The following is a 72,089-nucleotide window of genomic DNA, read 5'->3' on the forward strand; positions in this document are numbered from 1 at the left end:
TAAACTTACTGAAGTAAAATATATGACGAGAGACTGTATGAGATAAAGCCCATTTATTAAAAAAAAAAACTGTCAAAGTACGTCAAAAGTTGTGGAAAATCTAACCATACGAATTTTATTTATTCAAAAACTAAAAATCAACGAATTTCCTTATTCAGTCTACTTAACATTTATTACATTGTAGCTAGCTTAGTGTTGAATGTCGCGTAGCGCTGACTACATCCCGGCGGTTTTTATTCAGCCGCATTCAATCCGCCTAATAGTTGAACCGCCGCATTTCAAAACGTCGTTGTTTTTGATAACAGCTACCAGTAATATAATTATTTGTTTATGCCTTCCGAGTCACTTTTTCTTTAGCATATAACTTCAACATACATAAACATAAATAAGACCATCACATAATCGGAACGAAAGACTACATAAGCATTAACCAAAATCACTTATTGACAATCAAAATTATAACCAAATCGCGCATTAAAATCAAAAAGCGCCATCTAGGCAAAGTCAGTGTAATCATTGTACATTAACAATTAACAATTCAATGATTACTGATGATTCAATGATACAATTTGTTACGACTTAAACAATATCATTCTTATTTATAAATAGAGCAGTAAAATCGAAAATTGATAAAAAAACACAAGTATTTCCATTTCATAAAAAAAAAATTCGAACATAACTTTTTAACATCTGAAATGTAGTGATCTGTTCCGACTTCATTGCTATGATTCTGTTTTTGCTAAAACTTCCATCTACCTAATAATTCCAAAAGTCTGGGAACAAAATTATTATAAAATCGGAGCATGGCAGTTTCCAGTTAAAGAGTAAATTTAATTTCTTACATAACTGGCAATCCATTCGACATAGGGACCAACTGGACAAGTTACTCCTGCGTAAGGAATCAAAGTCTCTTTGTTACAGTACTTATTATAACCTAAGGATAAATCCGCAACTATTCCTGATGAGTGTATTACAGGGCCCCCAGAGTCACCTGGACACGATTTTACAGTGCTTCCACATCGATGACCTAAACACACGAATGGCCCTGGTCTGCGTTTTTTTTTGCATTTATTTATTATCGCCTTAAAAATTTGTAACGGCTTTTTTAATTTTAGTATAGTTCCAGTTTTGGTTTTGTTCTCAGAATTTATTTTTGTAGTGATTCCAAAACCACAGCATACCACTACATGGCCATACAAAGTGTGAAAATCTACAGGACTTAGTTTAATAAACCTATTTAATGGCATAGGATTTGTTTTTATAAGGCCAATGTCATTTTTCATAACCGAATATTGCTTCGTCTTTCGACGCACATACATAGGATGCGGAATCACTAAAACAACTTGAATAAATGTATTCTTATCATTTGGTAAACTATGTACTGAACCATACCTTATCACTAGTCTACCAGATTGCAATCTTTTATAATCTTTGCCTATATCTGTTATGCAATGAGCCGCTGTGACCGCCCACGTTGATGACAAAGCAGACGCAGTGCACAGATGACGTTGTGTGTCAAATATACTGCCATTGGCCATCTTTATCGTATATCGCAGTTCAAGGCGAACAACATACGGATAAGCTCCTTCGTCTGCATCTTCTCCTCCATACACTCTCAATGGCTGATGTTTTCCAGAACATTGACTCGACAGTATAACGATGAATAATATGTACATCATGTAACAAAGGGTTCCAAAAATATATGAAATTATTTTTAAACGACTATTTTATAGTTTCTTTTTATTTGAAAACATAAAATTTTATCATAGTAATTCTATTCTATGCGTATTGAGTTTTACATATTTCATCATATATTTGACTCCTTGAAATTATTTAAGTAAAGATAACCAGAATTTTTGCTAGTACCATTCCTCGTCTTACACACCTTTATTTGAAATGTTCCTATATTTTTTATAACAGGTGTTCTGTAATATATTTATAGAAAAGTGAGCAGTGACAATATAAACTTAGAGATTTTATCCTTTTAGAATAGCTTCATTACTAGATTTCTCTTCAGGTATTTTTTTTTTTTCAAATTGATCTCAAAACGGTCCAAAATAGATTTTTGACGAAACATAATGTTAAAATCTATAAGTGACGCGCTAGGTTTTTTGTAACTGCTAGCCGTCGCCCACAACTTCGTCAGCGTAGAATTTAAAAAAATAATCCTATTTACTCCCACCTTCCAGTCAAGGTCTCATCACAACAAGACGAGCCATTTAGGTGATAACTCCGAAGAAACATGAATTTGCACACAGGCATATAGATGAACAGCATAAATACCAAAAAGCAAAGGCAATACAAATTATCACGTACACGAAACATAATCTTAATCTTACTAATATCATAAATGCGAATGTTTGGATGGATGGATGGATTTTTGTTTCAAGGTATCTCTGGAACGACTTAACGGATCTTGATGAAATTTGACACAAATTTAGAGCATATACTGGAAGAGCACATAGGCTATTAATAAAGTTATTTTTTTTAATTCCGAGTGGACGAAGTCGCGGGCGACAGCTGGTATTTTTTTTAATATTACAAACACACTATAATGTCATTATTTGTATTAATTGAAGTGTATAGGTATAGGATATTTTCATTCTTATCGGTAAATAGAGCGGATGAAATAAAAATGAAAAAAGAAGATCAAAATTTTTTCATTTAAAAATACATTAATTTTTTAAATAAAATTTTACTATCTGACATATAATGAAACTTCCTTTGTGTCATGCAGTTCAGCTCCATACTAACATGCATTTACGTAATTATTAAAAAAGTCACAAAACACAATTATTATAAAACCGAAGTATCATATACATTCAATTTCTTACATAGCTAGTAATCCATTCGACATAGGGACCAACTGGGCAAGGGAATCCTGCGGTATCAATGAAAGTATCAACACTTTCATCTCCGCAGTATATGCTATCATAACCTGAGGATAATACTGCAACTATGCCTGTTGAATGGATAACAGGCCCCCCAGAGTCACCACCACAAACAGTAGCCATGGTTCCACATCGATGACCTAAACATAGTATAGGCCCTGTCCCTGGTTCATACATGCATTTATTTATTAACACTTTAAATATTTGTAATGATTTTTTTAATTCTAAAGTATCCCCAGTAATGATTTCGTTATGAGATATTTTTTTCGTTGTGACCCCAAAACCACAAAATACCGCTTCATGGCCATACAAAGTATGAAAATCTACAGGACTTAGTTTTATAAATCGCTTTAATGGCATAGGATTTGTTTTAATAAGGCCAATGTCATTTTTGACAACATAACCCTGAGTTGTCTTTCTAGACACATACATAGGATGCGGGATCACTAAAACAACTTTACTAAATCTATTCTTGTCTTTAACAGAGCTGTTAACAGAACCATACCTTATCACTAGCTTACTGTGAGATGATGATGCTTCAATATATGGATGTAAATCTCTTAAGCAATGAGCCGCTGTGACCGCCCATGTTGACGACAGAGCGGACGCCGTGCACAGATGCGTATGTTTACCATACATACTACCGTTAGCCATCTTTTTTACATGCCTGATTTCGAGGCGAACAACATACGGATAAGCTCCTTGGTCCGCATCTTCTCCTCCATAAACTCTCAATGGTTGACGTTTGCCGGAACATTGACTCGACAGTATAATGATGAATAGTATTGGATTCATCTTATGAAAGTATTCCAAACATATGACTTTGTACAAAACCATTCTTTCCGGCGACTGTTTATAGTTTCATTTTATTTAAAGACATAAATTGTTATCATGGTAATTCTATACTATGCTTTATACTTTTGAGTTAACATATTTTTATGTATACTAGTGGTCGCCTGCTACTTTGTCATTGCGAAATTATAAAAGAAATATGAAGTAGCTTATAATGTTCTTGGCTAAACTGTTAAACTTTCTTAATGTCGGGACGGCGCGGGATCGGAAAAAGTGGAGACTTTTGTTGTCGGAGGCCAAGGCCCACTTTGGGTCTCTGCGTCACCCTAGTTAGTTTTTTTTTTAATATAATGTTCCCGCGTTGAAACCACCTTCTGTCACTTTCAGTGAAAGTCCTATCATTATGTAGAAGACTAGCTGTCATCAGTAACATTGTGAGCGCTCTACTCTCTCTCGCTCTTACGTTCTCGCTCTAGGGTTACCATATTTACAAAATGAAACAATGTTTAAAATTGAAATCAATTTTATTAATGAGAAAATCAGGTAAAAAATCAGGTTTAGATTAAAAATAAGCAAGTCGGCGGCTGCAACTTTTATGACGAAAAGAGTTGTATCTAAGGACTTACTAGCCAAAGTTAAAAGTTGCGGAAATCCGTAGATTTTTAGTTATTGAATAAATAAAATTCGTGTTTAGGCCAAACACAGTTGCTTGGGTGTAATGGTTTATTTACGAATTAACAAAGTTGCAAAAAACAAATTGTACGGTGCGCGTATGCATCGGACGGGTCGCGAATTTGAATGACGTTTTTTCGCCCGCACGCCGCTCCGCCCGCTTACAGGGTTGCCCGCATCTCGGGCGCGAACAAGTCGTATTTTAGGATAATTTTCGACTTCTTTCGACGTAACTTTGACAGTTTTTTTTAATAAGTGGCCTACATATTTTAAATAACCATATGAAATGGGCAGAATTTGGTTCCCTAACAAAAGAAATTTGCAACGGTTCCCGCGCTATGGGATGAGCAGTCCCTCCGCCCTAGCGTACTAAGGCATGGGCGCCTATACTTGCCTCAGCCGCTACGGCTCGCACAGGCACCCACCCCTTTTTACGGCAGGCGAGGGCTGCTCACCTTCCGCACCTCTGGCTTTTCATAAACGCTCTAGGGGTAGGGCAGAAAGTGGACGACCATGTGGAGTCGGGGTTGACTGATTCGGTTATGTGACCTGCATTTTGCGTTTTTTTTTTTATATCATAAGGAGGCAAACGAGCAAACGGCCACCTGGATTCGCCGCAATAGCGAGGCGACCGTTGCCCATAGACATCCGCAAATGCAGATGCGTTGCCTACCTATAACCAACGGAGAAGGAAACGCACAGAAAGAGGATATTTCTCCTTCCTACGCGTCCCCTCTTCCGCCAAATCCACTTCCCCTTCCCATCCTTTCCTAATAAGAAAAGGGTGGGAAGGGTAAGAGGACTAAAATTAGGCCTCCGGTACCACACTCATAAGACGAAACGAGGAATTACTTCCACTTCACGCCTGTCTTCTTTGTGGTCGTGGTATTGCTCCGGTCGACCCGGCCAATTCGTGCATCCAACAAATATTGTTGTTGTGTAATCTACCACTGTAAAAAGCATTCCGTTTCTTCATGATTATTAAAAAATTAAACAACATAAATGTCACGTTTTTATTATTTTTTAGTCAATTTAAGATAAAATTTCGTAATTAAAACTAAAATAAATAGTATATTTTGTTGAAAAAACTTTAATCGAATTTAATAGAGTATTTTTAAACTTACTGAAGTAAAATATATGACGTGAGACTGTATAAGATAAAGCCCATTTATTAAAAAAAAAAACTGTCAAAGTACGTCAAAAGTTGTGGAAAATCTAACCATACGAATTTTATTTATTCAAAAACTAAAAATCAACGAATTTCCTTATTCAGTCTACTTAACATTTATTACATTGTAGCTAGCTTAGTGTTGAATGTCGCGTAGCGCTGACTACATCCCGGCGGTTTTTATTCAGCCGCATTCAATCCGCCTAATAGTTGAACCGCCGCATTTCAAAACGTCGTTGTTTTTGATAACAGCTACCAGTAATATAATTATTTGTTTATGCCTTCCGAGTCACTTTTTCTTTAGCATAACACTTCAACATACATAAACATAAATAAGACCATCACATAATCGGAACGAAAGACTACATAAGCATTAACCAAAATCACTTATTGACAATCAAAATTATAACCAAATCGCGCATTAAAATCAAAAAGCGCCATCTAGGCAAAGTCAGTGTAATCATTGTACATTAACAATTAACAATTCAATGATTACTGATGATTCAATGATACAATTTGTTACGACTTAAACAATATCATTCTTATTTATAAATAGAGCAGTAAAATCGAAAATTGATAAAAAAACACAAGTATTTCCATTTCATAAAAATAAAAAAATTTCGAACATAACTTTTTAACATCTGAAATGTAGTGATCTGATCCGACTTCATTGCTATGATTCTGTTTTTGCTAATACTTCCATCTACCTAATAATTCCAAAAGTTTTGGAAAAAAATTATTATAAAACCGGAGCATGGCAATTTCCAGTTAAAGAGTAAATTTAATTTCTTACATAACTAGCAATCCATTCGACATAGGGACCAACTGGTAAAGTTATTCCAGCGTAAGGAATAGAAGTCTCTTCAGTGCAGTACCTATTATAACTTAAGGATAAAACCGCAACTATTCCTGATGAGTGTATAACAGGGCCCCCAGAGTCACCTTTGCACGTTGTAACAGTGCTTCCACATCGATGACCTAAACACAGGAATGGCCCTGATCTATGATCTTTGATGCATTTATTTATTACAGCCTTAAAAATTTGTAACGGCTTTTTTAAATTTAGTGTACTGTCAGTTTTGGTTTTGTTCTCAGAATTTATTTTTGTAGTGATTCCAAAACCACAGCATATCACTTCATGGCCATACAAAGTATGAAAATCTACAGGACTTAGTTTAATAAACCTATTTAATGGCATAGGATTTGTTTTTATAAGGCCAATATCATTTTTCACAACCGAATATTGCTTTGTCTCTTGAATCACATACATAGGGTGCGGAATCACTAAAACAACTTGACTAAATGTATTCTTATCGTTTGGTAAACTATGTACAGAACCATACCTTATCACTAGTCTACCAGATAGAAATCCTTTAAGTTTTTTTTCTAAATCCTTTATGCAGTGAGCCGCTGTGATCGCCCACGTCGATGACAGAGCAGACGCAGTACACAGATGATGTTGTTTGTCAAATATACTGCCATTGGCCATCTTTATCGTATATCGGAGTTCAAGGCGAACAACATACGGATAAGCTCCTTCGTCTGCATCTTCTCCTCCATACACTCTCAATGGCTGAAGTTTGCCAGAACATTGACTCGACAGTATAACGATGAATAGTATATCATGTACAAAATACATCATGTAACAAAGTGTTCCAAAAATATATGAAATTATTTTTAAGCGACTATTTCATAGTTTCTTTTTATATGAAAACATAAACTGTTATCGTGGTAATTCCGTTCTATGCGTTTTAAGTTTTACATATTTTATATTTTACTCCTTGAAATGTTTTAGGTACATAACCAAAATTATTTTTAGTAACTTTACTCATTTTACTCATGTCCCTAAATAAGATATATTTAGTTTAATAGATTGCTAGTTTTAAAAATTCAATATTAATTCTAATAATAAGGTTTCTCCTTATACATATTTCCATTTGATTTGTTCAAAAATAGGGCATATTCTTATAACAGGTTAATAGAATATTTAAAAAAATGTAATAAGGTAAGTTGAAATTTAGGCTTGCGGAGACATCAGTTCCCTCTGCATATTGTACCGTCTACACCACGGAGAGAGTTCTAAAGAACTGTTTGGAATGATTCCCGCCGCCGATTACCGTAATCAGACGACAAAACTATCAGGTACCATGCGAACCACGACGGCTGGCATTCCACAACAATGCGATTCTTGCGTAATTTCCTGCCTCGCACAGTCGCGTTTTGGAACTGGTGTTCCTTCAAGATGTGAGCAAACCATTTGCTGAAAAGCCGGCAACGCATCTGCAGTTCCTCTGGTGTTGCTGATGTCCATGGGTGTCATTGATCAGCTCAATATTCCCACTGCTCGTTTGCCTAGTTCTGTTATAAAAAAAATGAATGAAAAACGTTGATTGCTGAACGAAAATAACATTAACTGACGTCTTGTCCAGAACAGATTAACTAAAATGAGGATATACATGTGAAATGGTGAGGATTTTAGAAGAAAATGGAGTTGTGCGGTAACCGAATGGTATCCGGGACATGGGAAAAAAGTTGAGGACGGCAGCCTATATGATGAGATTTAATTAGGGAATTAAATATTTGCAACGGTTATTTTTTGAAATTGTGCTACCTATGATAGATTCTAGTTAAAATATTTTTTGCAGTAAAGTCAACGCTGCCAAAGCACGTTAAATGTAAATGTTTCGGTATATTTAATATTAGTATTCATTTCATTTCGTATATATCATCTGACATTTAATTAATCTTCTTTGGTATTTTTCTGATTTTGCTCTATTTAAAAATTAAAAAAAAAAGATGTTTTGTTCTGATAGATAATTATAATTTTAATTTATAACCGAATAATATATTAACATCTTGGTCTGCATCTTCTCCATAAATTTTCAGTGTTTTTTTTTTTGCGCCTTAACTTTGTAACAAAAATGTGAAGATAATAAACAATAATGTTTCCTTTTCCTTGAACTGAAAATAATATTTGATTTATTCGTCGAATTCGAAAATGATGATGAAGTCAAATCGGTGGAGGTACTATTGAAGAGCCACTTTATGAGTCTTTAGCTCTTTCCCGTTAAGGTCTTTGAGGAGAAGCGGTTCTTTATTCGGCTGGAAGACAGTGACCGAGGAGTCATATTGATGAAAAAGATATCATTATCATCAACCTGCCCTTATCCCTATGGAGGGTCGGCACAGTATGTACTACTCCTCCATACATCTCTATCAGCCGTCATATCTGAATTTACCCCCTTCTTACGCATATCCTCTTTCACACAATCCATCCATACTTTCTTTGGTCTTCCTCTACCTTTATAGCCATCCACATTCAATCTCATTACTTTTTTGTTTATATGATTATCATCCCTCCGCATAACATGTCCAAACCACGCTAACCTTCTGCTCCTCAATTTCTCGATAACTGGCGCTACTTTCAAACTTCCTCTGATATGCACATTCTTAACTTTATCTTTTTTTGTCACACCACACATCCATCTTAGCATACGCATCTCAGCTACATGCAATCTTCTTTCATCCGAAACCTTGGTGGCCCAACATTCAGATCCGTACAATAAGACAGGTCTTACGATTGACTTGTAGATCTGTCCCTTAAGCTTGGGTGGCATTCTTGGATCACAAGTCATACCGGTGACCTGTCGCCATTTCATCCAACCTGCATTTATTCGGCTTTTCACATCCCGGTCAACACCACCATCGTATTGGACGAGTGAACCGAGGTACTTAAAATCGGAGCAGGTTGGTAGGTCAACACCATTTAAAGCGATTGGAGAAAAGCTGGTCGGACCACCAAAATCGCAGAACAAATGTTCAGTTTTGGTTCTGCTGATTTTAAGACCAGCTCTCTCCAATTTATCTCGCCATTTTTCCAACCTGCTCTGCACCTCGCATTCATCCTCCCCGACAAGCACGATGTCATCAGCATAAAGCATACACCAGGGTGCTTCCTCCTGTATGTCTGACGTTAGCGCATCCATTACCAGGAGGAAGAGATACGGACTTAAAGCCGAACCCTGGTGTAGGCCTACCGAGACACCAAACGTGTCACTATCGCCAACAGCGGACTGGATGTGTGTATTGGCTCGACAATACATAGCACGAATAAGCTGCAGGTATTTCTCAGGCACTCCTTTCACTTTCAAAGCCCACCACAAAACCTTCCTCGGAACCCTATCGTATGCTTTTTCGAGGTCTACAAACACCATGTGCAGGTTTTTATGCACACGCCTATATTTCTCGCAAAGTTGGCGAATAGCAAAAATGGCATCCGTAGTCCCCCATCCTGGTGTAAACCCAAATTGGTTCCGAGTTACCTCACTCTCCTCTCTTATTCTTCCGTCCACCACTCTCTCCCAAGCTTTCATACTGAAAAAGATATGGTAATAGAAATATAAATTATTCACATTTAAAAGTCATGCTGATGAGAACTAGTTTCCTGGGTTATTCTTTTGAAACTGCAAATAGTATTCTTGTCGGATATTTTCTGGGTACTGAGTTACTTAAGGTACTGGGTTACGTACTTAGATAATTATCTTACAAGAATTTTCATAGTTAGGCGAGACATAATTTACTTACATTATCTGAATGAAATGGAATGCATAGATAATAAAATATTTTACGAATTTGCTATATTTATTGTACATACACTGTCCAACTCTAAATTTCTTCGACTCATTTCATAAATATACAAAATTTGCAATAAAAATTTATGGCTTGATGTAATGCAATAAGTTTTATTTTAATTTAAATCGAATTGGAGGGTGAAGAATAAAATTTTTTGATCCTTTGACCAGTTGTAGTGGAAATGCTGCTTATTTTCATGTTATTCACGATTGAATGTTCCGGTAAGAAACTACCATTGAGGGTTATTGGCGGAGAGAGCAGTGAAGATTATCCATATGTTGTTCGCTTAGAAGTACAACATATTGCAAATTTTACTAACAATAATACTATTGTGGCAAAACATGATCATGTTTGTAGCTCGGTTGCACTGTCTCCGACGTGGGCACTAACGGCCGCTCATTGTTTGAACGACTTGAATTTCTTCTTTCTTGGTGCTCCTTATACCGTTGAGAAGTTGATAATAAGACACGGCCACGTTGACGACTCGCCCTGGATAGAAGGCTCTTTCAGTGACGTAATTTCAATTATTACACATCCTCTATTTTCATACACATTCGACGACTATAACAGTAACCCGATCATAAAGAACGATGTAGGTCTGATGAAAACAACGCCCATGGATTTAGAGAATTACATCAAATTAAGCGCTGTAGATTTCTTCTCCCTCTATGGACATGAAGCTATATTTGCTGGTTATGGATTGACTATGCAAAAGAATCCTACTGGTATAACCGAAACCCATGATACATTAATGCTTAAAAAGCCGTTGCAAATACTCAAAGTATTAATTTCGAGATGTTTGAATGGGGGTTTACTGGAGCCTGCGTTATGCTTGGCATCTAAATGTGGACAAGTAGCTACAACGTGCCCCGGTGACACTGGTGGACCTCTCATACATCCCTCCGGTATTGTCGGAATATTGGGAGTCAGTGACTTATCAATGTACTGCTATGATAAAAATGTAAAAAGACCTGGAGATATTACCGGTATTGTTGCACCGATCGGCCCTTATATTGAATGGATTTATGATCATATGTCAAGTTGAATCATACTCCTCTCTACTAACACCAATATTTGATTGAAGAAGGGTACACATAGTAAGTGATAATATTCTCTTTCTGTGCATCTTCTTCTCCGTTGATATGTATATGTATGGCAATGCATCTGCAATTGGCGAATTCTGGTGGTTGCTTCCTCGTTTGTGGCCTAATAGTAAAATATATATATACCTATATATCGCCTTAACACAGCCTGCTAAAATAAATCCAATTTGTGATGTGTTACAATGATATTCATAGTTAGGACAGTGATGTGTTAATTAGAAAAAAGGAAATTAAATTCCTATAATTTAAAATCAAGGACATTTCATGAATATGTAAGACGAATTTTCTTTTAATAGGAGCCTATTAACATTTAGTTATGTTATTTTTTCAAAACACGTTTCATTTATTAAATTTTATTTAATTTATTGATAGATTATTTTTAATATTATGTTCATATGATAAAATAATCAACATGGAAACTTTTTTACGTCTTTTTTTATTTATTTATAAAATACATAACACAAACATAATTTTAATATTTAATGATTGTGATAATTTCAGTTATTGTTAAGTGCAACAAACTTTTTCAATGATGTGATAAAATGTGATTATTTTAATAAAAATAATAATTATACAATTATGTCATCATTCTAATAATTTTACGATAATTTTCTTCTTTGTTTCAACTTAACTAATATTAATACATATATCAATTTTATTGAAACGCAAACATTTTGGACATAACTTCTATGCTTGTTAATGTTTTTAACTCATTCAGTTTTAACTAAACGATTAAAAATTGAATTCAACAAATATAAAATTCTATAATGTATCGAACTAATTGACTAAACTTAGGGTAGTATAAAACAATATTTATTATTTTTTTACTTAATATATGTTGTGATAAAAATATTACAACAAAAAGAGATCATCATAATTTACATTATGTATTATATAAAAATAAACTAACAATGTACATACTTCTATATACATTGCCATCAAAAATTTCATGGCAAACTGATGCGAGTTTGGGGCAAAGCACTACGCTTTCCTTCAACCACTAGCGCTATACGCTAACTTGATATCGTATTTTCAAACATCTTGACGGCTCGAATCAACGCGCGACTTGATGCTCAGAATAGAATTTTAGGTGTAGTTGCGCAGAACCGCTAAGATATTTAAAAACACTTATACTTATTATCGAAGATATTATACCACGAGTTATTGAATATAGTCACTTCTCAATCGAAAATCGTTATATTATATTGCATAGCAACAGTTCATTAACACATTAATAAATGAGAAAAGATTGTAATACATGTTTAACAATTGAAAACACACTTTCAATTTACATACTATATCTGAAACTGGTAAAATAAATACGGGATTATGTTTTGTAATTTTCAACTAGATGGCGTTATTCTCAACATATATTTTTTTCTTTATTCAAGATGGATATTAAGGCAAATTTATTTACTTATAAGATGAAATATGTTTAAGATCATTTTTTTAATATACAATTAACATAACTTGTACAATAAATATAAATTAACTGAAACTTGTGTAATCTGATTCAACCTTAAAAGCCTTAAACTCATTTTTATTTAATATGATCATACTTATATTTTCGCACCTCTTTATCTCAGATTATTTAAAATACTTTTTAGATTAATTACATTCGATTGAAAAATTCTTTACTGTATTTTATGAAAAAAAAAAAAACATTTTTACATGAACATAACATAGACCGACAAATTTATTTAACCCGGGGTGTAGAAACCAAACTAAATTAAGGCAGCTCACTAGCGACCTTGTCAAATTAAAGAAATTCACAAAGTCCACTTCGTACTGTAGCTGTCAGTTCATATTTTTGGACAGAAAAAAAATCTAATATAATGTTCGTAAGAAACGGGATTCTTACCACGATTGGGCTGTTTGAGCTCCCGATATTTCGGCACAGTTGCATGCGCCATGTTCACGGGTTGACTGGTGTTGTGCGGTAGTGTAAAAAATGTTAAAGATAGCCGTATCGGTCTACCTTCTTCCTGATTCGGCGACCACTACCACTGTCCGCGTTCTCACTGCACATTAAGTCCGCACTCGATGTTATTTTTGTTTGTCGACAAACTACACTCACTGTGTCCACATTTGTGCGCGTACTCGAAGTCGGTTGCTGTCCAGTCTTGTTGTAATACTGGATCACTGGATTCCAGGCACTCGACAATTTAAACCCATCTTCGCGATTGAAGTTTTTGCATTTAGCAATTTCAATCGCTTCTCTTACCAATCTTGGTATGTAGTGGCGTTCTGTCGATAGTACCTGGGGACTATGAAGTTCAATCCAGTGATTGGTGGAGGGGTCCAAAAGGTGTTCAGCTATAGCCGACTTCTGAGGATCGTTGTTTTTAACAGCTCGTATATGTTCCTTTATGCGACTGGTGATGGTGCGCTTGGTTTGTCCTATATACGAGCTGCCGCAGCTGCAGTTGATTTTGTAGACACCGGGTGTTTCAAACGGAATACGGTCTTTGGGCGATCGCAGTTTTTGTGCTATCTTACTGTCAGGGGTAAAAATAGAAAAAAATCTTACGAAAAGTTGTCACGACACTTTTTGCGCGCTACTTCACCATGGCAACGACGTGACAATATATAACGAAAATTCATAGAAATAAAATGTACTTCTTGTGAAGACTTAAGTTTTTTATTCATAGAATAAACATTGGTTCCTTCACTAATTAATTGAAAGGAACTTCGTTCCATCCGGGTGTCCCTTGATACCTCTCAAGTTTTTTTCTTTTATGCCTATAATCTTCTGTGCCTATGTATTTTTTATATTATTTTCTGACAGACCTTATCGTGACAGCAGCGACATTCTCATCGGGCCAGATATCCTTGTTTGACTATAACTGTCTCCGTGTATTTTTCTACTAAGTAATTTTCTATCCGCATATATATTTTACGTATTTTCTGCACAACCAACTGTCTTGTCGGGTCAAATAAGTTTGTCGCACTATAGTTGATACACACAATATTAGACAATGTAATTTTTATACATATCGTACACACAATATATTTACTATTATTATTCACATTTTCATGACAACCATACTTTTTTCTAATATTTAATCTTTATTTAACTTAATTTTAAATGGTGATTTTGTTTCGTACGTGATTATTATGTGCTCATTTCTTATATGACATTGTGACTTATATTATTAAAACTTAGAAGTTATTTAATAAATTAATTAAAAATTATCTATTTTAAAAATCAAGTGACAGACGTAAGTAAAGTTTAACTGTAGAACTGCAGCGATACCTGTTTCAATCATTGACCTCTATAGTATATCTGAACAAGGCGCTGCTTGAAAATGTCAGCTTTTGCTTCGTCAGGACTTAAAAGCGCCAGTTGAAGTAACTGTCGGCTTGTTAGTTCGAGTTTCCAATATCACTACCAGCTGTTACCGTCAACATGACGAAAATCAAATAGGCACAGAATATCACGGCTTATAGCCTGTCCGGTAGAATATAGAATCAATGGTATCAGAGGTGTAACCAGAGACAACAATGTCTTTCAATACAAGTATCTTATTAGATAATAAAATTTAATTTGCTAAATTCATTTTTATATACTAAATTCGTTATAATATATTAACCGATATTCTAACCTCCAATAGCAGATATCATTGCGTTCATTTCACTTTCTTCATCATAGTATTGGAACGCATCACTCGGCGCAGTTTCTAACAATTCTTCATAATCTTGACAAAGAACCATAGGTAAAAATAATAAAAACAACATCAGGAACCAATTTAGAAAGCAGGAAGATGCGCCGCTGTTATGTGTTACTGAAATAGAGAAGATTGATAACATTACAATATTATACTTCGAAATAACACGTCAATAAATAGTACATGTTGACACCGTTATCAAACGAGTAACGTCATCCATCCTACCCTTTTTCTCGACGAAGTGTCGTCACATAATGTCACTCTTTCATACATCTCTGATAGTCATCCTATTTGAATTTTCTCCCTACAAAGAGACGTGAACAATTTGATATAATGAATCATTGAAAATTGTGTGATAGTTGGCACTAGTCCGACATAATTCACACTTCACATTCAATTCTACTGATAAATATATCCATTAATTGACAATTTTATCGCATCGGATAACGTCACATTATAATCGCTTGTCCAAACTTTCACTTATCCAAAACAAAAAATAAGACTGTTTAAAAATTCATAAACAAAATTTTTTGAAAATTTCCACTGAGCCTTACTTCTCTCCGGCCTAGGGCCGTTATTAGGCGCAAAGAAGTCCACGTTTCGCTTTCTCGCGTAGACGTCATAGATGGAGGCGCGACATGACAGCCTCAGTAAACCGGCGGAGAAGTGCGCCGGAGTCAGCTTGACCTTGACAACAGCTCGCGCTCTGTCGTATGAAGAAAGCCACGTGGTGCTTAAAGGGCGAAGCTGGAAACCGAAAATAAAGATGCTAACAACAGTAATTATATAGTACTAATTGTTGATTGTGAAAACAATATCAATAGATTGCATGAAAGATAACTTGATTAGAAAAGAAGTGGTTCTTTAAATGTAGGAATTAATAATACGTGTTGAGCCAAGTACCCATAATGAGGGAATGTAGCAGAGTTTTGACAGTTGGCAGGACATCCACGAGAATGAAATATGAAGGAATTAAATGAATTGCGAGTGCTTTTCAATAGAATTAATGTAATGAATAGATTCGTCTCGCTTTACGAAAACACAAAGCTAGTAAACCTGCAAAGATATTGTTACCACATAACAATATCTTTGCAGGTTTTCTTTCAATAATTCTTTATTTAATATCGTTTTCTGGCAGATGATATTCATATCAATAATTCTTGATTTTAATATTAATACCAACCGGTTCATCGTTGACAGATATTGTAAGATTTGGTATAGGTTTCGCGGGGCCTGAGGTGCAATTCGCTATCAGTTCATCTCCGGGCTTGTATCGGTCCTCGTTAGTCTTCAGTATTGGATCGTAGGGAGGTAAAGCTGTAAATTTACAAATAATTATTTAATTAAAAACTTTATAACATAATAATAAAAAAAGAAACAGGCATTTGTAGAACGAAGCAAGGCAATAAATCTGAAGACACTTAAATTAAATATGTAAAATTTTTTTATGCTTTGAAGCATCAAATCTTATAAAGACAGTAGAAAATACGGCGAATATTTGAGAAGCAGTATTTGCTCTAGACAATCCTATTGCTACGTTCGCAGAATACGATGCAGAATATAAATTGATATTGTTTGTTGTCCGTGGTCTATTTTACATTTTACCATGTACAATTGTAAAATTGTTCGATTTCATATTATTCTTAACATACCAAATCGACGCCCCCACCGAATAACCCCGTAATAGGAAAAATCAAATTTTTCAGGAGAAGCAAAAAACCGTATTTCTTTAATAATTTCGTCAATAATTATTGTACAAGAATCTTTTAGATACCAAAACAAAGCTAATTTTTATAGCTTCATTCTATTTAATTTTCATTCATGTATTCCGGGCGTATTCTGTGCTATGAAGGAAAAATTATAATACCGGAAGTAAAAAAAATCTGTTTCGATAATGACTTTTTATCTCCGCAATTAACATTAAGAAAAATATAAAAAAAAATCACAACGTGTAATAGGACCTTTAGATGCCCAATTCGACGGAAAAGCAAGAACCCGGTAGGAATGCATTACAGGATTATTCCATGGGGACGTCGAAATATTATCGTGAGTTTTCAATGTTTGTAACATCTGCACAAAATATTGTTATCGATTTTTTTTTTCCTCAAAAGATCATGATTATTAGAAGTCGCCCATAGGTCGAATTGTGACCATAGTTCATAATCAATGATTTTTTTTTTATTAAAAATAACTTAAGCACTTCTTCTAATTATTATCTTTATCTGTTTCAAATTCCACTTTCATCTGTTTGCGTTGTTCTTAAAAAGTGCAAAGTTTTTGCTTCACGTATTAATATAATTATATGTTTTGTATCGGTGTTAAGGCAGGCAGTTTAATTTAACATTTTGTGATGGCGATTTTTTGTTGTCACAAGATGACAAACGAATAAAACGAGTAAAAGACCACCTCAATTCCCCGAAATAGCGAAGTGAACGCTACCCATAGACTTCCGCAATTGCAGATACGTTGCCTATCTATAATAGACGGACCAGGGGACGCATAGAATTTCCCACTTCTCGGTCGAATCAACTATTTATGTTCATGTGTTCTCCATGTGACTTCCGAAAGAAGGCGGTGTTTAATTTGTCTCTATTTGGAGATATTTCAAAACATTAATTTAAAATTTAAAATAATTTCCAGCTATTAAAGGCAACACTAAATGATATAAATCAGATAGCTAAAGTAATGTGAAGTATTTAGACGTAAACACTCGTTACAACGACACGGGTGTAGATTTATAGTTCAATACAGAATCAAATTATGACACTAAATCACGCTGTCCTAAGATATTGAACGATCGGAAGGCTATACACGTATATCATGCGTTATTGTTTGTGCTGTTGTTCATGTTAGTGCAGTAGTAGGATTCGTAAAGCTGTGTACAAACTACATTTAAGTCGAGACGTGTAGTAAGTGATTATCAAATTATAAGAAATTCACGTCTGCAGTCAACCTTATATGGAAATAAAAATGTAATAGCGATCATGAATGATCATTTTTTCTCCTTTACATTGTTATTGTAATTGACTTAATTAAAATAATCCATAACCATATTTTTTTTTTACAAAAATAGTATTTCTGAATATCTACTTGCAATCATTTTTATTTAAAAAGTTACGTAATAAAGCATCAATTCATTTAGAGTATAGTAGTTTTCAGATATATTGGCGGCTCTATACTTCGCGCGAGTCGCTGTACAGACCATAATTTTAGACGTAGCGGTTCGTAGCGGAATGCGGAGTAAGGGTACTGCGCAGTGCGCCGATGACCTTGGGCTACGAAGATATTTAAAAAGGACTATACAATCTTCGAAGCTAGAACTAACCGTGAAATTAATTTAGAAATCGGGTAAAACAATACTTACAGATAACCTCAATGAACTTGGTGTCATTTTTTGTGATAAAACTCGACTCCGAAGTGACTTCGCAACTAAAGTCACCTGATAGTTCGTGTTCGAAAAACTTCACCATGACATGAGTTCCATTTGAGCCGTTTGTCTGAAATTGAAGAAATACAAATTGTTATTATAAAAAAAGACCTCCGCTTAAAATACTTACTTAATATAAACTACTGAGGTACTCATATTATTAAAGTATTAGATAGATATTTAACCATTACTTTAATGTAGATTTCTTCAATTAAACCTTAAACTCCAATTTAACCTTGCGAACTGGCAGTTAAAATCTTTTTTGTTCATCATCTACTCATATCATCAAAGGTATTTAAAACTAATTAGTTTTTTTTATAGCTTTGTGTTAGCGATCAATTTAATATCAGGTAACCCGCTGGCTCATTTATAACCCTCTATAAGAAATACTATTCCTGAAACTTTATCTCACATACCACACACTTGAATAATTAAAAAGAGCATAACCATGTTAATCTCCAATAATGCAATAGACCAATATGTCTTCTTTATCTTTTAAAACAAAGACTATAGATGATTGAAGAACTGACTTAATTTTGTATAACTTTCCTTAACTTTGTGTGATATTTCGTTATTTATATATTGACATAATTTAATCACATACAAAACACACGAATTTGTAATACGAAATTCGTTGAACAAAATCCAGTCCAATATGAATTTCGAATTCCTTGCATCAGGTACGCTTCGACAATTTTTCTTTATATTGAAACCAGCCGTTACGACTGAATTACGCTTTGAACCTGTTACCTTTTCATACAAATACAATTGTAGTTGATAGAATTCTCGTCTCTTGTGGTGTATTTTGCATTGTTTTGTCATTTCTTATATTCCACAGGATATACGATGTATATGAAGTATGATGGAATACCAAAAGGCTCGGTCAAAATACTTTGCTTTATATTAATGACTGATACAAAGTGTATGTAATTTAAAATTAACCAAGGTACTTATATAAAAATCTAAACCGCTGTACTAAACTTCGGCTTCACAACTAATGATCGTGACTTACAGAGTTAAGCAGATATTGATTTCTATTTGTCGTCTTTCTAGCTCACCTCTTTCGCCTCTGCCACATTTATAAATCTACGCATGCTCATTAGTTAAGAGTACACCTAATACTGCCCTTCCTTATAAAGAAACCATAGATTTATTGTGTAATATTTTTAGATTTACTTACATTGACTGACAATCCTCGTATACCGAATTGTTTAAAAGGGTGCTTATCTCCTGGTGTGTATCGAAAGAACTCGTGGGTTCCTCGAATCCATTTCACTGTGTACACCTCTTCGTCTTCTATATTTCTTGAACAGATAAGCGTGACTGGTATATCCTTAATGACTACTGGTGGATCAACTGTCAACTCGACGTGCAAGTTACTGGTTACAGCTGGAAAAAGATAAAAGAAATCTTAAATGTTTACAAATTTATTAGGTCTTTTCCGCCGTCTTCTTACATCGAATATTTTAGGTAGTTGATCTTTTAAATTTAAGGTACGTAGGTAGAAATAATTATAAAATACCTTTTTAAACTATGTCCGTGTTTTTATATTAGATTTTTTTTTACAAACAAATGTTTTTTTTTTTCATTTTTATTATGTCAACTTTGAGCCAGATATAAACAAAAGGAGGTCAAGAGTTAAATATTCGATTTACAGTGAATTTTAAATCACAAATTAATAGAGGTTGTAGGTAGCTACGATCGATGTTCAGAACTGAGGTAAAAGTACACTTCATTGAAGTACTTCGACCTCTTGACCGTCATTCTAAATATACCTACAATTCGTCTATCACAAATTCTTAACAATTTTCACCTTAAAATATCGAGACGTGAAACAATTATATACACAAATATACCGTCACCCGCGACTCCGTCCGCGCGCAGTTAAAAAAAAAAACGACCTCAGACCTACTGAATATGCGCACAAAATTTCATGAGAATCGGTCAAGCCGTTTCGGAGGAGTACGGTGACGAAAACTGTGACACGAGAATTTTATATTTTATATTAGACATACTGTCACCCGCGACTCCGTCCGCGTGCAGTGAAAGAAACCTATTAGGGGTTCCATACCCCAAATAGATAGTAGCCGATTCTCAGACCTACTAAGTATGCATATAAAATTTCAGAAAAATCAGTCAAGCCATTTCAGAGGAGTATGGTGTGAAAACTTAAATACGTTGTTAGTAAGACCAATGGATTACTCTAGTAAATTTATTAACATAATAGAACTCTACAATATTTAAATTACTTAATACAAAACTAAAATAAAAAAATAAAAAAAAACTAAAATATTATATCATTAAAAAGTTATTTCATAACAATTTTACTCTTACTAACATTATAAATACGAATGGTTGTATGGATGAAAGTTTGTTACTACGTTTCTTCAGAACGGTTCAACGTAGATACGTTGAACCGTTCTAGACAAATCCAATCAGATGATTGGATTTGGCATAGATGTAGAACATAGTCTGGAAGGACACATAGGCTAATTTTTTAATTCCTCGCGTATGGAGTCGCGGGCAAAAACTAGTTTAAAGATAAATAAGTAACATAAAATCATCATGTTAAAAAACGTGATGCAAAAACGTTGTACCCTTTTGGAAAAGGAAATTACGCCGCATGAACGTGTAATTTGACACAGTTAAAGTTAATGTGGGGCGGGTGTGCAATCATAAATTAAAAAAAAATATGATCAAATTTCTAACATTGGACGAAAACGTATACATTTAAATCTTATAAATGTGAAAGTAAAGATGGATGGATAGATGAATGTTTGTTTGAAGGTATCTCCGGACCGGTTAAACGGATGATGATGAAATTTGGCACATATGTAGAACGTAGTCTGGAAGAACACATAGGCTAGTTAGTAAGTTTTTTTTTAAAAAATTCCGCTCGGACAGAGTCGTGAACGATAAATAATTCTCTTATAAACATTGTAGTCAGATTTCACCAAACTTAGATACCATAAGTAAAGGTACCACGCGTAATTCGTGGTAACGTTAAACAAAGCTTCGCATAGATGGGTGTGTGCTCGAAGGTATCACCGGAACGGTTTAACGAATGATAAAATTGAAAGAACTCCAACAGTATACCACCTAAATAAGCTAGATACACACACCTTCAGTTTTAACTGAACAGTCCGAATATTCAGTTAAAATGTAAGTGTGTGGGATAAACTGAAAACTGTACAGTATATCTGATAGTTACAATGCTTGTTACAAACATAGTTATTCATACGATTGAATTGAACAGTCCAACTGTTCAGTTTAAACTGAACGAGTGTAGCCGGCTTTATTTTATACAGTTCATGCCACAGAATATAAAGTTACGTGTGATCCTCACACGCTCGGGACATTTAGAGTGCCCTGAAAAATATTATTCTACGTCTAAAGCATGAAACAAGCTTTTTGAATTCAATCGATGTAGACGAATGGAAATATCTAAGATGGTAATTTATATTCAAGCAAGGAAATATATTTCTTTCGAAAGCTACATGTTTCCGAAGAGAACATATGTTTTTATGCTTTTCTTCTGAACGGTGAATAGAAGTTTTCCGTGAAAAATATCGGAAGCAAATTTAGGTAATGATTTTTTTAATGCTTTTATTTAATAACATAACTTATTGAATACGAATTAAGGGACAAAAATATGTTGGCATAATACATTACTACGAAGTCAAAGGAATCAACAATATACAGCCAACAAAAAAATAAGAAAGAACAATTGAATTTTGAACGTATTATTGTTGCGAATAACATTGCTATACTTCACTATATGGAAACAAAAAAGTTTTACACAAAGCAGCTTTAATTAGGAGCTCTCATGGAATTGTAAAAAGAAAATCCGACAAAACCTATACTGAAACATGGGAAAGGGTGATTTATAGAGTCAATTACCGTCGCATCGTAAAACTGAATCTACAATAAAGATACCTTATCTTCCAGGATAATTTTTAAACGAAATTACCTTAGTACATCTATACAAAAACTTATAGTTTTTTCTAAGAGAATGACAGGTATAGCAATATTTTTTACAAGTGAGAAGTCAATTTTAATTTATATAATAACCTTCGTTTCGTAGTATTTAGTTCACGTAGCGCTCGCTCATGGGCATTGATTGGCGCTTCTCTCTTCACGTGACGCGGTTTAAAAACTTATTCCTTGAACTGGCCGGAAAATTCTATTAAATAATATTTTATTAGAAGCTATAAAACAAAAACAACTATAGCGTAAATTTATTCAATGCATGGAGTCCAAGAATTTTTGCGAGTATTATTTGAGTATTATATTTATATTATATTTTTTAATTATTATTTGAGTATTATATTGTTGCGTTTATTACGTAAATATTTTACGTAATAAACGTTACTCGCAAAATTCAATACGGTAGGAAAAAATAGCAATCTTTTTTTTCCATGGGTACAAGATTTTATTTGAAAAGGCGCTTTAATTTAAAAAAAAAACTTATTTATATTCGTTGCGCATTTGTGATAGTAATTCACAATTAACTTGTTACATCATATTTTCTATCTCAAGATATTTGAATTTATAACATAGCATTGTACACGTAGGATTGCATTTTTTGTTTGCATATAACTTATATGCAATAAAATTTATGCCTTTGAGACGGAAGTGTTCGGAAAAATATTGCTGCACTCCCATTGCATAAAATGAATCTTTCAAATTCACAAGATATAGAAATGCTTGAATGAGAAATTTGCATTCGGAACATACATATTCCTAAAGAGTATTTTTCCTTTAAAATGTTCAATTGAAAAAAACATAATGTTTCATATCCAGATTTTATTGCTGTTATTTAAATTGTTGTTTAAATAAATAAAATCCTATGTTATTTCGGGATAATATATTGCAGTGGTCCAAAGGTGGAAGAATTATTTCTATTTGTTTAATAAATAAATGTTACCTTTGAAAAATTACTGTAAAAAAAATCCCTTAAAAGACTCCTACATATTTTTTACTTCTACATAATCGTCTTGTCTCTTCTGTCACTTTTATTTTACAAATATTTTACAAGCATCTGTTAATGTACTTTCAAGATAATTTCAACCTAAATAAAGAGATATATAGAACTGTTTTTAAATTATATTAATAAGCTTTTTCCTTTATACATAAGTGAATAAATGAATATGTTACGTGTTGTTTTAAGATCCTATCTAAATTAGTGATCTCGTTGCTTGACATTTTTTTAATTAACGTTTTTAATTTAGAACACCAATAAAACAAAAAAGAATTCATTAAGAGAATTTCAAAAGCGAAACCATGCGCCGGTATGCCTCGCCCAGATGCATTTTTAATTGAATTTCACGCAAACAACGGAAACCAGTTTTCCGGGGTTTTTGTTACAGGAAACTGGAGGAAATTCTTTTAATTATGTTCTGAAGTAGTCGAAGTCAGAATGAAATACCTTTTATTACAATATTTACAATTTACAAAGTGAAAAATACTCAAGGAATTTACTCGTTTTATTACATCATGTTAATTTAAGCAGAGATCCGTAACATTTTTTCGTAGCATAATGCTTGTTATAATTTCTTCAACTTATGAACGCTTAATTTTGTTTCTTATCATCTTACAAAGATATTTAAAAATCAATCATTTAAGAGTGTACATTTGAACATAAATCTTTCAATAGTTTTTGAAAGCATATAAAAAGAAAATAAGTTCGGTCAATTCATCTTGATATTGTCGAAGGCATACAATGGGGGAAATTCTATTTTCTGCTACATTACTCGCTTCGATCACGATGCCGTTCTAATAGCCTTGTTCTGTCGTAATGTGCAACCATCGGTTAAATGTACCATGCACTCCTTTAGTAAAATGTTCACGATCTCTGTTTTAAGTCATTTGAAATTTTGCGCTCTATTAAATGAATTGAACGTTGAATTAGGTATTCAATTGTTCTTAAAGCTTTGTTGATAATGTACGAATTACAGTAACATAATTACTAGATTTATCTTCGACTTACAAGAGGCTACATGTCCGTAAGGTAAGTCAATAAAGCATCAATTTCTTTACTAAGAAATCTCATCATGCATCTCGACATTACAACGAAAAATTTCACCACATAGCTTCTTATAACTTACTAGCTGTCGCCCGCGACTCCGTTCGCGCGCAGTTAAAAAAAAAATGAAGAATCGGCCAACATCTAGTTGGCCGATTCTCAGACCTACTGAATATGCTCACAAAATTTCATGAGAATCGGTCAAGCCGTTTCGGAGGAGTACGGTGACGAAAACTGTGACACGAGAATTTTATATATGTATTATTAAATTTTTATATCTTAGACACAGATAGTTGTGTTTTATTTACTTCCAGATTCTTCTACTAGCTTCTATTTCACAAAAACGGGTACATGCACATTCTTATTTGAAACGGCTTGCATGCATTTCACTGTAGGATGTACTATTATCTCACAAGTTGATGTTGATAAAATATTAAGGCGGTAAATCGGATTTTCATTAAGTTTCTATTTCTTGGAAGCTTTTAGTAATGTTACAATAATCAAATACCGTCAAAGCGTATTGCAAGTATCGAAAGCGTAAGTTGGTAATTTAACTTTAGGGAACTATGTTAAATTTGTGTCTAGCTGAAAGTTAGTTAATCGACAGTGGTACAGGTCGAGTAGTTGTAATTGTTGCCTTGTTGCAAAGCACGAAAACATTGCGAATATTGAGTGACGTATTTATTACGCGGGGAAAACATTACAAAATAATAGAAGTTCCTATTTATTCCTTTCCTATAAGACAGGAATATTACAAAATAGTGTCAACTTATTTTGACCACACTATTACGTTAAGTATGATCAAATTGAACAGTCAAGTGTTGCCATATTCTTCATAAAAAAAAAACAAACAAAAAATGCGACACAGCGAAAAGCACAAAACAATAATTGGTAATTCAGTAAATTATTTCGTATTATGTCTTCTTCAACACTAGTTAATTAAAAAAATCCCCCAATTTATAATTTTTTTTTTACGAAAATATTCCATCCGTTAAAACAGTATAAAAATTCAGTTATTTACATTTCAAGTTTGTAACATTCACGGACGAGGGGCTTTTTGTACGCTCAGTATGAACAAATAAACATCGCTAAACCTTTGACCTCATACATAGAGATTATTTTGTAATGTGTTTTAGGAGTTATTCCACCAACTTATTCCGTAATGCGTCAAGTTATGTAAAGAAATAAATGTTTTGAAAAGTAAAAATATTATTATATTAATACGTGATAGTAACAATCAATAATATTCAAACAGATGACCATTTATACATTTTATTTAATTAACAATAAAATAAAGTTCAATTAAACACCTGTTTCAGATTTTACAATCGAAATCTTTTGTTTCTATAAAAAAAAAAACTTGTGAGGTGTCAAGGGACACCCGGATGGAACGAAGTTCCTTTCGATTAATTAGTGAAGGAACCAATGTTTATTCTATGAATAAAAAACTTAAGTCTTCACAAGAAGTACATTTAATTTCTATGAATTTTCGTTATATATTGTCACGTCGTTGCCATGGTGAAGTAGCGCTCATTCGTCGTTAACATACTTACTATAGCAAAAAGTGTCGTGACAACTTTTCGTAAGAATTCCGTCTAACCCCCTGTCACAACGCGCGATAAGGAACTTCGTTCCAAAAAAACCTACTGAATGGGTCTCTATGAAACATCAACGCATCTGCGTTTCCCTTCTTATTTATTGTAGGTATATGTCCATTGTCCATGGGCGTCGTTGAACACCTCAGTGTTCCTGCTGCTCGCTTGCAGCTTTATGTTATAAAAACACTCTGGAACAGCATTTAAATAAAATGCCACCTCAAAATCATTTTAATTGTTAAGGCTACAACAGGTCATAATGGAACCTACACGAATATAAAATTACACCCTTATACGAGTAAAGTCAGACGGATAAAAAAGTAAATTACATTAAGGCCAAGAGAAAGTATTACGTCAGTATATCATATAACATTAATCACAGTATTTCTTATGACTCGGAGACAATGGCGTATTTCATATCCCGAATACGAGCTTGCGTAAGGTGATATCTGAAAAAATAGGGACAAGAGAACATGATACTGGGATCGACTCGTCTAATGTACCAGAAAATGAAACTTCCCTCAAAGCGCCTGCGATAAAATCACGGTATTCAGAAAATTAACCTAAAATAACTCTCAATGTGGAATACTTTGATTTTCATAGAGATTGTTTAGGTCGTATTTATTGCAACGAAATATTGCTTTAGAATATTAACATTATCGTAGTTATGAGATAAACTTACAGAAATTATACGAATGGTAATAATACGAAGAATAATAAAAATTTGTCACAAACAACATAACGCCAGGAACCAGGAGAGATAGGCAGAGTCTACGGTATTACATTTGTCGCTGTCCCGGCACATAACACAAGCGTTTTCCAAATTACGGCCTGAAATTTCGATGATAACTGAATGATCATAGAAGCGTTTTTTTTATAGAAGAGAAGGAGTCAAACGAGCTGTGAGAACTCCAAGGTGTTCATCGACGCCCATGGACAACTGCAATACCAGAGGAATCGCAGATGCGTTGCCGGCCTTTGAGATTGTGATACGCTCGCTTCTTGAAGGACCCTAAGTCGTAGCGGTTTGGAAATACCACCGAGGACAGACCATTCCACAACGCGGCCGTGCGCGGCAAAAAATTTCGCGAGAACCGCACTGTTGTGGAATGCCAGCCATCCAGACGGTATGGATGGTACCTGGCGGTCTGCCGGGTCGTCCGGTGTTGAAACTCGACGGCAGGTATTGTTCCTGCGATGCTCAAATTTTATTAAAAAAATTGTCGATGTCAACACGATGGCAATTGTCACAAATATTAATGTTAAGCACCACAGTAAATTGCTTACTAACATTGTACACTTTAATCACGTTTTTTTTTTACTTAAGGAAAAATAAATAAAAAACAAAATGTAACTGTCTTAAACAAAAGTCTTTGATCTTTAGCCAATTAGTAAATAAATTAACCCAATTATCGTTATTTTTATTTTTTTATTGTTATAATTATTTTTATTTATTATTTGTATATTATGTTTTTGACGTGTGTTAGCAGCTTTTATAATAAAGAGTCTAGATAATAAAAGGAACGAGAGGCGAGAAAATCACATTATGTGTATGGAAACAGCAAATGGAATATTATACACATGTCACGAACATGCGGGACTTTTTAGAGAAGAGTACGTCCGGCCGGAATTATGACTGAGTCAAACCTTACCGTACTTGTGAAATTAATTATGATTAAATATATAAATTAAGTTCTAGCTTTAACCCGCAAACATCTACGCTTTTTTAGTACTACTACTTTTTTTTTTTCCCTGGAGTATTTAAAAAAATTCTGTCTCTTTTTCTTTCAAAGCTAATAAGAAGGAAAACAAAATATACAATTTGTGGAAATAAGTTTATTATTTCGTAGTTTTTTTCTAAACAAATATTTGCAGTATATGAGTACAGCTTGAAAACAATTATTTAGTATAAACCCCACAAACAAATTACTGTACCATTTCGTATAAAAGATAACTTGACCTAATACCCGCCAGCACGACTCAGCGATACCGTACATACAAAACGAAACAAACAAAAAAACTGAAGGTATTATACCTGAAAAGATATTTCAGTCGCCTGAAATAATATTACCGGTTGAATTGTAATATTTTTCAGGTTGAAAAATACGTAATAATCTGTAAAAGAAAACAATCTTCAATAACGACAAAGTAAAAGTACTGTAATATACGAAGATAAATTGCTTGTAATTAATGGGGGTAGCGTAGATAATAATAGGCAATGTTTTGACTAACTTATCATGCCCCATAAATGAAGGTAAGAAGACATATCATCAAAAATAACCAAAAAAAAACCAATTTAAAAAAACGTTCGGTAGTCGAGTAAAGATTAACTCCAAAAGGCATCTGTTAGAGTTAACTTGTATCTCTTTCGTTGCGCACTTATGTTATATCTTCTTTTTGTTTCATGTATCGAAATGTGCCTGTGATACAAGACGTGTTTTTTTTAATTACTCGGAAATTGCAGAGTTTTTTAACAATAGAGAAAAAACAGTTTTCAAATGATGCTTGCTGATGCTTTTCTGAGAAATATTTGATTGGAATAAAGCTCTATCTTACTTACTTTGAACATTAAATACAAATGAACTTGGAACAAGTCAGCTCACAGCATTGTTCTAGTTTTACTTCGTATTTCCTAAGAATTTCTTAATATCGAATTTTCGTGAAAATATTCACCTGAGTACTTCAACAAAACTTCTACCTTTTATACTATCAGAAAAGCTACTATATCATACAGAAAAGCTTTTTCGTTGTTATATTTTAACAGCACATTAAGTCATGTTTTTTTTAACTATCATTTCGTACATGATATGTAGTAAATATATATTTTCCTCCAAAACACTATTATTGTAAACAAATTCATCAACAAATGGATTAAAATAAACAAATGATAAGAAGTGTTGATAAATTGTATTTATAGCTTTTATCGGTTTTTACATAAAACAAGTAAAAGCTCAGTCCAACCGCGAAAGAATCATACTCTTCCTTAAAAAAAAAACTTTTGTGGTTTTTTCGATGGGAAACGTCTTTGGTGTTTGCGAATGTTTAGTGGTCGCGTTGGTCATAATATAATGAACTAGTATTTATATCCTAACTAGTAGCCTGTGGCGTCGTCCATACTGAATTAAAAAAGAAAAACTTATTCAGTAAAGATTATGCGCAATTCCAAGCCTTCAGACGTTCTGATGTAGCATTTTAAACATATATCATCTAATATATAAAATTATCGTGTCACAGTTGTCGTCACCGTACTCCTCCGAAACGGCTTAACCGATTCTCATGGAATTTTGTGAGCATATTCAGTAGGTCTGAGAATCGGCCAACATCTATTTTTCATTTTTTTTTAACTGCGCGCGGACGGTGTCGCGGGCGACAGCTAGTATAAGTATTTGTTTCTTTTTTTAAATTATTCATAAAATGTTAATGTTTCTTAAACCGTTGTTCCTTTTATTTCTTCATTCTTTCAGAATATACTTAACAAAGTTAGTAAAAGAACCCTCACTGATTTAGTACGATCTTCGTTTTGTTATGAGAGAGGTCTCGAAACTTTTCCCAAGTTAGAAACTTTCGGTCTCTTCAATTGTACTAAATGAATGTAGATGTAAGTTACATTATATAGAAAGTAGAGAACGAAATTATAGATATAAATACAGTATATTATATAAAAATATTTTTTCTAATTAGTTGTAAGAAATATGAATTCTATTCTATTCCAGGATAAGTTAACTTGTATGTTTCCCGTTGGGCCGTTCAACCTATCGATCAATCGGCCCAATGGGATTTTTCCCATTGGGTCTATAAAATGACCATTGATAAAGTCCATAGAATAATGTATAATATTGGACCGATTGATCGCTAAGCCGATAAATTTCCGTTGAGCACCGAATATTCTGAAATTGCAAGGAACATACTTAATGAGTACCTACACGTGTAGCATAACCATGTATTATAAATTTCAAAACGCCTGTAAACAATATTGTTATCTTAATTTTTTCAATTCAAATAAGCGGGATGACAACATGTTTTTGTATGACTGTTTCGGAAGTGGAAACCCATGGCTAATACATTTCTACTCCTTATCTTTGACGAAGATAATCTTACTGATATATATATTGAATAGAATGTGTACATGGATGGATGGAAGGATGTTTGTTTGAAAGTATCTCCAGAAAGGCTCATCGGGTCTTGATGCTATCTGACACAGATGAAGAGCGTAGTCTGGAAAAACACATAAGAATAAAGTTTTATTTTAATTCCGGGCGGACGGAGTCGCGGGCGACAGCTAGTAAGAAATAAAGCTAAGCGAAGTTAGTTTATCAAGTACTAGAACGATCGGAATACTAATTAATGTTCTGACTTGATGTTTGTTTTAACAACAGATAATTTTATTACTCCTTATTGTGAAGTAGGTTAATAAACATGAAAGACTATTTACTTTCACAAATGATGGATGGATAAATGTTGTTATTCAATATTAGATGAAAAATTTAAATACACAATCAGCCAACTTTATCATTTTCTCCTTCTGACACTCGCCATTTTATTGTATTCGACAAAATTTGTATTAACATTTTTGAAGCGTCAATGGCCGTAAAGTAAACAAATAATCTCATACTAATGTTGACATAATTGAAGATAACTATACGAAGACGATTGTCACAAAATTTATTCATGCTACACCCACACTAATTATCATTGTTATAAGTTTTCTAAAAAGGTTGCGGTCAGATTTTTTTTTGTCTCTTGTAACCTGTTGCTGAAACTCTTTTGTGGTTCACACAAAAGCCTTTTATTGTCACAACTTGAAGATACCACAATAGGAAGGAAAAAGCCGCTAGATAAAAATGAATCTGTGAAGGAGTTTTTTTACAACTATCACTCTTTAGTGGCTTATTTTTTTTGTATACAGAATTTTACCTTTTAGCACTAAAAGTTTAACCAAAAAACTCAATATTAATACATAATTAAAATTTCGATATAGTTGTAAAAAGGTGAATATAAATTAAACTAAAAAAGGTCTCTGAAAAAGTCTCGAACTGTGAAATATTTAATGATTTTAATCAACAAATCATTGATTAAAATCATTTAATATCATAGTATAAAATTTTTATTTTTTTTGTTTATTTGACCCCACTTTACAGTTGCAACAAAACATTGGTGTCTCTGTTTTATTCAAAGAAGAAGAGAGGGATGGCGATTTGTTTTTACACAATGTCAAACATTGGAATAAATCGAGTGTTTGTAATTTTCTTTACATTTTATAAATAAGAATTTAATTTTTTAATTATAAATACCCATGTTGAAGTCAAAGGCTCTCTTAGTGCCGTCGCGTCGAGGTCTAACAAGCTAAGTTATGTTAAGCTAATTAAGTACGATACTGTTTAAGTAAATATAAGTGAATAAATATAATTTTATTGCGTTTCTACATTTAAAAGATTCATGGTTATTTCACTTGGCAATTCTAAGCTTTTATAATGATTAATTTAAACACTATTTTTAATTATAACATTAACTTATTAAACAAATAAAAAAATGTAGCAAATCCATTTATTTTTACTAAGGCCCTTCGTATACATGGCAACTTAAATCTTAGGAAACTGACGAATTCAGTCGCTAAGTGACTTACGCATTGCAACGTCCACGCCAAAGCTAGTCGCTCGCAACCTGATTATCAAGATCGTAGTGAAAACAATTGCTACGATTTTCAAGATGGCGAACCAAATCTTTACAGACATGTAGTCGCTATGCCTGGACGCGCGTCGATTCAACATAGTGTGTACAGAACGCGCGCAATGCAGTTGCGACGCAACCATACAATTTTAGTTTCGAAGATTTACGTTGCTTTGTGTATAAAGAGCCTAAGTCAAAGTAATAAGTATCGATAGCAATATTTTCAGAGCCAAGAATATAACTTTTATATAGCAATTCTTCCCTCATCTCATTTCGTTCATTTGTCAAATGTGATTGAACATAAAAAAGAAGTAAAAGGCGCACATATTTCGATACGCTGACAAATTATGTCTCTAGAGTGATTGGAAGATAAACATATAAAGGTAAGAAGAAGTGGAAGAAACAAAAAAAGATATGTTTACTATAATATGTGATAGAAGCTGGCAAAGGAGAAAAGAGAAACAGTTTGAATTGATTCCCCAACATTGCAGTTTTCGCGAAATTTTCTGCCACGCCCTGCCTTCTGCCCTTTGTGGAATGGTCTATCCTCGGTGGTGTTTCAAACCAGTACGACTTAATGTCCTTCAAGAAGTGAGCCTATCTCTTTCGCAAAGGCCGGCAACAAATCCGCAGTTCCTCTGATGTTGCGGATGTCCATGGGCATTGATGATCGATCGCCTCGGTGTTTTATAATGTAAAAAACAAAGATTGTATGAAAACAGAAAGAAAATGAAGTTGGTCCACTTTAGATTCAGTTTTGTGCTGGAAACCTATTGCTATTTGCTGGACCAAGTCAGATCTATTCCAAATTCGTATCAAAATTGGGTTAGGCTTAGATATGGTTCGATTTCGCAGCAGTGTAATAAATTCCTTAATAAAATCACTTTGTATCTTTGTATGAAATAATTCACAACATAAACAAACTCGGAATGTATTCTGCTTTTTAAATGTACATCCGTACTGAGAATGACCCAGTTGTTCATTTTCTCTTTTTTTTATATAATGAAGCAACGTCAGCGCTTTAATAAAAACCGTACAGAGCTACTTGAAGCGCTGCAGTCGCTAAATGAGTTGACGACAGAATCTTTCGCTTGACAGCACTGGCTCGACACCAAAGCAACTTTGCTCAGTAAATTTGTCAAGGGGACATCAACTTTGTGAATAAAAGATTATTAGATATAATTAAATGTGGACATTTAAATTCATGTATCATACAAATACATTATAATATGATGGACGATGTTTTTTTTTGGTATCATAAGGTGACAACGAGCAAGCGGCCACCTGAATTCGCCGAATTAGCAAATCGAAAGCTGCCCAAAGACATTCGCAAGAGATAGAGGACTAAAATTAGGTCTACGACACACACTTGTCAGACCAAGCGTGGAATTGCTTCCACTTCACGCCTGTCTTCTGTGTGGTCGTGGTAAATGTGAAAGTGGTAATCGTATCGTTAGCCGATTTTTTTTTAAATCAACTATTATCAATAACATATTTTTCAATAAGTACTTGTTGCAAAATTACCTTTTCAAAATGCCGGTTATATTTTTTCCATGAAAAATCTGCGTAAACAACTTAAATCCAATTCATTACACAAATGGGCCACTGGAGGCTCTTTATCATACTAATACGGGTTGCAGCCTCCCGCTCACGATTGTTAAAAAGTAGTCTGTGGGGTATATAATAGTATTTTATGAGCCAACTAATAATCATATTGAGGCCATGGGTCGTAACCAATTTAGCATAAACCAACCTTTTAGTTTTTGTATAATTAACTACGATTTTTTTAACCCTCTTGCTCCTCCGACATTATACAAAATACTATCGGTTATATTACCCCGTGACCACTTGATAAATAAGTCAGAAGTTTGATTATTTGATAGTAACTAGACAAATTCGAACCTACCGAATTAGTTAACTTATGAATGCTTATATTGAGATTCTTGCTAGGATGTGTTCCACGACCATAGTCGGATTCGAACCCATAACAGCAAAATCAGAATTAAATAAGTCTTTAGGAAGTTGGTGATTATTTTTTTCTAATTTCGATTTGTGCAACTTTAAAACGAAATGCTTTTCAATATGCTACCACAAAATTCAGTTTTAATTGAGCATTCAAACTTTATATTTCTTAGTTTTCCCAACAAATGTAAGTTTTAACTAAACAGTTCGATTATGATGATGATGATGATGATGATGATGATGATGTAATCCCGGCCGATATCGGCCACGGCGACTGTCTTCAGCTCCGGTTTTGACGTTGGTGTGCTCGCATGTGGCTTATGTAGCCAATTTTGTTTGCGAAAATCCTCGCACATTGCGGGCATGAGAGCACACCGTTCACGTAATTATAGCTGATAGCCGCAGGTGGTCGGGCTTTCAGTTCGACTCCTCAGTTAAAACTGAAGGTCTGTAGTGGGCTTGAAATCATACTATCCAGATAAATCTAGAACATTCCTTCTTTTGTTTTCGTTAAAACGAATTTGAAACATCGTTTAAAGTTCTTAATTAAAAAGTCGATCGCACAATGACTACACCGGAACAAATTTAAACTCACTCGCTGCATTTTTAATAGATAGAAAATATTTTTCATTGAAGATATTATGATTGTGTAGAATTAAAAAATATATTTGATATTTGAACGAATACGAATCAGCGTAAACTGAAGCATAGCAAGGATCTTTATTATATTGAAAAGCTGGATCTGTACTTAGTTTTGACTGATTACGTCGCTTTGGACTGTAGCTTTCCCTTCACTGTCGCAGATCAAGGGTAGACGAACATCATCGTGGAAAGTAGTACAGAATGTAGTACTGAAAGTTATGGGTGAATGACATGTCTCAGACGAAGATAGAACGAAGTAGAAGATACTACTGAGGACAGCAATCCCATCTACTAAAACTATTAGAAATGTAGAGTGAGTAAGAGAGAGGTTTGTACTCAGTCCCAAATTATGCTTTTAATATGGGTTAATTAGTTCTAAATACAAAGCTCCAATTAACATAATTCAGTGTTAATTATAACACGCTATTACAATATTAGTACCAATAATATATTTTATTACAGCTATACTGTTTGAGATTATCGTAACATCTTTTAAATAAACAGTTGTCTGACAAGAGGTAATTGTGAATTTCTTCGTACAATACACCATCTAAGAAAACTTAAAGCGCGATTATTTAGCAGTGAACCAATCATTAAAACTGTCTTGAATTAACCTAAAGCAATATTAAAATATACAAAAGATACAGAGCAGTGACAAGAAGAAGAGAAAAGAAGTAAACAACAGAGGGAATATGTGGACATGATATGAAAGAAGCAGGAAGCAAATCAAATTATTTAAATGCAGTATATAAATACTTTTTAATTACGTCAGTACAATAGCTACTGACAATGCCCTTACCACTATTTTGTACAATTATTTATAGGACATTTGGTACACTTTTTCCAATCATCTGATCTTCATAAGTAAATCCTTTCGATTTATAAGACTTTATTTTGAGTCAACGATCATAAAACTCTATATGGTAAAATACGTTTTTCCTCAAACAAAAGAAGCTTAAACAATTAGGAACGATAATGAAACGGTTGGGTGAGATAGCCCCCTACGAGGGTGATTCATTCGCTCATCTGCGAGTGACGTACAATGATAATTCCGTATTATTTCTCAGCCATGCGGAGAAATTAATAATTTCTCACATTTACGTTGCACAATAGGTATAGTGTACAAGTCGTTTAGTATTTACGTTTAATTATTCTACATTGTTATGTAATTTCTCTTAATAACTCGAGTAGAACAACTTTCTTATTGTAACAAGAAATAATTTGAATAACTTGCTTGATTAGAAGTTACGAGTACAAATCCATTATCATCATCATCGCCCTAGCCTTATCCCCACTTCATCGCGCAAGCTTTTATAAACCTCAATGTTGTGTCTTAAGTTTTACGGCCGACCACCTGCCTGTTGCTAATCCTACTTGGGATTTATATACGACTGCAAATTGTAATTCAAAAACAACACAATTTACCCCCTTAAAGGTAGGTAGACATTACGGTTTACCAATTGGCCTAGCACACCTCTCTCACTTTTTCCACATGCAAACATAAATGTCATAAATTTTAATAAAGGTATATTAACTGTTTTAAACGAACTGTCTACGGCTCTACGGGGCTCTAGTATAACACTTCATAGGGGAATCGCAGAATTCTAATAGTACCAATTTATGAGCTCTTGGTACTTACACATTTAATCCTGCATACACGAGCATTTTACCAGAATACTTCTTAACCACTGTGAAGCTCTACCGATGCTGAAATCAAAATCGAAGTACCTCGAAAAAAAGGTGTGTACAGTACAAGAAACTATTAATCATTATCTTAAAGTAAAAAAGCCTAAAAGAATAAAAAAAAGTACAGAACCATACAAACTGAGGCAATTACAAAACACGGAAACTAACGTAGACAAGAAATATCCATATATTTCAAAAGTACTCGAAACACGTACGACGGTAGCCCGAACCTTTGTTATGTGAGTTCACAAATTGGTCACGATTTAATTTTGGGCTGCTTGCAAAATACTAAAAGAAACTATTACAAGTAAAAAATCCCACAAAAATTTCCTTATATGGATTTATAATATATGACATCTATATATATAAAAGAAAGTCGTGTTAGTTACACTATTTATAACTCAAGAACGGCTGAATCGATTTAACTGAAAATTGGTGGGCAGTTAGCTTAGAACCAGGAAACGGACATAGGATAATTTTTACCCCGTTTTCTATTTTTTATTCCGCGCGAACGGAGTCGCGGGTAAAAGCTAGTTTATAATATTAGACAGTCAGTCACTTTATATAATTCAGTTAGACACTATTTAGATAAATTCATGCTTGAATCCTTTGACAGGTGATTGATATCGTGGCCGTTTTAAGCTAATAAGTGTAAAGATCGAGAATTTTTAATTGATTTTAAATTAAACTTCTAGAGTTGCAGAGTCAGATATTGTAATTATCTCATGAGATTTTAAATACATTTTATTTCGTCTTAGAGATTTTCTTACCAAAGAAATGAAAAAAAAATACATGATTTCAGATTTTTATATTGTCATTAAATTCCTAAAACTACTTACATTTCGTAAAACCCAGGAAATACGTAAAGGAAAACGCGTACATATCATTTTAAAAATGCAAACCGGTTAGTGCGGGTCACGTGACCAATACAAAGGGAGCAGGCGGGCGGCCCGAGTCGGACGTAGAGTTTATTTCACAATTTATACGAGCGAACGTGTCACGAGTTTCGAGTACTACTCTCAATTTACTTCACGCTTTAAGATATTTTCCATTCGCGCAACTAGTCGCGCGCCTTTAGTCACGCGGTTTTGGCCGTGCGCCTCTTGTCGCACACCTCTTACCGCGCGCTTCTTCTCGAGCGTCTCTAGTCGCGCGTCTCTTGTCGTACGCCTCTAGACGCGCGCGAATGCTATTTCTAAGTGATTTTTATGTCACCTTGAATTTAAATAATACGAGTATACGAACACTTTTGCAATATCTCCTTTTTCCACATTGGCAATATAGTCGTAATGCAGATATTACGAGATTCGCTGTAATTTTGACGTGTCTGTGGTGCAGTAGTGGTGTAGTCGATTACGTGGAAGTTGTTTAGTGGAATTGAGGTCGAAGGAAACTGTTTACTGTTTTATAGAATACATTACAAATTCCAATACCATCTATGTTTTTATAGCAGCAGTTCATCTGATGTTTACGCCAGAGACATCAATAGAAATCTGTAGATTCGTTGCCTTTACGTGTTTTAGGTTGATACAACAAAGAAAAAGGTCTGTGTAAAATGATTGCAAAAAATAAATTCTCGTACAATTATCTAACTTTCATTTTTATTCTTTTATAAATTAAACCATAAAATGCATTACTCATATTCCCCCTCTTTTTTCTTTTAGATTGTCATCAATGTTTAGCCAGTACATTCACTACGATTCGATTTCGATTATTAAGAACCTAATAAGTTTGTACACAGAAGAACGAGTACACAGTATTCTGTTTGCCACTTGTATAATTCTTCGTACAGATTGATTATTAGATATAATTTTTATTATTTACCAAAAAATTATATGCATACTAATACTATGAAGGGAATACACGAAGCAGTTTATCTAATATATAAAATTCTCGTGTCACAGTTTTCGTTCCCGTACTCCTCCGAACCGGCTTGACCGATTCTCATGAAATTTTGTGAGCATATTCAGTAGGTCTGAGAATCGGCCAACATCTATTTTTCATTTTTTTTAACTGCGCTCGGACGGAGTCACGGGCGGCAGCTAGTTATAAATAGATTTATAAAGTACTTTAAGGAATAATTTAATTTTTTAAACAGAGAACTCCTCTGTAAATAAAGTCAAGGCATTTTTTTCCAGCCGAGCAAATCCAAGGTGTTTAAATCTTACTAATATTATAAATGCGAATATTTGGATGGATAGATGGAAGGATGGATGGATGTTTGTTTGAAGGTATCTCCAGAACAGCTCAATGGATCTTGCTGAAATTTGGCTATATGTAGAGCATAGTATGAAAGGACACACAGGCTACTAATGAAGATTTTTTTAATTTCGCGCGGACAGAATCGCGGGTGACAGCTAGTAGTAGATAATATGCCAAGAAAACTGATATCAGCATGCATATTACTTAAAACTGAATCACATTAATCTATCCTTATGTACACAAATGTGTTCGCTTTATTGAGGCACTTTTAATTTAAATCCTCTTCAATAATAACATAATTGTAGTAAGTTTTACGTATACGTATTATAATGAAATATTTAATGTCTAAACTCGACTCCAAGCTAGATATTAGTTTCTTGGAAATAATAGACGTTGTTCTGCGTCGATTATCTTAAGTATGTAATTAGGAATTGATTAATAATAGGGAAAGCAGATTCCTAGTATTTCTAATCTTGGGTTTCCAATAGCAACTCTCTTCAACATAATTATCATGATAGGATGGTTCTATATCAATTTTGACATCAACATTTGTAACCCATATGAAATCGGGTCGTAGTAGCTTGTATACGCGAAGTACGAAATATGAGGCAGCAAACAATCAAGCGGCCACTTGAATTCGCCAAAATAGCGTAGTGACCTTTGCTCATAGACAACTGCATTTGTAAATGTGTTGCAGGAGGGGATGCACTATTGCACCGCACGACCCGATCCATTCGTGCAAAAGATGTTATCCCAAGCTATACTATTGATAAACAGCAATATGACCCCCAAAAAATAAAAGAATTTAAAAAATTACAATGAGAACATAGAAGTTTAAGTACAGTCATTACTAATAATAAGTATAAAGTCTTTGATTATAAATAATGAATTATGCTAATTAACAAAGTGAAACAAGATACTCATTTATAGAGATCAGTAATATTTTACGGTTCAAAGCAAAAGAGACATAATTTAAATCATAACGATAAAATTAATTATACTCCGCGTTGGGAATCTAAATAACATAATTAAATTTGCAGCAAACGTTCACTTCCTGCAATTATAGCTTAATGTACCACTTACAGTTTTAAACGTCATTTGGACTTCGTGATTTTAATGTTTCTTTTCTACGTGAAATGGATACGATGCTACGATTTTATGCGCAGTTTGGACTAAAAATTATCTAATTAGAAAATCAGCGGAATACTGGAACAATGCCAAATTCCAAATCATCAAAGTGATATCAAATTTAAATAGTGGAAGTAATACATTTTATTTAAAACTCTTTTGTTTTATATTTAAGATTATTAAGGTTACAAACTTTCATCATCTGCTGACTATACGTCCCCACTGAGGGACTCGGAGCCTACCCTAAGTTAGGAGTGACTAGGCTATAGTCAACCACGCTGTCCCACAGCCTTCCTATTTATTAATAAGGTAAATGATTGCTATTTTTATTATAATTAGTTTTATAAATTATAAGAATTATTAAACTAGCACTTATCCGACATACACGGACAGCTTGAAGCTACCGCTGTCGATTACCAGGTGTCAGTGTACGGCGGTCCTAATGAAATCAAAATGAAAAATCTAGAATAGCGTTATTTAAACACTCAATAAAAATTATTTCTTTCGAATCCTAATTATTGTACACGTTTCTGCTTGTTTTAAATGGTTTCTGAGTTTACTTTTGCACACTCCTACGCTATACTTACGTTCGTAGCAGTACATATCTGCGAAAACCAACTGCAGCAAAGCGTAGTTTGATACCAAAAGGGCATAGATTTATAGATTTCCAGCAATACCTATAGCACTAATTATTTGCCTTTAACTTTTTGTTATGCTTTTTTTACTAAACCGAATCTAATATCGAGCAGACTGCGATACAGCTTCGCTTCGTTTTCAAGTTTCAGTGTGCTTATGTAATTGGTATTGATGCTGGGAATCCGTAATTAAATATCCGGATTACGCGCGCTATGTTATATGAAGAATAAAGAAAGTATAATTGATCTGAATTCAGATTTGACGGATGATAAAGATATATGGAAAATTAGTAAATACCGTGTCGTCCCTCCGTAAGTTAAATGGGAGTAAAAGTAAAAAATACAAACAGTGACTAATTTGATGTATTAAGTTACCTTCTCCTGAAATTTATTAGACGAGAATAATGGAATCTTTTAGTTAAAAGGTTTCATAATTTCATTTAAATTTGTATTTCGTCGATAATCTTATTATAAAAATTCTTAGAAACCATAAATAACATTTTATAAATTTTTACGTAATTCTTTAATATTTCTTTATTGAAACTGTTAATTAAAAATGATATTTAAGGGATATTTAAGAATATTAAAATTAAAATACGTTTTCGATATTTCACTTAAGGTCGGCATTTTCTAAGGTTTTATCAATATTGTTACGTAAAGGTTCTCAAACATCTTAATATGTTAATATTATAAATGCGAAAGTTTACATGGATGGATGAAGGTCTGCACAGATTTGGATGACGACACAAGTAGAATACTGTTTGGAAGAAAGCATAGCTTACTTAAGAGGTTTTTTTTAATTACGCGCGGGCTAACTAGCCGCCAAAGCTACTTTTAAATTAATATAATAAGAAAAATCAAATACATTCTGTCTAAATATTAAAATGTAAGTACACTTCAAGTCTGTAATATTGCTTAAATAAATTGAAAATATTTTTCATCGTGGGAAAAAAACCAACGATAATTCTGTTCTGATAAAACCATTAGGCTAATACGATAATGTTGAATGCGATCACCGATGAATCCAATAGAATTAGCCTAAAAAATACGCTATAGAAAGAAACATTTCGTTCAAAAGCACCGTACCATGTTTATTTAAATCCAAGATCCGCCTTTTTTGTTTCGACGACCCCATTGTTCCATCGGGTTTTTTTTAATTAAGAATCTCAGATGAAGCATTGGAATTGTGGTCTTTATAGGATTGGAAAAGAAAAAGTTTTCCATTTTGTTCTTAAACAAGAAAGCTTATTTAATCATTTGCTCAAACTCTAAGCATGCAAAGTGGAATTTTTTCAAAGAGCAATCTTCATTAATTTTTATATTTAGAACAATTTGTAATTACCACAAGAGGTCGTGAGAAAATTTATGATACACACAGCCTATGTTTGAGTAACTATTATCAGCCTATCTTTAGTTGGTAGGGAAGGAGAAAATGTTAAGGACAGGATGTGAGAGACTATCAGGCCTTCTATCTGATGGTCCTGGAGATTTCTGAATCAATTCAATTAGGGCAACAGTGTTACTTCTGGTTTCACCAATATTCGGTTCTTTACATTCCAGAATGAACTACCGCTAAACATTTAAATAAAATATTTCTTGCTTAGTTATTTGCAGTGTCTATGGAACTGCCCCTTTTTATCTATTGACTCTCATTAAGACTGCAACAAGGAGTGGAAACCACTGACCACTGTTGCATAATAGGTACATGAGTATTATGCAACAGTGGAAAGGATCCCACTCTATCCTAAGCCTTTCTCTACCAGCATTTACAATTCCTTAGGCCGGTTGAAGTGTATCACATGTGACCTTTACAACTACGAGTAACGTAACGACAACGTAATGAGTCTAAGTCCCAATGTACATACGAGTATCAAGGTTCGTCATTAACGAAGACGTAATTGAGGATATCGTCATTATAAAATACAATTTACTGTTAATTTATAACGACTTAACATATTTCCCATTATACACTTCTGAAGTGTCGACGACATGCGATAGAAATAATATCTCATAAAGCTGCAGACATCTAAGTACGAGTAGATTGTTTAATTTTCTAGCAATTACTTACTTGTCATCTACAACACGAAGGAGCTTGCATAATGTTTTTAATATATTTCATTGCAAGTCTGTTACTGGCTTTTATAGAACTGTGTATTCTTTTTCTTTTACATTGATATACATTACATACGAGGAAAAGTGTAGCTTCTAAATTAATTGATAATCAGATTCCAATTAAAGTGATTGTAGAACATTTTCAAGGTCATTTTCGCTTAAATTCTATACACATGTTACATTACTGTCAGTCAGGAAAAAAATAATGACAGCAAACAGATACAATACCAACAATATGGAAAAGAACTTTTATATCTAGTGAACAATGCGTTTTCTAAGTTTACAAAGTTTCAAGTATCAAATGGAACTTGTTATAGTCGCGGCATTATTGTGACGCGGAGTGTGACACTCCATTATTTAGATACAAAAGCACATTGTGGACGAGTAACTTTATATCCTCGAACATGTAACACACTAGATTTTCTAAACACAATGCAGATATATGTATAACATGCCTTTTAGACTAGTTAACAGAATAAAGGCCTGTTAAACAATATTCAAGTAAAGTGCTGGATAACTAACTAACAAATATATTAACTGACACATTCTTCCTGTCAAATAATTTGCCTTTCACAGCTTATTTGGAGATTGTGAAACGCAACAACTTTGCCATATAAGTTCCAAGTAGCTCACTCACTTACATTACCCTTCCCAGCCTTTCTAATTAGGAAAGTATGGGAAGGGGAAGTGGATTTTGCGGAAGAGGGGACGCACAGGAAGGGGAAATATCCTATTTATGTGCGTATTTCTCCGTTGATTAAAGATAGGCAACGCATTAGCATTTGCGGATGTCTATGGGCAACAGTCGCCTCGCTATTTCGGCTAATCTAGGTGGTTTTTTTGATTTAAATTAATTTAAATTGTGAATCAGATCCGATGTAGGAGAACTGTTTAAATAGACTACTTATTAATTAAAAAATAGACTGATTTTATCTCCGGAAAAGAATAAGAATCGTATCAACAAGCTCAAATAAAAAAAAAAACAATTTATTGTCTTTATTTATTAAAAAAAAAATAAAGATGTATTCTACATAAGATTGGTAATTTGTTAAGAATCAATTGAATACCAAATATGACTGACGACAAAGATACACATATCAATGTGTTATCTCTTATTCTATACAGATTTCTAGGAATATCTCAATAGCGAGAAAACTCAATTTTTATGAATGTCAGAACAATAACGTTCTTGAGGTCACGTTACCATTGATACATAATCAAGACGTCTTTTCTATATGGATAATATCCTGGCTTAATTTACTTTCTTTTCATAATTAGTATTGAATTCATAGGCAAGATATATAATTTTGTTATGTTACGATTTAACATACATAAAATAGTATATGCGTACATATTGCGCTGTTTTCAATCAAAATCTCAACGAAAAAAACCTAATTTCCATGATAAAAATTTTAAATACTAAAATTACAGTAACCGAATAAAAGGAAAGACCGAAAAATAAAAATTCGAAGAAGCACCGCTTATATAAGAGAGTTATTTTGCGTACAATTCGACGCCCCCACCGAATAACCCCGTAATAGGAAAAAATTTTCAGGAGAAGCAAAAAACCGTATTTCTTTAATAACTTCATCAATAATTATTGTAGAAGAATCTTTTAGATACCAAAACAAAGCTAATTTTTATAGCTTCATTTAATTTTCATTCATGTATTCCGGGCGTATTCTGTGCTTTGAAGAAAAATGATAATATCGGGAAAAAAAATCTGTTTCAATAATGACTTTTTATCTCCGTAATTAATATTAAGAAAAAAATTAAAAAAAATCACAATTAGTAATAGGACCTTTAGATGCTGAATTCGACGGAAAAGCAAAAACCCGCTAAGAGTGCATTACAGGATTATTCGATGGGGGCGTCGAATTTGTCTTTAACAATTCATATAACCTGTCACATATTGTAATGTAACGCGGTGAATCTCCACTGTCGCAATACTAGTCTTATGACAGTATGGCTATTTCACTTATTCACTTTTAAAATAACAGACATAGTAATAAAAATCATAAATAGAGCAATCATAACTTAACTTGTATTATTATTATGGCTGAAAATTAATTAGCAGTTAACTTTTTAACACACTCTCGAAATTGTAAAACTCAATAACGGGTGTCAACGTGTTAGTTGCGCCATCGAAAGTAATTTAATCTAAATTAATATCTGTTTTTCACGGCTTTTCATTTAACATGGTTTTGTCGTGAACAACTTAACAACAACTTAAGTACTTCTAGATACTTGCAATAGAGCTTTATAATTTCGAACTTGATACATGTCTTCTAGTCCCTTTGTAATTTAAATAATTCATTTCGCCAACGCTGACTTTACTGAAGCGGAACGAACACGAAATTCGGAGTGCCAATAAATCGATTGATCCCTACACGTCTTGTCTCCATATCATTTCAGTGACAAGGCACTCCTATGAACTCAATTCCAACACGTCCTCAAAATGTATTAAGATCACATTTTCATAATCGCCTTATTCAAAAATAATATTATGAATATAGAATTCTGCTACATAATAATGTTGCATAATAAATTGCTAGAAGTCAAAGAGAGAGAAGTATTAATTTTGTTTGTGATTAATGCAACTCATCTGCGATTCCTCTAGTATTGCAGATGTCTATGGGCGTCGATGAACACCTTGGTGTTCCCGCTGCTCGTTTGCTCCCTTCTCTTATAAATTTTTTTTTTAGCAATATTACTTTGATGATATTATACATAATAAGTATTATTCGTTTATCGATTTATAATTTTGTCGTGTTATTTTCAGCGGCTTACTCTTTGTTTACCTCAATATTCAAATTTCCAAAGACTATAATTCAAAGCTATTAGGTTTTCCAGGAACCTGTTTGTTTTTAATTATCTGTGCCCATTTTTGAGCAAATTTTAAAAGCATCCCATAAAAGTTTATATTCATTTATTAAATTATACAGGTACCATTCTGTTACACAACCAGGTTTTTCAGCAAGTTGTTTAATTTTGTAAAGGTTTGAAGAAAAAAATTTGGAAAGATTTACGATCTTATTTCGAATCAGTAGTTAATGTCGTGACAGTTATATTGACAAATATTGTTATCTCTGTTTTGTCAAAGAGTGTGTAAAGGACGACAATATATACAAGTGTCACCAAGTTGGAGTACTGTGAAGGAATCACGAACAACGGCAATTGGTGTTCGGAACATTTTAGCTGTCGCAATTTCTTTCCATTCCAAGTTTGAATTTATTTAAGAGGAACAGATTTCTTCCGAACGTGATTTCAAGGGAACGAGTTAATTAAATGTTGAAGTTTTACATCTTGTCAAATAAAAATCTACTGAGTAATTTCAGGTTACATTACGTTTTAATATAATTCGCGTAAGGCTAAGATAAATTAACCCATAGGGTTAAACAATAAAATACAGAATCATTCATCATCATCATCTCCTTGACCTTGTCCCACCTACGTAGAGTCGGTGCACCAGGTTTCCGTCCTCCAAATCAATCTGTCTGCCGTTATCTCCATTTTTACCCCTTCTTGATCATGTCATCTTTCACGCAATCCATCCATCTCTTCCTAGGCCTACCTCTACCAGTGTACCTCCACACTCATACTTGACGTTATCTTTGAAATAGAAATACATAACAAACTTTCCCATAAAATACAGAATCATTATCGTTTTCAATTAATTCATTTGTTTTTTTTTTTTTTAAATACTTTAACATTTCCTTTTTTTTGCAAGTCATTAATGTTCGTCAGATGCTTGATGAATTAACAGATTATGTATATTCTAAGAATTGACATCACGTAGATTTCTTTATAATTTTATACGAAATATTTTTTTTTTTACTATTGATTTTTTTTCCGTCAAAATATTTCCGTTTGCAACCTTTTAATTATGAAACTTTAAATTAAAGGCTGTGTTAATTCCAAGAGTTAATTGGTAGATGTAGGAATATGGATGAGAAGAGAGAGTTGTGACAGGATAGTGTCAAATTGAATTTCATGGTCTCTGCCTACTCATCTGGGTTAGGGACATGAGATATGTTGTTGTTAGATATCTTAAGTATACATGAAATATCCGAAAACATTTGTTTACGGAACAAAAAACATTATATCATGTATAGTATAGCTCAGTATCATAAATAGCTATTCATATTTTTTTGGAAGTATATAACCTAAAGTCTTATAAGCCTATGGGTTTAAATACTTAATTTAAAAATGGTAGACAACGTCTGAAGATTATCTTAAGATGTCATCTTTCATTTTAGTAAGTAAAAGAAAAGTTGTGTTCAAAACTTACCTCCGAAAAGAATAAGGAATAACGATGTAAAGGTAAGTACACTCCTCTCAACCATCTTAGATAATACACATTCACAGCACGTTAATTCAACAATGATTATAATCTAATTGATTCTATTCAGATTTAAAATCAGTATTTAATATAAAACTTGAAAAAAAAATTTTGGAAATCATAACTTATAACATTTCAAATCAGTTCAAGTTGCGTAAAATTCGCGTTCCAAATTTGAAATCAGTATACGTCCACCCTCTATGAAAGCTGCAAAAGCACTGAATAAAAGAGTAGCACTACAGTACAGAATCATCTTTTGCATTTCATACACTCCCGTGAGTGTACTGCTGTATTACGAGCTTAAGTGAAAGGATATCGCTTAGTCTGTGTCTAGCTGAGTATCGTGGTGTAAACGATTCATTTGGGACCATTTTAAATGACTGTATGTTCTCTGACAACGCCTACGGGGATGAAATAGAAACACGCCGCGAATTTCAATTGTTTTGGGGCCGACATCAGATTTTTAACATACGAGTTAAATTCGAGAACAATGAATTAATTAACATGAAATATTCCGAGCGCGTAAACATTTCAACATTATTAAAATATATAGTATCGCATATAAGAAATACATATAAAGACATTATAATTAAAAATTACAAGCTTCATATATAATATCGCCGAAATAAGTTATTTGAATCTTTGTTTCGTATATTTTCAATCAACGTAGGTAATATTATCTGTGGAAAAAAATCCGCAGAAAATTTTGTTCAATTATGATTTTTGTAATTGGCAACTGAATAGTAGACGTAATAATTTCAGTAATTTAGATGAACCTAAAACGTCCAAAATAAACTTTGTATACAAAACTGTATACAGCTTTCAGCAATAATTATTATCACTTTACACGAATAGTGTGAATCCTTTGAGAGAATTTCTAGTTATTTTAATTGTGAATAAACGTTAACAAATAAATGTAATCCTGTTCAGATATATTTCTAAGTAATCCTTGTCGACTACTGAAAAATTCTTTTCATGTGACGAAGCTCTTACTGTCACCTTTAACATCTAGGTCGTTCTTTTTTTATTTAATAAACAACTCGTGTTAAATATTAAGATATCTTTATAAATTTTTCAATATTTTCATCCTCTAATTAAAATAATTGTTTTGTTGATTTTGGAAGACAAGTTGTCGTTCAATTTGTATCTTTCCTAGGTATTCTAATCAATAACTAATTTATACTTTATATTTATTAACCGTATCCGAACCTATTTACAAAGATAACAGTAACCCTATCTAAAAATCACTAACAATTAAGGTCAAGATGCCGCGCCCAGTTAATTAAGAAACTATTACCTTAGAATTCCACCGTCGTGACACTCTTACATACAAGTATTGACAACCCTTACATTATCTTTGACAAGACCGAGACAACTTTATGTATTAATACAAGTGTTGGAATAGAAACCTATGGTTATAAAAACGGGCAATGGCCACATCGGAGTAGATTGAAGAAACGCTTAAATGCAATTTGTAACATAGGACGCTTGTTTTCCATTGTTTGTAGTTGCGTACCTTATTTCAAAGGACGACCACGCGCGACTGGAATCACACGACTACTCGAAAAGTGGAAATAGTTGTTTACGAGTGTGATAAGTTTCCTTAATAAGTATTAGGCATACATTTCATGTTAAATTAATAGAGCGTAATTTGAAAATATAAAATACTAGTCATTCCACGGGTCCGCGTAGAATTAAAAGAACATTTAATTAGTTGCCTATGTGCTATTTCAAGCTGTAATTTATCTCTGATACAAATTTATTTTCTATCACCACAGCTGTTGTGGACTTATGCGGTAACATACATCCATCCATCTATTTTCCTCCAAACATTCTATATCTTTATTAGTAGGATGTTGAAACATAAAAAAATATATATTTCGTTTGACATTTTGTTACGTTCTACATTTCCTGCTGCTTCGTACATATATCAATGCAATATTTTAATGCAATAATTTGCAGCCGTTCGTATCAAATATGGCCATAAATTTTGCGCTTACAAATTTAACATTTGATTAATATTTTACAAACTGATGAAAAATATATATCAATTGTTGCGCATTCCGGGTTAAAATGGGTCATTGCGCTATTAAATAATTGGGGTAATATTGTAAAAGTGACATTCATGATTTCGTCAAGCCTGACTAAGCAAGTAATATACATTTGAAAAAATTTCGGCTTTTTAATTAAAGGGACAAAGACATGTACAAATTTAACTTACGTATTCTAAACTAATATTATAAAGATCAAAGATTTGATAGTTTGTTTGAATTTAATAGGCTCGTAAATTAGTGAACCGATTTGAAAAATTGTTTCACAGTTGGTAAGCTACTTTAATTATACCCGAATGTCACAGGTCATATGTATTGCTACATTTTGTTCTAGTTCCTCGCCAACTAATTCATGGTCAACTGTTAGTGTTTTGATAAATAACCGGTACGAGCAATTATAAAGTGGGGCAAGTTTTTGAGTGCACGGGAGACAAATTTAGTATTTTCTCTTAGTTCAGTAAAAATCACTTTCCTTCTAACTTTGGTAGGTTTTGAGTCCTCGTTGGGAACATATAGTGAGCTGATGTTGGAAAAAGTTTTGCTTAACCCCACTTTTTCGGATTCTAATAACTTAATTAAATAATTAAGTAGTAAGTTAAAGTAAGTAGTAGTAGTAAGTTAAATAACTTACTACTTAGATATATCCTGTTTGACCTACTTGGTAGTAACAGTTGAGTATAATAATATTGACACGTTGTTAAATGTATATCACGAGTTGATCTCGTGAACTCTATGTTTATGCCCTTTGCAAGAGAGAACAGTAATTCCCGATGGACATTGAGTATAGTTCAAAATACTCTTACCAAAAAAAAATGACTCAACTGTTCCGTATGAGAGAAAAACATAGGCTCATTAAATATTTTTATATAGATTTTGCGAAGAAACATGCAGGAAAAGTCGTAAGCAACACCTTGTTAAAAATATAAGTCCATTAATATCTTTACTCGACTGTTAGGGTGATGACTCACTGGTGTAATTCATAGATAAAGTATAAAAATATTTAACAGGTTTGGGAAGCGTTAATAACACTGATTATATGGATAAGTTTATTCCTTATTGTTGACCTCCCAGAACAGGTTTTAATTACTTATATAGAAAGCTATATTTGTACTGAGACACTTATGTAAGTATCACATTTATACGTACGTAAATAAGTGATATTTTACTAGTATTTTCTAAAAATGTTTATCATTGTAGTATGTATGCACCTTTACATGAAAAGGTTTGTTTATCAACCTAAACAAACAACATCATTCTTTTCTCATTTATTTTGTTATTTTGACGCTTCGATTGAGTTTAGCGTTCATTTACTACTCGAACTTTTGCTATTTAGTATTTTCTAAGAGTAATTTCGAAAAAAATGGACAGTAAATACAATATTTAGTAACTTATATATTATTATTACGTAATTTTCTTTTCTAGTCCAGTCAATTGATATTCAACGTCTACAAATACGTTTTACAGTTGTTTTTTACAACAGACTATTTTTTTTTTCATTATTAATTTATAATTTTATAATGTACCAGTATTTCTTTGAGATTTCTAACATTTATTTGTACAACGACAAGGAAGCGACAATATCCTAATGATATTATGTGCGGTCTACGAAGCATAAATTTATAATGTCTGTATTTATTATGCTATTGCCACAAATCATTTCCAACAAACCATATCAAAATCACTGACAAATAATTCATCTGACATTATTTAAAGAACGGAAATTATTCCATACGTTTTAAAGATCATTGAAAAATTCTAGAGGTGCCCTTGAATAGACCAAACTCTATAAGTAGATCTATTAATTTTTTATTTATCTAGATACTTTTATTTAAATGATTTCATCAATTTGCTTCAACATATATACCGGATAAGAGATAAGCCTAGATATATATCGATGGGTCCTATGTATAAGGGCCAAAGTAACAAATTTGTGATTTTTACTTTTTTATGTTTAAAAGCTACCTCTTAGTCTAGTTAACAACATGCACTAAACACAAATACACATTTGTAGATGTAAACGTGTTTTTTTCTGAAGTAAAAGGGCCTATGCGGCATATTTTCCTATATGGCTGAAACTTTGAGAGCCACTCCTGTAAATTTGCACATTGGCCCTTATTCGTAAGAGCCATATTACTAAAGGAAAAGCCAAATGAGTCCTGTCAAGAAATAATCTGAAATTATAGCATATATGCCTATATTTTTTATTTTTTATTAAAAAAAATAAACTTACCCATTATAGATTAAACGTACCACACAGGACCGGATCAGACGAGCGAATGAGTTGATGACGAACCACTTGATTAATTAAAAGGGCGGGCTTGGCTAATCGAACTGGGACTTAATTCCCTTTGCCCCACTGCGCTGTCAATAAGTTTATAAATTCACAAACCGATCACAATTTATTATTTGGCTTACTACTAATTTGTATACTAAGAAATAAGTTTTAAGAAACCAATAAGTTTTCTATGAATTGTCAAAGGAAACGTACGACATCACAGAATTCAATTGTTTTACCGCTTTTTTATGCGTTTCTTTAAGCACTTGTTATCAAGTTACTAAGATTTGATATCGAGTGTATCTAATATCTTTGAATTTATACAAATAAACGCATAGAAAATAAAATTTGCTTTAAGTTAGATTTGATTCTTTAAACTATGGGATCCGAGCAGGCTTTTGAATTGAAATATGTTGTTTATATATAAATTATTTCAAGGAGAAATGTATCAGAAAAACTCAAACATGATTTAAATTCTAACAATAATTACAATTTGAGGCAAACAAAATAAATGTTAAAGCCAGCTTCAGTCCGGCATTAGAGAATTTTATATTCACCATTTATTATTTCATACTTATGTATATAGATCTACCATCCACTAGATCAGAGTATATATATATTTAATGGACAAACATCACGCAACACAATTATATTAATAATAATGTTTTACTTTATATTTTGAAAATTAAAAAAGAGCGCCAGTGGCGCAGTTGTTCAACACCTGACCGGACCAGACCGTACTATCACTAAGTCTATAAGTTCAATGCTCGCCATGTACTAATGTGTATTTGTATTGTCGAATATCTTATGTACATTTTTTGACGTTTTTATTATAAAGAATATCTGCGAAGAAATCATACTTCAATTATAAATGCGAATGTTTAGATAGATGGATTGATGTTTGAAGGTATCCCCGTAATGGCCCAACGGATATTTATTAAATTTGGCACAGTTGTAGAACATAGTCTGGAAGAACACATAGGCGGTTTATTGAGTTTTATTTTTCAAATTACACGCAGACGGAGTCGCGGGCGATAGTTAGTTTAAAGATATTTGTAAAGTCTGAGCAAACGTGATTGACTATGTCATAGTCATCCTTATCTTGGATATACTTTTCCTCGATGGTGACACACACACATATATATATATATATATGAGCTGACGACGACAAATTACTATATGAATTAAACGAATAAAATATGAGTTTACATTGCCGTAATACTACTTCTAAAGAAAGAAATTGTTTTTACAGTTTCTTAGAAGACGGGTCACAATAATTTTATGTATGTTTGGCGATTATTCCTACGTTTCTAGTAAACACGGTAAGTTGTCATCTAATTTCATTTATAGCTTTTTTGTTTTTAAAGTCCAATAGTTATGTCAATAGTCCAATATATCAGTCAGTCAGTTTACTCTTTTATTTGTAAAATAAACAATAATATTAATTCTTTTTCAATCAGTTTGAATATCGTAAAATTCGAAACAATTTATGTGAAATGTAAATATTAACATTTCACTTGCAAATTTTCCCGCCGATAATTTATGGGAGAGTTAAAATTATATGACGGGCAAAATGTATATGTATTCAAATTATAGCTGACAACAAAGATATTGAACATGTATATCTAATATATAAAATTCTCGTGTCACAGTTTTCGTTCCCGTACTCCTCCGAAACGGCTTGACCGATTCTCATGAAATTTTGTGAGCATATTCAGTAGGTCTGAGAATCGGCCAACATCTATTTTTCATAACCCCCCCCCCCCCATTTTTTAATTGCGCGCGGACGGAGTCGCGGGCGACAGCTAGTTACTAATAAAACCGTATCAAAAAGATCTACGACTGGTACAATTTCGGTTGTCTACTTCAACACTTCTTTTATTAAGATATATCCGTGAAATAATCTTTGAAAAAACAGAGCACAATCATAATTATGTACAGAGTAGTACAGGGTACATATGTAGTACAGGGATGGCAAACTTATTGCTCGCGTGCCATTGATTGAATGCGTCACAATATTTTTTCACGTCACTGATCACAACATTCATTCTGCACTACGGTAAAAGTGTGAAGTAATTATTATATATGACCGAGTGATAGAATACTAGCGTAGAAGAACGCATTTTGTCGGGACTTTCCCAATAATTACAAACTCAAAATTATATGATGGCACATCTATCATTTCATTAAACTTTTCTTTAAAAAAATAGCACGTTTATAAATAAAGGTTCGTCACTCCTGAACTAGTACGTTTATTACGACAGTAGAATTTACCAGCTAAGCAGAAATATTCCTATTTTATTCATAATAGTTCCTAAGCATAATGCTAGCAGACTCAACAATTTTCTAAAATTTTAACCGTTAATTTAAAATAATTTTTTAATCTGTAATAGTGTTTCAAGATTAAAAATAAACTTTTACGAGGATTAGCTAAGCTCGGTTGTAAAAGGAACGGAAAAATTTCCGCACCACGATATATTCAAGAGCACGTCGCCGCAAAATATGCTCAGAATTTCGTTATTTATGAAAAGCGGTTTGTATAGTGGTTCCAGTATAAGCACACCTTATTCCTAAGAGACTTATTTTATTCAAAAACTTCGCTTTGTCGGTAGATGTGGCGGTATTTTATTTTAATTCCCTCCTTGGACTATTTTTTAAATAGAAAAAAGGTGTCAAACGAAAAAGAAATCGCCAATATAGCGAAGCGACTATTACCCATTGACATCTGCATTTGTAGACAATTTATCTTCTTTTAATGGACAGAGGGGTGGACGTGTAGAAAGAGTATATTTCCCTTTCCTATCCCAACTCGAAAGGTAAGAGGAATAGGGAACGCACTAAACGGCATGGACTTATTTATTTTTATAAAGTATAATAAATAAGTAAATGTAAATTAAAAGAAAAATCAATGAACCCTACTGACTTTAGACTCTATTATACAAACTCATCTACATCTCTATATATATAAAAGAAAGTCGTGTTAGTTACACTACTTATAACTCAAGAACGGCTGAATCGATTTGACTGAAAATTGGTGGGCAGGTAGCTTAGAACCAGGAAACGGACATAGGATAATTTTTACCCCGTTTTCTATTTTTTATTCCGCACGGACGGAGTCGCGGGTAATAGCTAGTATATAATAAAAACAAACTTACGTACCCGCGAAAATCATAAACCCCTTGTGTGGGAGTCACAGCCGGAGAATACTTTTAATAAAATACAGTCTTCTTTAACTCGTATATTTTCTTTGATGAATTGTAAATTACAACTTTTTTACAATTACTAATCTTACATCTGTCTCACGATTCCCCGAATGATGCCAACTTGGCTGTCATTCAGACTACTCATTACAATACTTTTAATTTACGATATCGAATTACTGTCCGATTAATAACAAAATAAGTAGAATATTTCTATTTCAAATTTGTGAATCAAATATTTAAATAATATGGTGGATCCCAAATCAATGATAAATGATGTTTATTTAAAATAAACAAAAGTGTTATTGATTTATAGAATAGACAAAATAATGTTTTAGGTTATGGAATTACAGAATATATAAAATAGCTTACAGCTCGGCCTTCCTGCTAAAAGCGAGTCCCTTCGCTTGAAGTAATTAAAAATTTATCGAATTCATATATAAAATACATAGTAGTCGGCTCTAAATCATTAGTTAATTTAACATTAACTTTAAGAACAAATAAAATAAACTACTTCATACCTTTAACTAAACCACGCTTATCAATTAATTATCAAATTATTAATCAAACAGTAATTTTACAAAATAAAATAACCGCTCTGCACGAGGCTGACATATAAAACTTATAGTTTAGATCTTTATTCTCTTCCTCCTCTTCCCTATTATCATCTTCAACAATTCGATAAATCTGATTTGTTTTCTTTTAGTTTCTTTATAATTGTTGTTGCATCCAAGGTCTGTTTCGAATCTGTATCTAAAAGTTATATTATTCCGCCTTTAACGCCTTCATCTTTTCATCGGATGACTAGCCTGTGGTGATTCAGTCCTGTTCTCCATCCTCAACAGCTAATACATAAATATAGTTAATAAATTCTAGCTCAACCATCTCAACCGGGTCATGGCTCAATGTGGAAATGAACTATGTTTCCACGGTCACTCAGAAAATATTCCTTCAACGTTTGAGAAGCAGGGCCCACTGCCACGCCAAGAATATTCTTTTGTCACTTTTAAAAAGATCAGTTATCTGTGTTCCATATGAAGGGTAATTTTTATGAATTTTCCCAAAATCCAGAAGGTCTAAGAAATCCACCTAGTTCGCGCTGGATCGAAAAACCCAGATACAGCCTCAGTTCCATGGTAGCCAGGACCAACTCCACTTGCACTCACTTCATAGTCAAGAAAATCAATGGTGTCAAGGAAAAATGGCAAGATTAAGCAGCTCTAAAACTACCAAACGCTGTAGCTCCTCAGTTAGGCAGCTTTATAGCGTGACTCCTCGACTATTAGTACCTGACAAAAACTAGAGTTAGATTCAGCGAGTAAAAACCTTGATGCCCGAAATCAGTCTAATAGGTTTTCAGTTCGGAGGAGTGTACAGTACCCCTTCTTGGCCCTGTAATTTAAATCACGACAGTTCATTTAAACCAGAACTAACCCATATTCCTCAGCAAAAACGAACCGGAACCTGGACAACCACCTCTACTAAACTTGTGGAACCTAGTTCGTGAAGTACAACTGAAAAGCAACTCTTCTTTTCAACTATCTTATTCTTCAATGCTTAAATTATTCATCAGTATAAGACTGCAATTCAGCCATATTATAGAAGATAACGGTTCTAATATAAGTCAGAACCAAAAGAAGAATAGTAGACATACATTATTATATCCTTTAGTTTAACTATTATTCCTAAATAAAACTGTCTATAATGTTTTATTTGTCTGTCTTTAATGAGAAAATGTCATCAAGGCCACCAACATTGGACAGTTACGTCAACCAGGACAATTAGCGGCAATGAGTAACTGCAGAGAGCCCAAGCGTCTAATAGAGAGTCGACGAGAGGGACGTAGATTACATGGAAAACCGAAATAAACATGTTTGGATGATGTCGAACGAGATTTCAAGATATCGGCATCAACGGCTAGAAACAAAAAAAACAGCCAAAATAGACCGATCATCACACCGCTGTGTTCAACTAGTATTGACATGATAAAGAAACGGAATTTGAATGTTTGAATTTTGAATTTCGAAGAGTGGAAAAAGGTCACTGTCACCTAACAAACCAGAGGCCTCTAACAACGATTCAATGTTCGTTTGATATAAGAATCCCTATAAATAATAGTTCTATAAGACTCGTAAGAACACAGCCATATTTCGATGCATATTTCTTTCTTGTTATTACTTTATATTTAAGCCTAAATAACCAAATGAAGACTTTTTACGCAATAATTAGTTTACATTTCCACTTCATCCTCATCGTATATGAGTAAGTAAGTGCTAAAACTCAACCGAAACACGTCAGATATTATTTTTATTTCTTTCATGCATAAATAGTTAGGAGTCAGAGGAACCAAAACTGCCTCGGCGTTCAAAACCAGTTGTAGCAAATTAATCTCTTGTAAGAGCCATCCGATAAATTACAAGTCTATAATGCGCTAAATATACTCCTCGTTTCGTATTCGCCAAGAAATAAACAACACTTCTTTCCGGCTGTACCCCCAATAAAAAAGTTAACATACATTTTCGGATCAATAAAAGGAGAAGAAACAACATGAACTACGCATGAGTAGATTTAGGCATCCTAACGACTCTAGTAGCTTCAAAATATATTTTAGCCCTGGGATCACCTCAAATACTTTTAGTGCACCAGTCATAAAAATATCAGGGATCACTGTAAATAAATGTTACTCACAAAGTCGTCACTTATCACATACATATCCACTGCCTTAGCAGTTCTCCTTACCTTAACTCTGAACGAAACCTCCGTAACGCCCTCCAATACACCTAGGCCATTAACCATGACAAAAGAGCAGGCCCGTCTTCTGGTGTCATGATGTCCCATCTTTGCACTCCTTCTACCATCGAGCTGGCAAGGGGTCATTAGCTTCCCAAATGCAAACGGCAATACACATTGTGGTCATTCATTTCAACGTCGAATATATATTAGTCGAGCGCCCCCCGTCCGAATCAGTTGGGCAACTCGTTTATCGTCTCCGTTTCGGTCCGGCACCTTCTCAATGTCCTTATCAGAGCGCGCACCTTTTCGAAACAACAAACAGAGGCGCTACAATCCTTCACATGCTTTACTTTCCGTGAGCACACTTAGTCTCAAAAGTCAAACTCAAAGTACTAGTTGGTCGGCTATAGCAAGTCAATCCTGAACCATTCGATTTTGAAGCAATAGTTGCATTTCTCCTGTCATTACGAATATCAGCGTCAAAATATTTAATCGAGCCGTCTCTACAGCCATAACTTCAATACAATAAACATTTCAACAAGCAATCGGTCGCCTGATGAACAAATATCCAACATCCGATCAACAAACCTACCTTCAAGTAGCAATAATGCTTCAAAAGTAATTACAATAACAATTTCAACGGTAATATATAAATTACAGTTCATAAAAGTAAAAGTTATAAAATCTATCTTATAATAACAGAATCTTAATGTAAACCAAGAAATTGTTCACACTAAATTATTTGATTAAAAATGAGCACAATTAATATACTTATACATTATTTTTCTTAGTCAACAAAAATCATTCATAGTTATACCGAGCTTTCTGGATACGCCACGATTTTAATCTATCTTTAAATGAGGCGAAGCTGGTAGCTACTGTGATGTGGTTTGGCAGGCGGTTGTAAACAGCAGGCCCACAACGTGTTCTCCGCTCGTGTACGTGTTCGTGTCGACTTGTCCGTCTCGTCCAGTCGATGCGCTACTAGAGCTAGCTTGTCCGCGCCGCGAGTCATCATACTGCTGCTGCCGGATTCCTTTTGTGTTTTAAAGTCGCGAAGCGTTTAACGGGTGAACATTGCCACCTGGAAAATAACGCCAATCTCCAGCAGAGTGAAGGCTCCGGTTTCGACTTTCCTCTCCAACGAGGCTCCTTCGGTTCGCGGCGATTAATGCACACTTCCGCTTCTAGCATGTGCACCTCCGCACTGCAATGATCAGCCTCGACACGCTGCTACCGTAAAGGTTTCGGCCAGTTCAAAAACCTCGGATTCTCCCGTCTCACTCCGCTCTTGCATCTGGGTAAGTTCTTGGGTCTGTCATAGTTCTCGCTCCTAAGCATTCGCAGATTTGATCCATTGCTCACGCCCGTGAGCTCGGCAAATCTCGGCTGTCGCTCTCACACCTGAGAGAATACAAACTTTATTCATCGCTCTCTTACCTGAGCGGATACAAATCACGGCCGTCGCTCTCCCACCTGAGAGCACAACCTTGATTCATCGTTCTTATACTTGAGTGAATAAAAATCGCGGCCGTCGCTCTCACACCTGAGAGCACAACCTTGATTCATCGTTCACATACTTCAGTGGATACAAATCGCGGCCGTCGCTCTCCCACCTGAGAGCACAACCTTGATTCATCGTTCTTATACTTGAGTGAATAAAAATCGCGGCCGTCGCTCTCACACCTGAGAGCACAACCTTGATTCATCGTTCACATACTTCAGTGGTTACAAATCGCGGCCGTCGCTCTCCCACCTGAGAGCACAACCTTGATTCATCGTTCTTATACTTGAGTGAATAAAAATCGCGGCCGTCGCTCTCACACCTGAGAGCACAACCTTGATTCATCGTTCACATACTTCAGTGGATACAAATCGCGGCCGTCGCTCTCCCACCTGAGAGCACAACCTTGATTCATCGTTCTTATACTTGAGTGAATAAAAATCGCGGCCGTCGCTCTCACACCTGAGAGCACAACCTTGATTCATCGTTCACATACTTAAGTGGATACAAATCGCGGCCGTCGCTCTCTCACCTGAGAGCACAACCTTGATTCATCGCTCACGTCAGTCTCTGTTATAGCTCTCACACCTGAGCTCACGTCAGTCTCTGTTATAGCTCTCACACTTGAGCTCCCGTCAGTCTGTCACTGCTCTCACACCTGAGAACTCATAGGTATCTGTAATCGATCTCATATCAGAGCTCACGTCAGTCTTAGTCATTAGTCTCAAACCCGGATTGTCGCCGATCTCGCTTCTCAGCCGTGAATACACGCTAGTCTTATCATCACGCAATGCTAGTCTTTATTTTCACCCTGGTCCTCGCACCTGGGCACAACTGGATCTCCTTAATTATCGTTCTCACGTCCCATTGTGGCATCTGAAACTGACAATTATCAGCGTAGTAACCAATAACAATACTAAAATCTTCCAACATAATCTCCTTAGTTCGTAACAAAGAACAATACAGGAATAGCATAAAAACTAGAATTTTGTCAGGTTACATAAACAGCCATGTTCATTTTCTCTATAGATTTTTAATTTATTATTCATGTAAACTCGAAAATGTTTAATGGAATTTAATTATTATTGTACAAAACTCTGGTACCTACACATATATTGCTATGCCCTTACAGGGTGTCACATGTAAGTTCTTGACATTACAATTGTAAACATCAATATAAGTACTGTAACATGCAAGAAAGGAATGAATAGTAAAGGAATGAATCAATAATCCCAAAATACCAGTCAAACTATAGGATTCAGGAGTTTTAACTCGCCTTAGTATCATAGTCACATACAGGTAAAACCAGGAAACCCAAAAATCAAGTGTTATTTATAAATTATGAGATATAAATAAAGAAGTTCTGTAATGTCAATATTATTTTTTTTTGAAACTTTATATATTTATTTCAACACATCATAATTAATCTTAGGATTAGAGCAAAGTTCCACAAAACTTTATAAAATAATTTGTCTGCAGAATTAAAATGTAGTTTGTATAGTTAATCTTAAAAATATTAGATTTATTTCATTCAACAACATCTTGTTTTGTTAATCAAAGTTAACTTTTATTTGTATTCATATTGATTTTCAAGTATATAAAAGTAGAAGTATAAGGATGTAAATCTTGAATTAATTGCTTTGGCTATGTGTAACTTGTGATATAGTATTTACTAAACTTAACTTCTAAGAAGTTAATTTATGTGTATAATTACCCTTTTTGTACACATAGAATGTATTTAAATCTGTACAATACACCCAAATTTAAGAAAATAATTTAATTTAATAATAACAACATAACATTTTGTACTTTCCACATGTAGCATTTTTGACATAAATGTACAATCACCTTCATTTATGTTGTTCCATTAAATGAAAGATTGCTTTACTTTGCAATGTACATCCACAATCTCTGATATATTTATTTAATTATGTATCTATTTGGACAAAATAATAACCAAAATAACAAAATATTATAACAATATAATATGATAATTTGTTAAAAAAAAAAACATAAAAGCAACTAATAATAAGAATCCATACTGAGAATAAGGAATAATGAATTTAAAAAAAAAATAGCACACACTTTTGAGTGCTAGTGATATTTTGATAAAACCAAAAGTATCCATGTAGGTACTTTACTTTCCCCACATACACGAACCATAGCACAACCCTAAGCCATTTTGTTATGGCTTTGTAACCCAAAACAAATCCTTCTCTCTGTATTCGCTTACAGTTTATCTACAAACACACTTTTCAGCAATATGTTTATGTTTAAATTTGATTGAACAAGGTTTACTCACATGAACTTTGTAGACGTAGATCGAAAACAATGCTTGTTCTCGTGTCATCCCACTTCTGAAGCTGTGGGAGTCACAGCCGGAGAATACTTTTAATAAAATACAGTCTTCTTTAACTCGTATATTTTCTTTGATGAATTGTAAATTACAACTTTTTTACAATTACTAATCTTACATCTGTCTCACGATTCCCCGAATGATGCCAACTTGGCTGTCATTCAGACTACTCATTACAATACTTTTAATTTACGATATCGAATTACTGTCCGATTAATAACAAAATAAGTAGAATATTTCTATTTCAAATTTGTGAATCAAATATTTAAATAATATGGTGGATCCCAAATCAATGATAAATGATGTTTATTTAAAATAAACAAAAGTGTTATTGATTTATAGAATAGACAAAATAATGTTTTAGGTTATGGAATTACAGAATATATAAAATAGCTTACACTTGTTAGTCGGGTAAAATAAAATCGTTCAAAAAATTAACTTTTCATAAAAAAATATTGTGTTATAACACGGTGAAATACCACGACCACACAGAAGACAGACGTGAAGTGGAAGTGATTCGTGAGTTTCGTCTGAAGAGTGTGGTGCCGTAGGCCTAATTACTACTTTTCTTATAAGGAAAGGATGGGAAGGGGAGGTGGATTTGATGAAGTAGGAGATGCAGAGGAAGATTAAATATTCTCTTATTGTGCGTCTCCTCCTTCGTCGATTGGGGGTAGGCAACACATCTGCAATTGCGAATGTCTATGGGTAGCGGTCGCTTTGCCATTTCGGCGAATTCTGTTTGCCACCTTGTAATAAAATAAAAAAAACAATAAACAGGAATTAGTTTTAAGTACTATTTGATCTAAATAAACAGAACGAGTTAAAGAAAATAATTTAATAATGCTTGTTGTAAGGGTTTTCAACAACTCCATGGTTAGTGCGTATTTTGAAAGCGGGCTGAACTTGGTCCCACACCAACCATCCCAAAAGGAACACATGCAAAGGGAGAATTTTATTTTTCCAACGTACAAATAAATACAGATTATACTTCCATCCTTATATCTAATAGTCTTAAAATTACTTGAATATTAAAATTTAATTAATATTTGAATATAAGCATAGTTTCCTGATCCTTTTGCAAGTTTGTTGAATTTGTGAATTTTCTATGAGCTGTTTCAATTTGACGAATATCTTTCCATTATATTAATCTAATCTGTATTAAATGTATTGTTTTAATTATTCATTTTATTGAGACAGAAAAATGGTTATTTTCGAAGAAGTATGCAAGTAAGGAGAATAAGTGGAAAATTTGGTTTCATTTTTTTAAACAAAGCTTTACATATGGATTCAAAATATGTTTGTTCGGATATTTGCACCACTGCCTACTTTTATGTATCTTAGTATTTTTAACGTTTCTTTTAATTATTTAAATCGAACAATGTCGGGTAAAAAGCTAGTTGTTAAAAAAAGCTAGCTGTATTTGTTACTTTGTTAGTCTTTTCAAAGTTACTGAATCATTTCGTTCATTGTGAACAACGTAACATGAAGAACTCAAAGCAATTATTTTATTTATAAAGACATTCCCTAACGAGATATTTTATTTCTCTGAAACGTTGTGCATTGTTCATTTTTTTTTATTATTATAACTTCACATTTGTGTCGTGTCATTGTTCGTAACACATTTATTTTTATTCTACTTGTTAGAGTTCTTTTGATTCCCAGTCACCTGTAACTCCAACATTTTACGTTCACTCTTAAAATTAATTCAAATTTGAGGTTAATAAAGATGTGTTAAGACCACGCTAAATAGAAATTCTTTTCGGTATACTCTCTCTGGTTTACAGGAGGATTGTCGTTATTTTTACAACAAACACAGCACAGTTTAGTATGAATCTATATATATAAAAGAAAGTCGTGTTAGTTACACTATTTATAACTCAAGAACGGCTGAATCGATTTGATTGAAAATTGATGGGGAGGTAGCTTAGAACCAGGAAACGGACATAGGATAATTTTTACCCCGTTTTCTATTTATTATTCCGCGCGGACGGAGTCGTGGGTAAAAGATAGTTATTAAATAAATATTTAATGTACCGTAATGTACCTTTTACAATTAAATTGAAATCGTCTGACACGCGTGCGTGCCCGCGTTCAGTATAAATCAAGATGGAAAGGTATTACGCGATGGGCGCGCTCGGCATAATGTGGAGCATTTTTAAATGACCACGGGACGATCACGACACGATATGATACATTTTTTTAGAGTTACGAAACTTACGTGCGATACCATTTGTTTATCAACTAGCAGTCGCACGCGACTCCGTCCGTTTGGAATAAAAAAAATTATAAGTAGCCTATGTGTTCTTCCAGATTATGTTCTACATCTGAGCCAAATTTCATAGAGACCCGTTGAATCGTACTGGAGATACCTTCAAACATCCATCCATCCATCCATCTGAACATTCGCATTTACCTATAAAATAATAAGATTGATGTCTCCTCAAAATACCATTACTTGTTAATAAATCTTGTAAAAATTCACGCTAAGAATTAAAAGGCAGCTTAGTATTTTAGAAAAACTTGACAAATAAAAAAATATACATGAAAATGTTACCAAATGTAGTAACACTGATATAACCAAATGTAAAATAAACGTTGGGTATAAAAAGAACTGTAAAAAAAAAATCCGACCTCGCTCATGCCAATTTAATTTAGACAGTTGACAGCTTCCTAAGTTGCTCTCGTAAGTTAATCAAGTTACAAAATGTGCACTTTATCTTTAAAGATATGACCTTTGGCTTGTGATGTTTACGTTAAAACTTTGTTTGACTACTAGGATGATATGAAAGGATTGCTTGAAAAACCATGAAGATGGTGAGGTCGCATGTCATCTTGCTCGTTCGCTCGTCTGGGGGCCTAGAACGAAAAATTGCAACACGTGCCTCCGTAACGTTATCGACAAAATATGTACTTTACTCCCGGTAGGGGGCGCCGCAAAAATTATAATACAAATTTTGTCGATACGTTACGTAAAGGTTATCACGGATATTGGTACTAAGACCTCCGTTGTGCCGAGTTTTTAGTTTTTTTTTATTAGAAAACGATGTAGTGGTAATAATTTAGTCCTTGCATACGATAGTTACAAAGCGAAACGCAGTGTACGCTCAACCACCACTTTGATATTCTGTGTGTTCGTGTTAATTTCTCGTTGGAGCCTGCAGATTCCAGCAACAGCATCTGTACATTTGAGAATTTTGTCTTAACAGGTACCATGTATTTTGCAATTATTTCAATAAAACATTGTCAGAAATTAACATTCACTTACTGATATTTCTTGTATTTGTAATAAGTTCGATGCTCGTACTAGGATTTGTTTTATAGCCTAATCAGGAATATAGAAAATCTGTTATGAGGATACTTTAATAGTCTCCTTTTTCCATCACCTTCTGTAAGTATGCAAAGAAATTAGTTCTGTATCTTCCACAACATAGAGACTGCCTCCTGCTCGAGGCAGTCTCTTTCCATCCGTCATTGCAGAACGTCTGACATTTTTGTTTATTTACGTTCAGTTTGGGTTTATACTATTGCGAGGATTATTTAGAAGTAGAGTTAAATTCATTATTTTGCTGTTAGTTTACTTCTTTTAAAATACTTTTGCATCAAATATCTAATACTATTGTATAAAACAAGCGTTAAAACGAATAATTATAACTAATTATACCTGAAAGTAACACTGATGAAATGGTGCTAATTTCCAAATTCATAATTTAAGACGTTACACAAGATAATGTAAATCTTCAAACACGGTGAGTTTAGTCGCTAAGCGACATGTCATTGCTAAGTCAAAGAGGTTTGGACACAGTACGCGTCGCCGACATTTCTCTCTGTCACTATCAAAGACAGACAGAAAAAGTCCCAGTAATTATCAAGATGTAGTCGCCATACCTGTACTGACCGAATAGACGAGTCGCGTCGACAATCAAAAAAAACTTAATAGCATCTTTTGTAAAAGCTTTTTTTATCGTTACCTGTCCTGTAAAGAAAAAATAAATAAAATTTCTTTCCGTATACTTCAGTATTTCCCTTGAGACCTTCAAGTTAATGGATAATATAATATTACCAGCGGTGTTAGCTTAGAATATTATAAAAACACCTTGACATCGATTATCTATGAAATAGAAGCTTTCAAAGTTTACAAAGAACTAACGAACTTAAAGTAAATTTTTATAAAGGTACCCGTAAGTTCTTTTAGATGTAATTAGGACTTTACTATTATTTGCAATAGAATAAGTAAACAAACAATTGTACATTCTCAACACCAGATACTTTGCGATTCTTTAAAGAAGAGGTACGCTGGCCTCTTGAAGTCGCCGCACTTATTGAGCCTGTTATTTTTCCAAAAAAAAATAATAATAATCTAACTCACGGTTGTGTCCCTGAGTGGTAGGCAGAAACCACGGACTTCTATTTGGCTTGCAAGTGAGTAGCAACGTCGGTCAAGTCCGTAGATATACTCAAGAAGGGCGGTATAAAGAGCACACGAAACGACGTGCATGTGCGTAGATGTATGAATGTAGAAGAAGCGACAGAGGTTTGTTTTTTTGCGATTGTACATATTTCACTATTGATCCTATAGTCATCTCGTTGACGTAGTTCAGCATTTTTTAATATTTTTTTGTATTTGTTACAATGTCGACGTTTTGTCACGCGACCTTTTAGTAATGATTTAAATATTGCCAACGAAAAAAGGTGTGTTCACAAAATTAGGTTAATTAATGCATTAATTTAGTAAGTACGGGACGTATGTAATCTTTATTTTGAAATTGACATAACAACATTATGTATATTATTCTTAATCATAACACCCCACTATTAATCTAATATATAAAATTCTCGTGTCACAGTTTTCGTTGCCATACTCCTCCGAAACGGCTTGACCGATTCTCATGAAACTTTGTATATTCAGTAGGTCTGAGAATCGGCCAACATCTATTTTTCATAACCCCCCCCCCCCCCATTTTTTATCTGCGCGCGGACGGAGTCGCGGGCGACAGCTAGTATTATTGTAAGTTATTATTTCACAATTATTGGTTAGATTAAGTAAGTCTATCTGCAAAGGTATTATAAACAAACAAGCATATTAATATAAAAACTTCAGAATAATAAATAGATTTAATCACCATCATTTGTGCAAACAAAACAAAGAGATAAAAAGTCACGATCGTATTACAATTATCATATACATTATTATGGTGTTTATCTTGCAAGTAAGAAAATTCTTGAAGAATGGCATAAACCTTTTATTAACATTTATTGATTTAATCTTACTTTATAGAATTTCAAATTTATTAAAAATGTTTTTTTTATGACTAACCTAAAAATAACTTTAAATCTTACCCTAATTTACGCACTAAAATAGATCTTTTGAAATGGTATTTTTTTATTAAACTTTTGCCTTAAAGCATTAAATACCTTTCGTTCGCCCAGCGTTCCTTTCAAATCCCTTGTTTCTTTTATCGGAAAGCTATTTAGATTAATTAAAAACATCGTAAAATGTTTACAGTTCTCAGCCCTAATTTGTTGTCTATCTATAGTAGAAAAACATTGTTAATTAGGACTAAGAAAGGTCATTTAGTAAGAAATCAAAGGAGGAAAAAAAGGAAATTAAATTAAAAAAGGGAAGTTAAAATGAAAGATCATTATACATTCTTTTTACCAAAGCTTATTAGAGACATAATAAATGGCAATTAGCAACAATGACAATTAGTACGCGTATTTTTTATTTTTTAATTGTTTATTAAATAAATGTTTGTCCTCGGTGCGCTTTCAAATCGGCAGACAGATTGCGTTGAAACTTTGATAGGTTCTTTTATGAAAGCCGGAGAAAGTTTATATCCTAAAATATCTAAAAAAAATATCTTCAAAAAATGTATGGTCCAATGAAAGATTTTGCTTGCTCTAAGACATTTGATATTATTTTTATTTTACAACGTAATAATTTAGTTGCTATACAATATTGTAAGTAATTATGCATAATCGATCAAGTAACCATCCAATAGGAAGCTTTTCCAAATCTTGAGTTTACTTTCTGACGCTACTCAAATTAAAAATTAATTTAGTTAGAAAACAATTATACAACAAAAACACATGAATAACTGTCTGAATACAGCATCTTATATTATAACTCAGTATGTTCTTGGAAAAATTCAAACATTTTAGGCAAAATGGAAAAATTAATGTGACTTCAATTTTTAATGACTCACTCAGTCAGCCTCTTCAAACAGGGCGGTCTCCGTATTCTGTGGACTGCACTTCGGGGAATATGCACTTCAATTGCATAATTTAATTCTTCATCCTTACCATTATCAGATGTCTAGACGCACGCGTTTTTATACGAATATTCTAATTTAGGAATATACAATATAATAAATAATAAAAAAAAACATTTTTACATTTTATAAAGGAGAAAAACATTGCATTTGTTATTGTTATTAATTATTTTTGGTCTTTCCAATCCTTCACCTGTAATTACATGGTTACAGTGGGGTTTGTTGGCAATATGTGGAATATTAAAACAACAACATTTTTGTAACAGAAATACCGCGAGTGAAGGTGACTGTACCTCTGCATTAATTATAGACGTGGGTTTCCGAGAAATACCCCGTTTAAAACATGTTGTAATCTGGTGGCAAACGAGCAAACGGCCACCTGGATTCGCTGAAATAACGAGGCTACCATTGCCCATAGACATCCGCAAATGCTGATACGTTACCTACCTTTAATCAAAGGAAAAGGGGACGCACAGAAAGAGGATATCTCCCCTGCTTGTGCGTCCCCTCTCTCGCCAAATCCACTTCCCATCCTTTCCTTATTAGAAAAGGATGGGAAGGGAAAGAGGACTAGAATTAGGCAATTCTGTTTTGTCAATGATAATGACAGGGTTGACGATATGTTTTATATAAAGATTTTGCTCTCAATAACAAAAGATATGTCAAATAAAACATATCATTATGTCACAAAATGTATTCAGTATATAAGGTTGGAAAATGAAACCTTGTGAATTAATGATAAATATGTTACCATCTAACAATTGTTTGTTCTGTGCCTAACTCTCATTGGACGGTCTCCAAGTTATCAATCATTTTTATTGCTTCCCCGGCACCAGTATTTGTTTCTTATCGATTGAGAAGTATTTTCGTTACTTAATATAACTTAATGAGGTTATTCATGTGAAACCAACCTAATATTATGTTCGCAGTTCAGTCTAAATGAGGTTTTTAATAATCAGCTGACTGATTGAATTCTGTAAATTTGTTTCAAGTCTATCATCAACATCCTTTTTCTCTAAGAAAGTGTCGATGCGACTTTTAATAGAATGAAAAATTCCGTAATCATTTGACATTTTTATTTTAATTTAAAAATATTTAAGCTGATAAAAAACACTAAAAGACAATCCTCAAATCTTAGTCCTTACAGTCTAAAAGAGATAATGCCGAACATTGTTTTTTCATATCATAAATACAGTATGAAAATTGTTTTCCAGTGGTGTTCATGTTTCCACGTAATATCTCCCAAGACGAATGTTCTATTTGTTACAATACCTTGCTTTCATTACTCCAAAGTCGTTGGAAACGAGCCAGCTCATAAAATGCTCTTTTTATTTCTTACTTGACACTACTCGAATAAGTTGCTTACTTGCATTTCCCATGATAGCGTCAGTTTTCACTGCATACAACTGTTATAAAAAGGGAGAGCAAATGGATTAGAAATAATATAATTCTTAACTCCGTGTAACTGCTTTTTGACACTTCTGTGTACAACGCGATGGTTAACAATACATTAGCATCTGGACAAATAAATACGCTTTTAATTACTAGACTTTAAATGAAATCTTTTCATAGCTTCACAACTAATTCGAAACAACGCAACGTAAAAATAGTCGTACTTATTTGTAGTAGTCGCCATATATTCACACGTACAGTATTAGTTCTATAATGATGAGTGAGGAGATCCGTACACAAGGCAATGTAGATATTCGAAAACTCTAAGTTTTAGTCGCTAAGTCGCGCATACCGACATTTCTATCTATCATCGCCAAAGACTATCACTCGCAACCTGTTTGTGAAGATCGTCGTGAGAAAAAGCGCGCCAATTTTCAAGATGGCGGAGCAAATCTATACAATTGACATGTAGTCGCTATGCCTGTGCTGACCAAATAGACGACTAGCGTGGACGATTAAACGCGCGTGCAACGCGGTTCTCTCGACGCAATCATACAATATTAGTTTCGACGATTTACTTTGCTTTGTGTGCGAAGGCCTTTAGTGTTACATCTATTTCATTTCATTTTTTTGTGTTAACCATAAAACATAGATTGCGGGATTTGCATTTATAAATTCATAAAATTGATGTAAATATTTAACATATAAATAAAAGTATACAAAATACAGCACGTCCCAGTGAATCGTTGCAATTTAAATGATAATTTACTCTACTACAGGAAAATATGACGTCATTTTCAGTTCCACGCGGGAACTCTGAAGATGTTGCGACCGCCATATGTTTACGTAGTTGTTTATGTAGATAATATAAAATAAAGTATTTGTAGAGTTGTTTCAAATGGCTTATAAAATGTGAAATGTAAAAAAAATGGAACTCGATAATACACGCTCAAGGATATTTATGTTACATACTAGCTGTTACCGCGACTCCGTCCGCGCGGATTAAAAAAACACGTAATAAGTAACCTATGTGTTCTTCCAGAATATGCTAAACTTCATCAAGATCTGTTGAGCCGTTCCAGAAATACAAACATCCATCCGTCCATCTAAACATTCGCATTTGTAATATTAGTAAAACTTGTTTTTTGGAACGAAGTTCCTTATCGCGCGTTGTGAAAGGGGGCTAGACGGAAAAAATTCTTACGAAAAGTTGTCACGACACTTTTTGCTATAGTAAGTATGTTAACGACGAATGAGCGCTACTTCACCATGGCAACGACGTGACAATATATAACGAAAATTCATAGAAATAAAATGTACTTCTTGTGAAGACTTAAGTTTTTTATTCATAGAATAAACATTGGTTCCTTCACTAATTAATCGAAAGGAATTTCGTTTCATCCGGGTGTCCCTTGACACCTCTCAAGTTTTTGTAGCAAAGCAGACCATGGTGCTCCGTCGTTCCACTGATTCACATCTCCTGTAACATTTCTTCAGTACCTCTTTAAAGCATACATCTCTATCAGCCTTTGTATTATATAAATTAACTACCTTCTAACGCATATCCTCTTTCACACAATCCATCTATACATACCCGTGTAAAACAATATTCTTATATAATTAATTTACATAAAAGAAAAATTGTGTACAACATATTATGTACACAAATATAATTTATTTTACCCTATCTTATATCCTTTTACATCGGATCGTATCGCTCGAAAATATTGCGGGAACAATAAAGTATAAAGTAATTATCATCGAACGATGTCATTCAGTAATAACAATTGGTCCGTGACAACCAAAAATTCGAGTATATTTCGAACAATAATATTGGAACAATTTATCACAGTATTCCATTGTTCAAATTTATTTCATTATCATAAAGATAATGCGGCATGTAAATCATTTTATGAAATTTGAATAAACAATTCGTTGTAAAATATTCTAGGTATCGAAATCTTGTATGCTAATAAAGACTTTAAACGTATATCAATAGATGGGACATTACGAACCACAACATACACTCAAAAACTACTACTGATAGAGTTTCAGGTAGAGTTATGATACTTGTGACAGCGGTACTGACCACTTTGTTCGATTAAAGTACTCTTAATTTCCGCTCTATAACTAGTGTTATGTTTGTATCTCTTTGTTCGGTAACGTTTCACTTCTGCGCGTCCCCATCTCCGACAATTAGGCAACAGATCTGTTAATGAGGATGTCTATGGGCAGCTGTCGCTTCGCTATTTCGGCGGTAAGTGGCCGCTTACTCGCTTGCCACCTTATGCTATAAAAAATCATCAACGTTTAGTAGAAATTTGACCTTACTGTGTATACTTTCATCCCTATATTTGTTTTTAAAAAAAACTAACTTTAGGTTTTATTGCAAGTAATTTAGCAGTGAAATTTATCTCTATCAAAATTTCTGACACCTAATTTTGTTTATTGCCCTTTCTGAATTAAATGACTAGATAGTTTTTTTTTTTTTTTTTCAAGGATTCAACATACTTTCTGACGATTGCTATGAAGTAACATTTCGCAAAGAACAAGTTCAATATGTTGTACGTAATGGGCTATTAGAAAAGTTTGTATCTGCGGAACTATGTTATTGTTGCACGTTCTCAAATTTATTCATCGAGTTGTACAACAAGCTTTGTCACAAGCCGGACTCACAAACTCTATTACTTTGCCTCGTGTACGTTATTACATTGATATATTAATAAAGAAAACAAGTCCTTTTCTATCTACACATTTACTTCTTTTTTTGTTTCGTTTATATACTGGAAGATGGCAAACGGTGTTGTATTTTACTAAAATAGTATACAAACATTTGTACATAGACGTCATCATCATCATCATCATCATCAGCTTACTATACGTCCCCAACGAGGGGCTCGGAGCCTAAGTAGGGGTGACTAGGCCATAGTCAACCACATTGACCCAGTGCGGGTTGGTTGACTTCACACATGAATTTCTTCTCAGATATGTGCAGGTTGCATCACGATCTTTTCCTTCACCGTAATAACGTTGGATAAATGTACATATGTTAATCGAAAATCGAAAAACACATTGGTACATGGCGGAATTCGAACACAGGACCTGCATGCAGATTTCAAGTCAAGTGCTTAACACCCGAGTCACCGACGTTCTGCGTTCATATACCTACATCAAAATAAGTTAAAATGTTGCAGATGCGTCGCCTCGCCTACCTTAATTATACAGCAGCTAGGACATACAGAAAAAGGATATTTCACCTATCCAATCTTACTGACTTTAACCAGAAATTTAAAATCTACACACAAAGACTATTTCAATATCTAGGTTATAGGACTGTTACTAGTCAAATAAATTATGTATGCCATTAAAATAAGATGGTTAGCATCGCATTTCTATGCTCAACACGTTTCATTTCCAATCAAGAAAATCTCCTTACCATCTTTATGATATAAAAAATTCAGAAGGAATAATGTAAACACGGCGTACTCAGAAAGTAAATCAAAATACTTACGCTCAAAAAATTGACGATCACTTAGACAGAAGAAAAACAAATGACTGAATAGACTAGCTTTTTTCTTTTTGCGACGTTAATTTGTTATTTTCATTTAAAACAGCTGATTTATAAGAAAAGGCTACGTTGTCAAATTGCTTTGTAAAGGTATTTAATTTCACAAAATGATTTTACAAATGCCGCCGACGTTACGTAATTTGACAGAAATATTGCCGACAAATATCTATTTATATAATACGATATTTCTTATTTATAATAAAATTTTGACTTTACAAAAAGAATTCAATCAGACGTCTTTTTATATAGCTTTTCAATATGATAACAGTAATTGTTATTATGTAATATTAAATATATTATATAGCAAATCTATATCTATATCTATATATATAAAAGAAAGTCGTGTTAGTTACACTATTTATAACTCAAGAACGGCTGAATCGATTTGA

At 33.5% G+C, this 72,089-nt stretch overlaps 2 protein-coding genes across 2 annotated transcripts; one reads left to right on the forward strand and one right to left on the reverse strand.

Moving 5' to 3' along the window:
- The first annotated feature begins 10,337 nt into the window (after window positions 1–10,337).
- Window positions 10,338–11,216, forward strand: LOC106712859 (transmembrane protease serine 5). The gene has a single exon (XM_014505517.2). It carries the CDS (start codon window positions 10,352–10,354, stop codon window positions 11,198–11,200), a length of 849 nt encoding a protein of 282 aa, XP_014361003.2. The 5' UTR covers window positions 10,338–10,351; the 3' UTR covers window positions 11,201–11,216.
- Window positions 11,217–14,655: 3,439 nt separating this feature from the next.
- Window positions 14,656–50,680, reverse strand: LOC106712857. Its single transcript, XM_014505514.2, has 6 exons — window positions 50,631–50,680; window positions 19,534–19,742; window positions 18,291–18,423; window positions 16,110–16,243; window positions 15,481–15,673; window positions 14,656–15,043 (listed from the first exon to the last, which is right to left on the reverse strand). The coding sequence occupies exons 1-6, from the start codon at window positions 50,632–50,634 to the stop codon at window positions 14,859–14,861; spliced, it is 858 nt and encodes a 285-aa protein (XP_014361000.2). The 5' UTR covers window positions 50,635–50,680; the 3' UTR covers window positions 14,656–14,858.
- Window positions 50,681–72,089: the final 21,409 nt, after the last annotated feature.

This window comes from Papilio machaon, chromosome 9 (assembly GCF_912999745.1).
Source record: "Papilio machaon chromosome 9, ilPapMach1.1, whole genome shotgun sequence".
Classification (NCBI taxonomy): Eukaryota; Metazoa; Arthropoda; class Insecta; order Lepidoptera; family Papilionidae; genus Papilio; species Papilio machaon.

Excerpts from the sequence above, each read along its gene's own strand:
- LOC106712859 (XM_014505517.2), top strand. The coding sequence starts at position 10,352 with ATGTTATTCACGATTGAATGTTCCGGTAAGAAACTACCATTGAGGGTT.
- LOC106712857 (XM_014505514.2), bottom strand. Across the intron at positions 18,424-19,533 it reads TACGAGGATTGTCAGTCAAT|ACAAACGGCTCAAATGGAAC; the intron begins GTAAGTAAATCT and ends CTTCAATTTCAG. Across the intron at positions 15,044-15,480 it reads CGGCCCTAGGCCGGAGAGAA|TAACACATAACAGCGGCGCA; the intron begins GTAAGGCTCAGT and ends TCTCTATTTCAG.